Source organism: Corylus avellana, chromosome ca1, assembly GCF_901000735.1.
Source record: "Corylus avellana chromosome ca1, CavTom2PMs-1.0".
NCBI lineage: Eukaryota > Viridiplantae > Streptophyta > Magnoliopsida > Fagales > Betulaceae > Corylus > Corylus avellana.
The window spans coordinates 50,159,994-50,229,910 of record NC_081541.1 but is presented as its reverse complement, the minus strand read 5'-3'; the positions used below and the strand labels follow the sequence as shown (position 1 = coordinate 50,229,910).

The 69,917-nt window shown below is 34.9% G+C and overlaps 9 protein-coding genes and 2 pseudogenes across 9 annotated transcripts; 4 read left to right on the top strand and 7 right to left on the bottom strand.

The window, feature by feature from the left end:
• LOC132174345 (E3 ubiquitin-protein ligase PRT6-like) overlaps positions 1 to 4,112 on the top strand; it is a 7,714-nt pseudogene extending 3,602 nt beyond the window's left edge.
• On the top strand, positions 4,104 to 7,677 carry LOC132177102 (UDP-glycosyltransferase 74F2-like). The gene is made up of 3 exons (XM_059589325.1): positions 4,104 to 4,206; positions 5,703 to 6,420; positions 6,830 to 7,677. Exons 2-3 carry the CDS (start codon positions 5,773 to 5,775, stop codon positions 7,562 to 7,564), a joined length of 1,383 nt encoding a protein of 460 aa, XP_059445308.1. The 5' UTR covers positions 4,104 to 4,206; positions 5,703 to 5,772; the 3' UTR covers positions 7,565 to 7,677.
• A 6,950-nt stretch (positions 7,678 to 14,627) lies between these two features.
• On the bottom strand, positions 14,628 to 17,218 carry LOC132174337 (UDP-glycosyltransferase 74G1-like; annotated as a pseudogene).
• A 3,405-nt stretch (positions 17,219 to 20,623) lies between these two features.
• On the bottom strand, positions 20,624 to 22,310 carry LOC132181472 (UDP-glycosyltransferase 74G1-like). Its single transcript, XM_059594710.1, has 2 exons — positions 21,628 to 22,310; positions 20,624 to 21,509 (listed from the first exon to the last, which is right to left on the bottom strand). The coding sequence occupies exons 1-2, from the start codon at positions 22,288 to 22,290 to the stop codon at positions 20,787 to 20,789; spliced, it is 1,386 nt and encodes a 461-aa protein (XP_059450693.1). The 5' UTR covers positions 22,291 to 22,310; the 3' UTR covers positions 20,624 to 20,786.
• Positions 22,311 to 23,940: 1,630 nt separating this feature from the next.
• LOC132174330 (mitogen-activated protein kinase kinase kinase 20-like) lies at positions 23,941 to 26,359 on the top strand. The gene is made up of 2 exons (XM_059586005.1): positions 23,941 to 24,193; positions 25,749 to 26,359. Exons 1-2 carry the CDS (start codon positions 24,169 to 24,171, stop codon positions 26,357 to 26,359), a joined length of 636 nt encoding a protein of 211 aa, XP_059441988.1. The 5' UTR covers positions 23,941 to 24,168.
• A 5,687-nt stretch (positions 26,360 to 32,046) lies between these two features.
• On the bottom strand, positions 32,047 to 33,607 carry LOC132167170 (mogroside IE synthase-like). The gene is made up of 2 exons (XM_059578074.1): positions 32,951 to 33,607; positions 32,047 to 32,883 (listed from the first exon to the last, which is right to left on the bottom strand). Exons 1-2 carry the CDS (start codon positions 33,599 to 33,601, stop codon positions 32,161 to 32,163), a joined length of 1,374 nt encoding a protein of 457 aa, XP_059434057.1. The 5' UTR covers positions 33,602 to 33,607; the 3' UTR covers positions 32,047 to 32,160.
• Positions 33,608 to 38,345: 4,738 nt separating this feature from the next.
• On the bottom strand, positions 38,346 to 40,245 carry LOC132181461 (mogroside IE synthase-like). Its single transcript, XM_059594698.1, has 3 exons — positions 39,507 to 40,245; positions 39,053 to 39,415; positions 38,346 to 38,859 (listed from the first exon to the last, which is right to left on the bottom strand). Exons 1-3 carry the CDS (start codon positions 40,146 to 40,148, stop codon positions 38,497 to 38,499), a joined length of 1,368 nt encoding a protein of 455 aa, XP_059450681.1. The 5' UTR covers positions 40,149 to 40,245; the 3' UTR covers positions 38,346 to 38,496.
• Positions 40,246 to 45,507: 5,262 nt separating this feature from the next.
• Positions 45,508 to 47,187, bottom strand: LOC132166158 (UDP-glycosyltransferase 74F2-like). The gene is made up of 2 exons (XM_059576935.1): positions 46,418 to 47,187; positions 45,508 to 46,349 (listed from the first exon to the last, which is right to left on the bottom strand). The coding sequence occupies exons 1-2, from the start codon at positions 47,054 to 47,056 to the stop codon at positions 45,624 to 45,626; spliced, it is 1,365 nt and encodes a 454-aa protein (XP_059432918.1). The 5' UTR covers positions 47,057 to 47,187; the 3' UTR covers positions 45,508 to 45,623.
• A 1,534-nt stretch (positions 47,188 to 48,721) lies between these two features.
• On the bottom strand, positions 48,722 to 50,300 carry LOC132181452 (UDP-glycosyltransferase 74E2-like). The gene is made up of 2 exons (XM_059594687.1): positions 49,594 to 50,300; positions 48,722 to 49,518 (listed from the first exon to the last, which is right to left on the bottom strand). The coding sequence occupies exons 1-2, from the start codon at positions 50,236 to 50,238 to the stop codon at positions 48,796 to 48,798; spliced, it is 1,368 nt and encodes a 455-aa protein (XP_059450670.1). The 5' UTR covers positions 50,239 to 50,300; the 3' UTR covers positions 48,722 to 48,795.
• A 3,515-nt stretch (positions 50,301 to 53,815) lies between these two features.
• Positions 53,816 to 55,341, bottom strand: LOC132188960 (mogroside IE synthase-like). The gene is made up of 2 exons (XM_059603437.1): positions 54,645 to 55,341; positions 53,816 to 54,572 (listed from the first exon to the last, which is right to left on the bottom strand). Exons 1-2 carry the CDS (start codon positions 55,296 to 55,298, stop codon positions 53,850 to 53,852), a joined length of 1,377 nt encoding a protein of 458 aa, XP_059459420.1. The 5' UTR covers positions 55,299 to 55,341; the 3' UTR covers positions 53,816 to 53,849.
• A 10,262-nt stretch (positions 55,342 to 65,603) lies between these two features.
• On the top strand, positions 65,604 to 67,684 carry LOC132167669 (UDP-glycosyltransferase 74F2-like). The gene is made up of 3 exons (XM_059578680.1): positions 65,604 to 66,251; positions 66,883 to 67,245; positions 67,328 to 67,684. Exons 1-3 carry the CDS (start codon positions 65,604 to 65,606, stop codon positions 67,682 to 67,684), a joined length of 1,368 nt encoding a protein of 455 aa, XP_059434663.1.
• Positions 67,685 to 69,917: the final 2,233 nt, after the last annotated feature.

The following is a 69,917-nucleotide window of genomic DNA, read 5'->3' as shown; positions in this document are numbered from 1 at the left end:
AGGGTAGAAAGAGGAAGGAGCAGGACATGGATGGGCTTTGTCCTACCAGTCCCACCATATTTCATGAATTCTTGGTTTGACAATTTTACCTCTGTAATTTAGCAAAAACAATTTCAAACAAGGGTATAATGTAAATTTATTAGAAAATACTTTTCATCCTCTCACCTTTCTATCCTCCTACTAAACACTTGTAAAGAAAAATGCCAATCTCTTTCGTTCTTTCCCCCTCTCATTCCTACTAAACAGGTATGAGGTTGTATTTAAAAGATGTAGCATAACAAAAAATGTTAACTCGAGTCATGCAGATTTATTCTTGATTTTTGGGTAGGAAATTTGCTTAACACTTGTTTATGATGATTAAAATATCGTCTTCTCAAAGACACATTATTTATCAAAAAAAAATAAAATCATCTTCTCAAAGATAATACAGTACCTAGTTGAAGTTTTAGAGGTCAGGCTATTTTGCAATTATTGAGTCAGATGAAAATAGATGCTTTAGGAGCTTCCCATCCATCCCCCAAATGGCAGTCAGAGATGAGCATTGCAGCTGTTTAAGCATGGTTCTTTTGTTTTGCAATTAATTCAACAATTTGCTTGAGAAAAGGGTAGCAGTTCAGAAGTGTATTGACAACTGTTATTTATTTTTATTTTTTTCATTTTTAGGGAATTTGATAATCAACTTCATTAGATTCTATGAATTTACATGCTGGTATCATTGTTGTTATGCTTCAAAGGTAATATTTTAGGTGGAGATGAGCATTGCAGCTGTTTAAGCATGGTTCTTTTGTTTTGCAATTAATTCAACAATTTGCTTGAGAAAAGGGTAGCAGTTCAGAAGTGTATTGACAACTGTTATTTATTTTTATTTTTTTCATTTTTAGGGAATTTGATAATCAACTTCATTAGATTCTATGAATTTACATGCTGGTATCATTGTTGTTATGCTTCAAAGGTAATATTTTAGGTATCTTGAAGCACCTTGAGATGAAAGAATCCTTTCCTGATACTCAATTTTGGAATCGAACTTCTGATCCTGTCCTTTCTGGTGACCCTTTTTCATCATTGATGTGGGTTATCTTTTGTCTTCCATACCCATTTCTATCATGCGAAGAATCCATGTTATCCCTTGTGCATGTCTTCTATGCCGTCTCTGTAGTGCAGGTAGAACTTAACTCCTTTTACTAAATCCAATGTACCATCACTAGTCTAGTTTCCTGATCCTGATAATTGGAATGCAGGCTATAATTACATATTGTGGGATACATCATTGCAAGACAAGTGAACTAGGATTGAATGATTGCCTTCTGACATCTCCAAAGTTTTGGGGGAATCTGGATGTGCCCAGCAATATTTTGTCTCACGTTATATTGGCCCATCAAGTAATATGAGGGATACAATTCGTAGCTTGAGTTTCCCTTATTTGTGGAAACTTCTCAACGCATCTGCCCCAGCACCTTTCTATGATAGGGATAATGTGTTTGATAGATCATCTGTTGCCATCAATGACATGATGGATATCACTGATGGTTCATTGATCGAGTACAATGAAATCCAACAGCTGGAGAACTTGTTTAAGATTCCACTGCTGGATGTTGTTTTAAAGGAAGAAATTCTGCATCCTCTAGCTTTAAAATGGGTTTATCATTTCTGTGAGCAGTTCAAAGTTCGTAGTTTTGGAAATGAAATGCATATTACACCTGCAATTCCATTTAAGTTAATGCATCTTCCCCATGTTTACCAGGATCTCTTGCAGAGGTTTGTTTTTAACTTTTCCACTTCAGATATGCTTACAGAATGTCCTTTTTCTCTTGAAAATCTCTGTATATATATATTTTTATCAGGTTGATAAAACAGTGTTTCCCTGACTGCAAAACTAGCCTTGGTGAGCCCGCATTATGCCTCCTGTGTGGTAGATTATGCTCTTCAAGCTGGAAGTCTTGCTGCAGGTTCTTGCTCCTCCAATCCTTATAGTTTCTGTTACAGATCGTGTTTCTCAAAAGTTCAGAGAGTCATACTTCTGATCTTGATGTCATAAGGCATTAACTAAACTACAAAAAGAGATCAAATTAACCTTTTGTGGTTCATGCTTAGCATTTGATCTCAATGTCACATGTTTACATGCATATGCTTTATCAACTAACTGGAAGTTTGGTTATAGTTTATTCTTTTAAAGCCAAAGTGGATGCCAAGCTCATGCAATGGTCTGTGGTGCTGGTACTGGAGTGTTCCTATTGATCAGGGTATGCTTTATAGGTTTTTCTAGTTTATTTGTAGGAAGCTCAAAAAGTCTCCATAGTTCTATTTCTTTTGTCTTACCTTGGAACTTTTTCTTTTGAGTTGATAACTGATAAATCATATTCTTTGTTATGATAGAGAACAACAATCCTGCTACAGAGATCTGCACGTCAGGCTCATTGGCCATCACCTTACCTGGATACTTTTGGCAAAGAGGTAAATTTTTCTTGCTTCTGTTTTTTTTATTTTTTTATTTTTATAAGTAATAATGATATAAAAAATCGCAAAGGGGCGCACCCCACATACATGGGAAGTATAAACAGAGAGCACCTAAGAGGGAAAAAAATGAAAAAGAAAATCAGAGAAACTAATCACTAAAGGAGCTAGTCAAGCGGCCGTCCAAGAGTAAAGAGTAAAGAAGAAAAAATGAGTCAATTCCTCTATGGTCTTAATGGAATTTTCAAAACATCTAGCATTTCTTTCATTCCATATACACCGCATAAGACACAGGGGATCATCTTCCACACAACCGTGCTTCGAGATCGTCCTCCCGACCACCAGCTATCGAACAAGCCCCTCACCCTGCAAGGCATGCCCCAATGCAACCCAAACCGCTTAAAAATCGTATGCCAAAGAGCACTTGCGAGCTCACAGTGGAGAAGAAGATGATCGATTGACTCTCCGGTCTCCTTGCACATACAACACCACCCCACTACCACTATGTTTCTCTTACGCAGAGTATCATGAGTCAAAATTTTGCCTAGGGCTGCAGGCCACCCGAAAAATGAGTAAAAATAATAATAATAAAAAAAAGGGTATTTTGAATGGATTTTCTTGCTTCTGTTGTTTTTGTTCTGTCTTTATGAACCCGCATTTTCTTGTCGCTTTGAATGGATTCTTCTTCTATTAATTTTTCTTTCTCAAAAGGGTATTTTGCCCATACAATAATTCTTTTGTTTTAAACTTCCTCACTTAGATTTAAGTTACAATCGATTGATTGGATGCCAAAGTTTTAAAGTTTATCTATCTGAGGTTTGATTTATTCTTAAAAACCCACATGCTGATTTCAAGTCTATTCAGTTTCTTTCCCTTTGAAAAGATAAAAATAATAAACTGTTTACATTCACCTAATTCCATTCAAATGCTGCAATCTTTGTATAGAGGGTCAATTTAATTGGTCAGGATTTTGAAGTGTTTTAGATATCACTGCTGAAAACTGTAGTACTTGTTTGAAGTTTTCTAGCCTTCTACTAGCTTTGTTGCAAGTTTTTCTTCTAGCTATTTACACTTTTTATTATTATTATTTCGCAGGATATTGACAAGCATAGAGGGAAGCCATTGTACTTGAATGAGGAACGCTATGCTGCTCTAACTTACACGGTGAAGAGAACTTTTTTTTTTTTTTTTTTAGGGTCTTGCGATTATTTTAGTTTTGTCATTTTAGCTTGAGAAAGGGTCTTTTGCTTTGTTTATATGTATGACACTTCCTACAATGACCTAAGTACCTGAACTTAAAGATGTATTCCTACTTAAGTTACCCCCTTTTTTTTTTTTGTTGCCTTTTGTTCAAATTTGTTTTCATCATTTTTTCTTTTTTTTTGGTTATGGTTAAGTAATATTTCCTTATTTAATTCTGCTTTGATAGGTTGCTTCCCATGGCCTTGATCGGAGTTCTAAGGTTCTTCACCAAACTAATATTGGTTCTTTCATGGTGTACTTTGGATTTCATGCTTATGTTTCTTGAGATGGTTGGTGTTATGCATTTTCTTTTTTCATGATCTTGCTTCAGTGCATGTATATCTCTGGTGTATCATTGATGCTGAATATCCAAGTTTTGCAGGCTGTTCAGAATTTTGAATGAGACCTATAAGGAGATGGGAAGTGTTCCTGCATATGATGTGTATATCTGATAGGGGCAATTTATTAAGGATCTTGGACTTTGGCATGGTGTTGTACATACAGCTCATTCAGGTCAGTTTGCTACTGTTTTATTTTCTCTTCTTATCTGCTGGTCTGGAAACCACTCTGCCCCTAGTTCTTTTTCCACTCTCAAAACGGAAATATATATATATATATATATATATATATATATATATATATATGATTTCATGGATTAGATTTATCATGAGAAAATCTTCAGAAGAAATTTGCATTTTCACAATGGAATATGATAAGTGAGATTGGGATTCATACTCTTCTGTCCAAATTAATGATTCATTCAAGTTGACTTAACATTGATATCAAAACCCTTAACCTAACGGGTATCGTGGGCATCCTTGATTGACTATGACCAGAGATGGTATTGACGCTATCCAGCACTTGGTTGAGATGGGCCCTGCTCTGTCTTATTGCCCCGTCTTTCCTGGTAAAAGTTGTATGCTCATTTTTTACCCCCTTTTTGTGGTTAACAATTATGAATCATGAGAATCTGGCTGGCTAAAATTCTGCCCTTAAAAATGAAGATGAATTTGCTAAAAGTCTTTTTTGACTTAAAAATTGTGTTTCTCAAACACAATCCCAAATATGCCCTAATATTACTAGTAGGTGGATTTCTTTTACGTGATGATTTACACAAGATGCTTAGGGCATTATATATTGCTTTACATGAAAATAAAATGGAATGAAATGTCTAATTACAATTAATTTAAATCACCCGATTCCTGTGTAGAGTATTTCCTCTAAGGTTTCCTTGTGGAGAATGCAATCGTGCAATGATGTCACATATTCTCTTGTCTTCGTACCTAGCTGGTGGGTGTGGTAACTCATGTTTGGGTGTCGAGTTCAGTTCGAGTCCAAACATGAATATAAGACTATATAAGTTAACCATAAATCGGTCCATTTAATTAAACAAGTCAAATAACTTAACCCTAACCCTCTAATTTTGTATTGAGTTCGTATCGAGTTTGCGGGTCATGTTAAAAATTGCTAACCACAATGTTGCGGGTTGGGTTGGGTTTGTGTCGAGACGTTGATATAAGACTATATATAGGTCAATCCTAACTAAACACATTTAATTAAACGGGTCAAATTCCTCAAGTCTAACCATTTAATTTCGTGTTCGATTCGTGTCAAATTCGCTTATCGTGTCAAAAGTTGCCACTCTTACTTCTTGGTGCGCAAGTCATACCGTAAAGATCACATATATTTGCCTTGCTATGTTAGGCCAAGCTTGCCTTGCTTGACACATACCCTTAGATGATTCTTTGTTGACTTCATGATCTGCTGAGAGATTTGCGTGATATGCTACTGCATGGTCTCCATGACCTCTAGTATTATGATTTACAGCTGTAGGATCTCCATCTATATGGTTAACAAAAAACATGTTCTTTTTAATTCTGGTCTTTAATTTAAAATTCTACTTCGGCCATGTGGTCCTTTCAGCAATGAGCTGTTTTCTCCTTGTCTTTTTTCTCACAAACTTTCACGTGAGTTGTATGATTTTTTAATAAACACAACTATATATTCAGATTCAGATTTACATTTAGGCAAGGCCACACCATACAACTTCGTGTTAATCTTGAAGTTGTGTAAGCCAGAATGGACAAGGAAAGAAATGTCTACAGAGCTCATTGTTTGGTCTTGGCCTATCCAGCGCAAGGCCACATTAATCCCATGATGCAATTCTCGAAGCGTTTGGAGCACAAAGGAGTAAAAGTTACACTCGTTATTACCAAATCCATCTCCAACACCATGCATAAAGAAGCCACCTCCATTGCTCTTGAGACAATCTCCGACGGCTATGATGAAGGCGGGATAGCACAAGCTGAGAGCATCCACGCCTATTTGGAGCGCTTCCAGCGAGTCGGGTCGCAAACTCTAGTTGAGCTCATTGAGAAAGTTTCTAGCTCAGGCTGTCCTGTTGATTGTGTTGTTTATGATCCTTTTGTGCCTTGGGCTCTAGACGTAGCCAAAAAGTTTGGATTACTCGGGGCTGTGCTTTTCACTCAATCTTGTGCTGTTGATAATATATATTACCATGTTCACAAAGGAGTACTGAAACTCCCGCTTTCAGAGACTGAAATTTTGCTTCCTGGATCGCCTCCTCTCGGACCTCAAGATATGCCATCCTTCATTTATGATTTCGGATCCTACCCGGCTTACTTTGACACGCTTGTGGGTCAATTCTCCAACGTTGATAAGGCTGATTGTGTCCTTGTCAACACTTTTTATGAGTTGGAGCAAGAGGTAAGGGCTTGTGACTACCAATTTTTTGCACTGTTTTTATTATTATTATTTTTATTATTAATATGTTAAATTATTATTTATCCTAAAAGCTTCACATAGGAAGAACTAAATTTAATCATTTAATTATTACTTTAACACTCCTTCACGGGTGGGTTCGAACTCCCTTTTAATAGATGAAGTCCAACATGTGCAATATTTTAATTAAATGGGGGTGAATGATAGAGTCAATATTCAATTTTAGAACTTTCGACTCTAATACCATATTGATTACCAGTTATCCTGAAAGCTTAAACTTATAGGAAGATGTAAATTTAATCATTTAATTATTACTTTAACATGATATTGTTTGATTTTGGTTCCGCATGAGTTTATAGTTGTAATAGTTGATTGTTGATAAATTATTTCGTAGGTTGTGGATAGGATGAACAAGATATGGCCATTAAAGACTATAGGACCAACCATACCATCTATGTTCTTAGACAAGCGACTTGAAGATGACAAAGACTATGGTTTGAGCATCTTCAAACCGGACACCGATACTTGCATGAAATGGTTAAATGGTCATCCAAAGGGGTCGGTTGTTTATGTTTCTTTTGGGAGTTTTGTCGATTTTGAAGTTGAACAAATGGAAGAAATAGCGTGGGGATTGAGAATGAGCAATAGATGCTTCTTGTGGGTTGTAAGGGAATCAGAAGAGGAAAAACTCCCTAAACATTTTGTAGAGGAGACATCTCAAAAGGGATTGGTTGTTCGTTGGTGTCCTCAGTTGAAGGTGTTGGCTCACGAGGCAGTGGGATGCTTTGTGACACATTGTGGGTGGAACTCTACTTTGGAAGGCCTTAGCTTCGGTGTGCCGATGGTCGCAGTGCCATATTGGTCAGACCAAAGCACGAATGCAAAGTATATTATGGATGTCTGGAAGATGGGACTGAAAGCTCCAGTTGATGAGAAAGGAATTGTCAGGCGAGAAGCAGCAGAACATTGCATCAAGGAAATAATGGAGGGAGAGAGAGGAAAAGAGATAAAGAAAAATTCTTTCAAGTGGAGGAAGCTGGCCAAAGAGGCTGTTGACGAGGGTGGAAGCTCTGATAAAAACATCGAAGAATTTGTGACTACATTGGTTGACTCTTTGTCCATTTCCTAAGTTGGAGCTGTTTCTTTGTCAAGTCGAAGTGATTATGTAATAAATTTGGCTTGTGATGAGCTATTATTATTATTATTTTAGTTTTAAATAAAAAAATTTAATTATGAAGACTAGTTGGTCTCGTATTGAAGCTTTCAAGGTGTTTTTATTTGTTATTTTTAATTTATTTATTCTTTTTGGGTTGTCTTCTTTAATGTTTTTGATAGATCGGGCATGAATAACTGTAGCCGTGGCATCGTTTTGGTAGATGTCACATGGCAAACAAGAAGACGTGACACTATTCCTATTAAATATTTGGATGGAAAATTGACAAAAATGAGTAATTTGAAAATTAAGAATTTTCTTTAGTATTATTTTGCAAAAATTAAAAACATGGTTTACCCAGTCGCAGCCACATGCCTTTAAGAATTTTATTTCTAAAGTATGTATTAAAGAAAACAAGTAAGAAGTGCATGTTATTAAAAAAACGTGCTTTTCATATGTTAAGAAACACATGCTACTGTAGGCATGTTGCCATTAAACCTTTGATCTTATAAAAATGGCAATCGGAATTAATATTACGTCAAAAAGATTGTAAATCCAAGTATAAGTTATCGCAAGTAATAAATTTTTGGTAAGACCGAAGACGATCCACAGAGAATAGTAGACACTCGATTAGTAAAATTTCTATTACGGTGTATAAAAATAAAATTAGCTGATTGTTGTTTTCCACTAAAAAGTGATTAAATTAATAAAAACTAAATTAAGTAAAATAGAGTTAAGGAAAAATTAATAGAAAAAACACTATGGCTTCAAGGATTCCCAAGACAAATTTATAACTCAATTAGGCAGAGAATCAACTCTTCTAATCGGAAGATTTAACAATAAAGCCCTAATTAAAAATAAAGTCGATTGAGTGTGGGTTTGATTGAAAATTTGATTTCAATGACATGTTAAGAGAGATTAAATTTGAATAATAATAAATCAAAGAAAGTAAGTATTTGATATAAACAAAAATAATAATGAATCACAAACTAGTCAACGTGAAATATTTCTCAAATTAAAATAATTTCAAACATTTAATCATTAATTTATGAAGAATATCAAACATAGTCTCAAGAATACATAATAAAAATACTGGCCACTTGTCTCCCTCTTTTACTTTAACTTCAGGTTGTGCTTTTAAATTTGGCAACAAAATTAAAGCACGTTTCTTCTCTTTACGAGTCAAGGATTGCATGATTTTGTCAAGATTTCTCTCAAGATGGCCTTTATTTTCTTTCTTCCCAAGTAAGGTGAACCCTTTTCTATTTCTTTTGTCTTGTTTTTTTGTTGCTTTTTATCTTTTTCTTCTTATTTTCCTCCACATTTCTTTTCAAGTAAGTTACCCTTCTTATTACCCTTTTCCCCTCTTTCTATTAAAAAAAAAAAAAAAAAAAAAAAAAAAGTTACCCTTCTTATTTTGCTCTACCCTTAAAAAAGTTTGGCTTATTTACCCTTTTTTTTGAGATTATTAATAGATTTATTGCTTATTGTTTGTTTGTGACTCTGTTGTTGGGATCAGGATCCCTAACAATAGTTGGGGAATTGCCCATCAAATTTTTTTAAAATTCTAGCTATTAAATCTCATCCAAGGGAACCACCTTCATGGGTCAGCTCGGGTGGCCGGTCACCCCATATTTTTTTATTATTATTTTTACTTTGTTTTATATTTTATTTTTACAATTTAAATAATAAAATATTACTTTTTTAATTAGTGGGACATGTGGCAGTTTGTAGACCCTTAGATGAGATTTAATGGCAAAGATTTCAAAAAAAAAAAAAAAAAAAATTGATGTGCAATTCCACAGCTAGCTGTGGATCCCAATCCCTGTTGTTGGGGTGTCCATCTCCTTGTAATTGATGTGGGTGCTTTGATTCATTATTAGCAAATTAATGATGCTGAGAAACTCCACTAGTGGAAGCTGGTCATGCTCCATTCAAATGGATACATGTCACTTAATTTTTCTTTCCCTCTCAATATCCTGCTAACTCCTACAAGAGATGATTTTTAGTATAAATATACTATTTAATCTAAAAAATTAATTATTAAACAATATCTCACAATTAATTATTAAATGCAAAGATTGGTACAAAATAAGGCATTATAATGCTTATTTTAATTTAAAAATTGTGCACATTTAAACTATTATCATTGTATTTTAAAAAAAACCTAATCACGCACCTAAAAAGTGACTGCCTACGCAATCTCAGGTTGCTAGTAGGTGGAGAGACGTGTTCAAAATTTCTCTTTTAACTCTGCATAATGTCATTATGGTGTTGCAAATAGAGTTAAAGCATGTTTGAGATTGCGTTTGGAAATAGAGCTTTTAAAGTTAAAACGATTTTTTTAGCAAAAATTTCATTTTTAAGTTTTTGTCAAATGCGTTTTGGCTATTTTTAGAGTAAAAAGTAAAAATAAAAAAAAAAAAAAATTTGAATTTTTTACTAAACATGCTATTTTTTTTGTTTGGCACAGCTTTTCAGATACTAAAAATACTTTTTAAACGCTCTAACTCAATCTCTCAATATAAGATCAGTTTGCTTTACTCTTCCATCTTGAGAAAGACAAGAATCTTAAACGGATTAAATTTGTTATTTGTTCTAAATTCCTCGATGTGATTTGATTTGAATTTATTCAGTTTCTTCATTGATTTGGACATTAAAGAAACACTTTTTTAGAATTTTAGACCATCACTTGTCGAAAGTTTAAGCGATTTTCTTGAAGACTACGTCTGTATAGTAATACATCATATCATATGAAAGTTGATAGAGCAAATATGAATGTTTCAGATGGAATAATTGAACAAGAAGCAACTAAAGATAGGATTTGAACCATTGAGCAGTTATTACATAAAAGGCATTTGTCATAAGCCAAAATTATTACATAATCAGTCAGACTGGACCAAGAAATAGCTGCAACTTAGGAAATGAACTTAAGAGTTAACCAATTTAGCTACAAATTCTTCAATATTTTTATCAGAACTTCCACCCTCGTCAATAGTCTCTTTCGCCAATTTCCTCCATTTTAAGACATTTTTCTTTATCTCTTTTCCTCTCTCTCCCTCCATTATTTCCTTGATGCAATGTTCCGCTGCTTCTCGCCTGACTATTCCTTTCTCATCAATCGAAGCTTTCAAAATAGAATACAAAAGACAGATGTACAAACTCTTCTTTTGCTAGAACGGATGGTGGCTGATCTCTATTTTCTTTTCTCACTCTGCAGCACCATTTTTCTTCTAATCACTTGTTTTTGGCTCCTCCAAAAACCACCAAGAAGAAAACACCCTTGCTGCCCTTGTACCTCCTCTCAAATTCTCTCTTTTTTCTCCTCCCTTTGGTGCTTCACGTTTTTGGCACACACAAATTCACCTTGTGCTTTGTTCCTTATATAGAAGCTTAACTCTCCTTTTATATGTTGGTCTAGGACTTCTACTATAAGTCAAACAAGGAGTCCAAATACACATAGGAGAAGGTCTCCAAAACCCACATGCAAATGAGCAAACCGGTTGAACCAAAAAACCTCTCTTACTTAAGGAAGGAGACAAATCATTGGGTCCCACCATGACTTTTAATTCAAGTCATACTTAACAATCTCCACCTTGACTTGAATCCCATCAAGTCTATCAAAACGTGTCTCCTCCAGATGTCTCCGCCTCAGCCCCAAGGGCAATCACACTCCACAAGTGTCCTTCAAGTCCAAGCGCCTCTTGAACTTGAGCATAGGACTTGGTTTAGACATTACACCATGCCTCGCTATCAGCCCCGTCGACCATACAGCTTTCTTCGATGACTCTTTCTTTCTGTAGACCCATCTGCACCCTTTAGCCTTTTTTCCCTTGGGTAATTCTGCCGATTCCCAAGCTTTACCACTCCATAGTGACTCTACCTCTTTCAGCGTACCATTCTAAACAGACGATGAATCTCCACTACTAGCTGTCAGAAGAAAAGAAACCATATCCTCAAAGCCATACCTCTTTGTTGCTTTTCGATCACGTTTCTCTTGGCCTCTTGCTAAAGAATAAGACTCTTCCTGGTGCTGTAAGTCTCTTGAAGATTCTCTGTCATCACATTCATCCATGAGTGAACACTGTTCATCAAGCTCCACCTCCACAAATTGTTTATCTTTCTGCACTGTACTTTCAGAAAGATCATCTAAGTTAACAAACTCAGACTTCTTCGGTTCCTGCTCTGTAACTTCAGGTTCTGCACTTGACCCATCCTTGTACATAGCACACTCATTAAAAGTCACATTCCGACTTCTAATGATCTTCCGATTTTGATCATCCCAAAATCAATAACCGAAGGCCTCATCTCCATATCCAATGAAGAAATACTTTCTAGATTTAGCATCTAGTTTACTCTGAGAATCAGACTCATCATGGACATACGAAGCACAACCAAAAACTTTCAGATATGAAAGATTTACCTCTTTTCCACTCCAGACTTCTTCCGGTAGTCTATGGCTCAGGGGAACGGAAGACCCCCTATTTATCAGGTATGCAGCAGTGATCACTGCATCAGCCCAGAAAGTCTTTGGTAACCCAGCATGCAATCTCATATTCTTGGCACGCTCATTGAGAGTCTTGTTCATGCACTCAGCCACGCCATTCTGCTGCGGCGTTCCCGGGATAGCTTTCTCCATTCTAATCCCATTCACTGCACAAAACTGTTTAAACTCCCTGTCTTCGTATTCTCCTCCATTGTTTGATCTCAAACGCTTGAGCTTCAAGCCCGTTTCAGTTTCAACCATGGCCTTCCATTTCTTAAAAGTCTAAAATACATCAGATTTACTTTTCAAGAAATAAACCCATACCTTCCTACTTGAGTCATCAATAAATGTGATGTAATACCGCGAGCCTCCAAGAGATGCCACTGGTGCTGGACCCCACAAATTCGTGTGTACCAGCTCCAGCTTTCCAAGCTTAGGTGCTTTGCCAACTTCCACGAAACTCACCTTCTTCTGCTTCCCTATGATGCAGCCTTCACACAAATCAGACTCAACTGACTTTAACCCCGGTAGTTTCCCTTTTGACATAAGTACCTTCATCTCTTTCCCGCTCATGTGCCCAAGCCTTAGGTGCCATAGTTTTGAGTCAGCAGTCGTATCTACAACAGCATCTGTATCCTTGCTGTTCGTGGTCATATAGAGAGTATTTGTTTTATGACCAGTAGCCAAAATCATGGCTCCCTTGCTGACCTTCCACTTTCCACCGTGAAAATGAATTGAATGCCCTTCTTCATCAAGCTGTCCTACTGAAATCAGATTCTTCTTCAGCTCCGGAACATGCCTGACCTTTTGTAGCTTCCATACCGAGTCACTGTGAACTTTAATGCGAACATCGCCTAGGCCCACAACATCCAGCGTTGTTCCGTCAGCCAAATACACCTTCCCGAAATCTCCAGCAACATAGTTCTCGAGAATTTCATGGATCGCTGTCGTATGAAAAGATACTCCTAAGTCTAAGACCCAAGAATCAAGGGGACTGTCAACAGAAAGAAGTAGGGCATCATATACTTCTTCTGTCACTACGTTTGCATAATCATTCTCAGTCTCCTTCCACAGTTCCCTGCAATTCTTCTTGTAGTGGCCAGTCTTGCCACAGTTCCAACACTCAGGTTGTTGGCCGAATCTGAATTTGCTTCTCCCTTTTCTGGAATTTGATCTGCCTTGACCAGAGTTTCTAACTTGTCCTCTGCCTCGAGTCTCAAGGTTTAAAGCAGCACCAGAACAAGAGGCTTCACCCGCATCTCTTCTGCGAATCTCTTCCCTGAGAATCAAATCCCTGACGTCTTCATAGCTCAGTTTACTCTTTCCTACAGAGTTACTCACAGCCATCCTCACTGTTTCCCAGCTATTTGGCAAAGATGCTAAGACGATCAACGCACAAACCTCATCATCAAAATTAATTTCCACCGAGGATAATTGATTTGTGATGGTCTTGAACTCATTGAGATGATGTGCCACCGAAGCTCCTTCCGCCATCTTTAGGTTGAACAATTTTTTCATCAGATGCACCTTGTTGTTAGCCGATGGCTTCTCATACATGCTTGACAAAGCCTTCATTAGACCTGCTGTGGTCTTCTCCTTTACAAAGTTGTGTGCAACTGATTTTGACAATGATAACCTGATAACTGCTAGGGCTTTACGATCAAGCAGAGCCCACTCGCTATCATACATGTCGTCGGGTTGTTCTTCCAAAAGAGGTTGATGAAGATCCTTCCCATAAAGAATATCTTCAATCTGTACCTTCCAAAACCCAAAATCTTTGCCGTCGAATTTCTCGATTCCCATCTTTCCTTCTTCACCTGCCATCGCTCCCACTCGAACCAACAGCTCTGATACCAGTTGTTAGGAAATTAATCCTATTTCCCAAGACCCGTGAGATGCGAAAAATAAGAAGAATGCAGAATAACAAAGATAAGCAATCACACACGACACAAAGATTTAAGTGGTTCGGCTTAACAAGCCTACATCCACTGGCGGAGACGACCCAGAGAAAATCCACTATCAAAAGATGGAGTACAAAAATAGTAGAAAGAAAATCACTCAGATCCCAAGGCCCCAATACACCCAAATCTCACTATCACACAAGAAATATTATTCCCAAAATAGAATACAAAAGACAGATGTACAAACTCTTCTTTTGCTGGAACGGATGGTGGCTGATCTCTATTTTCTTCTCTCACTCTGCAGCACCCTTTTTCTTCTAATCACTTGTTTTTGGCTCCTCCAAAAACCACCAAGAAGAAAACACCCTTGCTGCCCTTGTACCTCCTTCTCTCAAATTCTCTCTTTTTTCTCCTCCCTTTGGTGCTTCACGTTTTTGGCACACACAAATTCACCTTGTGCTTTGTTCCTTATATAGAAGCTTAACTCTCCTTTTACATGTTGGCCTAGGACTTCTACTATAATTCAAACAAGGAGTCCAAATACACATAGGAGAAGGTCTCCAAAACCCACATGCAAAGGAGCAAACCGGTTGAACCACAAAACCTCTCCTACTTGAGGAAGGAGACAAATCATTGGGTCCCACCATGACTTTTAATTCAAGTCATACTTAACAGATGGTATAGTTGGTCCTATTGTTCTCAATCGCCATATCTTCGCCATCCAATCCACCACCTACAAAATAGTTTACCAACAATCAATTGTTGCAAGCATAAATCCTATGCAAATCCAACTCAAACAAGATCATGAAAAAGAGGATATAATTAATATACAGTGTGCTTAATTACCTCTTTCTCTAACTCATAAAACGTGTTGCAAAGGACCCAATCAGCTTTGTCAATATTGGAGAATTGACCCACAAGCGTGTCAAAGAAAGCTGGGTAGGATATTCCGAATTGATAAATGAAGGATGGCATATCCGGAGCTCTGAGTGGTGGCGATCCAGGAAGCAAAATTTCAGTCTCTAAAAGAGGGACTTTCTGGACTCCTTTGTGGACATGGTAGTATACATTACCAACAGCACAAGATTGAGTGAAAAACGCATCCCCAACTAATCCAAACTTCTTAGCAACATCTAAAGCCCAAGGCAAGACAGCATCATAAACAACACAATCAACAGGGCAGCCTTAGGAAGAGAGTTTCTCAAGGAGCTCAGCCAGAGTTTGCGACCCGACTCGCTGAAAGCTATCCAAGTAGGCCTTGACACTCTCAGCTTGCGCTCTCCCGCCGTCGGAGATGGTTTCGAGATCAATGGTGGTGGCTTCTTTGTGTATGGTCTTGGAGATGAAGTGGGTTGTAAGAGCATTCTCAATGGAAGAGCCAAATGTTACTTTTAGGCTCTGTTTACTTCGACGTAAAATGATTTTCAGAAAATGATTTTCGTATTTTACGGTGTTTATTTCGACGTAAAATAGTGGTAAACAGAAAATATTTTTCTTTTGACCGAAAATTCTTCTTTAATTTTTGGAAAATGGTTTACGGTTTTGAAAATCGTAAACAATTTTCCGACTATGAGCATCTCATTCTTAAATTGAGGGACCTTGCCAAGACCTGCCCAGAACCTCGCTAGGACTTGATTGGGACCTACCCAGAACCCGCTTGGGACCCACCTAGGACCTACCAGAGACCTACCCAGGACCCGCCCGGGACTTGCTCTGGACCCGCCCGGGACTTGCTCGAGACCCGCCTGGGACCTGACTAGGACCCTTTCGGGACTTGACTAGGACCCACTCGGGACCTGCCCAGGACCCGCCCGGGACCTGGCCGAGACTTGACCGGGACCTAACCGGGACTTGCCCGGGACCTCGGCGGGACCTGCCCGGGACTTGATCGGGACCCGCCCGGGACATAACCGGGACTTGCCCGAGACTTGATCGGGACCCGCCCAGGACCTGCCCGAGACTTGACTAGGACTCGCCCGGGACTTGACCAGGACCCGCCTGGGACCTGCCCGGGACTTGCCCGGCACCTGCCTGGGACTTGCTCTGGACTTGATCGAGACCCGCTCGGGACTTGATGGGACCTACCCAAGACCCGCCCGAGACTTGCCCGGTTGGGTCTCGAGCGGGTCCCGGTCAAGTCCTGGGCAGGTCCTGGTGAGGTCCCGAGCAAGTCCTAGGCAGGTCCTGGTCAAGTCCTGGGCGGGTCCTAGTCAAGTCCTGGGCGGGTCCTGGGCAGGTCCTAGTCAAGTCTTGGGCGGGTCCTGGTCAAGTCCCGGCGGGTTCCAGTTAAGTCCCGGTGGGGTCTCGGGTAAGTCCCGAGAGTGTCCTGGGCGGGTCTCGGTCAAGTCCCAACAGGATCCCGGTCAAGTCCCGGGCAGGTGCCGAGAAAGTCCCGGTCAAGTCTTGGGCGGGTCCCGGCGAGGTCTCGAACAAGTTCCGGTTAAGTTCCGATGGGGTCCCGGGCAGGTCCCTATGGGGTCTCGAACAAGTCCTGTGCAGGTTCCGGCGGGAACCTTATTGGAAAAAATATATATAAAAAAAAGATATTAAAAAAAAAAATTATTTTCCGTGTGCAAGGTAAACGCCGTAAAATGTTTTCGACGGAAAATATTTTTAGGGAAAATAACTTTCTTGAAAATATTTTACGAAGAAAACCATTTTACGTCGAAGTAAACGGAGTCTTATTTAAAATGAGTCTTCAAATGTTTTAAGAAACCCTACATTGAATTAGCAAAAAAAAAAAAAAAAATGTAAAATAGATATTTGATTGAAAGAGCTAAAAAAGAAGAAGCTAAATGTAATATTACTTTTCAAGAGAGCCATTTATTTTTTATTGTTTCTCTAACCTTTTTTTTTTTTTTTTTTTTTTTTTCAAATATTTTCCTACTTTTTTTCTCACATGTTCTCTTTTTCTCAAAACTTTTCCTATTTTTTCTCACATGTTCTATTTTTTTTCAAAACTTTTCTCACTTTTAATAATATTTATATGATATAGATAAAAATATAGTTAATTAGATGTATGAAACATTTAAAAATTCATTAATTAAACTAGATAAAGTACGTTTTGAGAAGCTATTTTGCATAAAAATTTAACTCATCAATTGGGAACGCTCTAACCAGTGTAACTTTTACTCCTTTGTGCTCCAAACGCTTGGAGAATTCGAGCAGAGGATAAATGTGGCCTTGGCTTGGACAGGGTAAGACCAAACAATGGGAATTGTAGGCATTCTTTTCCTTATCCATTTCTGCTTGCATAGATTTGATTTCAGATAGGGTGATATCTCTCGATCGGTCCATTTGTGTGCTATTAATAGATTAGTATTATTAAAATATTAAAAATGAGCATCAAGTGCACAAATTGAACACGAATTCTGTTTTTGTCGGGGTTTTGTCCAATAAGTAATTTAAATATGCATTTCAGTCTTTATCCTGACATGAGCAATATGGCTCGTCAGCTACTTTTTAGGATAATTAAATTGATAAGAACTAAATTAATAGCATTCTCAATGTAAGAGTTAAATGTTATTTTTATTTAAAACGACGCTTTAAATGTTTAAAAAACCTCTTATATTGAATTAGTAAAAAGAAAATGTAAAATAGATATTTGATTAGAAGAGCTAAAAAAAAGTTAAATGTAGCAACACTTTTCAAGAGAGCTATTTTATTTTTCATTGTTTCTCTTATATGTTTTCTCTTTTTCTCAATTTTTTTTTTTTTTACTTTTTCTCTGCATATTCTCTTTTTCCTATTTTTTCTCTCGTATATTCTCTTTTTCCCAAAACTTTTCTTACTTTTAATAATATTTTAATAGAATAGATAGAAATATAGCTAATCGGATGTAGAGACATTTAAAAATGGCTTAACTAAACTAGATAAAAGTGAGTTTTTAAAAGTTATTTTACATAAAAATATGACTCATCCATTGAGAATTCTCTAAGTAAAATAGAGCTATATAAGGAAAACTTAATAGAAAAAACACTAGACAAATTTATAACTCAATTTTTTTTTTTTTTGTTTGAATTTATAACTCAATTAAGTAGAGAATTAACTCTCCTAATCGGAAGATTTACCAATGTAGTATTAAGTTATGGGTTTGATTGAAAATTTGATTTCAATGACAGATATTAAATTCGAATCATAATATATAATAAGGGGACTCCCATTAAATTCCACCCTCCATTAAATTCGAATCATAACATATAATTACTTGTTCTTTTATCTACCAATCACAAAGTAAGCATTTGATATAAACAAAAATAATAATGAATCACAAACTATTCAACGTGAAATATTTCTCAAATTAAAATAATTTGAAACATTCAATCAACATTAAACATAGTCTCAAGAATATATAATAAAAATACTAGATTTTACCCAACTCTAACTAAAATATTAGACACTATACTCATGAAAAAAAATTCTACAATCAAAGTCACTAAAGAAAAAGAAATTAATGTTGCTACCGGCGGAATGGGCAAAAACTCCCAAATGTGAGACCCAAGCTCTTTTTAAAGAGAAAGTTGAGTTCTCCCCCGTCTAATTCTGATTTTCTTTCTTTTTGGCTTGCATTTTTTTCCCACGTTTTGTCAGTTAAGGGTGTGTTTGGCACCACACTCCATCTTCTTGATTTTTTTTTTATTTTTTTTTTCAAACAATTTTCTTTAACTTTTTCTCATAAAAAATTCCATTCTATTTTTACCTTTATATTACATTTAAAGAACTTTAATGCTTTCATTTGAATTTATCTCCTTATTTTTTAGCTGCATTTAATTTTCTATTGTTTCTAACGTTTTCTATCGTTTCAGCTCTTCATAAATTAGACCCAGATAGTCAGTATTTTTTTTTTCTTTTTATAAAGGTAAAATAGTCATTTCACTTTTCTTTCTTTTTTTCATACCATTCTAAACTTATGGAGAGGAGCCTTTCTCCTCACGAATTAGCCACTGCTTATTTCTTGTCCCCCTCTTTTACTTCAACTTCAGGTTGTGCTTTTAATTTTGGCAACAAAATTAAAGCACGTTTCTTCTGTTTACAAGTCAAGGATTAAAAAAAAAAAAGTCAAGGATTGCATGATTTTGTCAAGATTTCTCTTTTCTTGGTTTGTCAAATTGAGGGCCCCATTTCGTTGAAAGACAAAATCAAGATGGCCTTTATTTTCTTTCTTCCCAAGTAAGGTGAACCCATTTCTATTTCTTTTATTTTTTATTTTTTGTGTTTTTTTATTATTATTATTTTTTTTTTTCGTTTTTTTATCTTTTCTTCTTATTTTCCTCCGCATTTCTTTTCAAGTAATCTACCCTTCTTATTTTGCTCTACCCTTAAAAAGATTCGGCTCGTTTATGGTTTTTTTGAGATTACTAATAGATTTATTGCTTATTGTTTGTTTCTGATTCTGTATTGTCTTTTTTGTTTGGCCTTTATTGTTGAGGTGTTCATCTCCTTATAATTATTCGATCCCATATAAACTCCACTAGTGGAAGCTCAACTCCATTCCGATGGATACATGTCACTTAATTTTTCTTCCCCTTTCGAAATCCTGCTAACTCCTACAAAAGATGATTTTTAGTATATATATACTATTTAAGCTAAAAAAAATTAATTTATTAAACAATATCTCATAATTAATTATTAAATGCAAGGATTGGTACATGATAAGGCATGATAATGCTTATTTTAATTTAAAAATTGTGCAATTTTTTTTTGGAAAAATATTTGTGAAACTTTCATTAAAAAATCAAGAAAGAGCAAATTTGCTCGAGAGCTACAGTGTTCCGTATGCTCACTGGAGTATCAAGACTCCAAACTCTATTATGCGCACATTTAAATTACTATTATCATTGTGTAAAAAAAACCCAACCACATACCTTGTCATGGCCTTTCCCAATAATTATTGATGTTGGGAAGGATTTTGCCACTTTTTTTTTTTTGCATCACACACCTAAAAAGTACTTGCCTATGCAACCTCAGGTTGCTAGTAGGTGGAGAGACGTGTTCAATATTTCTCTTAACTCCGCACAATGTCATTATTATGTTTCAAATAGAGTTAAGAGCATGTTTGAGAAATAAGACTTTTAAGTAAAACAATGTTTTTTTGACAAAAAAACTTTATTTTTAAACTTTTGTAAAAGGTGCGTTTTGAACCTTTAAAATCGCTTTTTTTTTTTTTTTTTACTAAACAAGTATTTTTTTCTTTAAATGGACTTTTTGAGTATTAAACATATTTTTAGGCATCTCAAACATGCCCTAAAAAGTCAAAGAAGTATTTTTGAAATTTTTTACCAAACATGCCAACCTTTTTCTAGACACAGCTTTTTAAGTACAAAAAATACTTTTTAAACTCTATAACGTAATCTCAAACAAGTTGTTAGTGTTAGCCGTTGGTTTTGGTTGGACATATAGAAAACATTATAAGATGGGTTCGCTTTACTCTTCAGTCTTGAGAAAGAGAAGAATCTTAAACGGATTAAATTTGTTATTTGTTCTAAATTCCTCGATGTGATTTGATTTGAATTTATTCAATTTCTTAATTGATTTGGACATTAAAGAAACACTTTTGTAGCATTTTAGACTATCCCTTGTCGAAATTTTAAGAGGTTTTCTTGAAGGCTTCTGCTTTCTGATATCATATGAAAGTTTATAAAGCAAATAGAGCAAATATGCTTCTAATTAAAACAGTTGAACAAGAAGTAATTAAGATAGGCCGATACGAACCATTCAGCAGTTCTTACATAAAAGGCCTTTGTCATAATTCAAAATTATTACATAACCACTCAGACTGGATGAACAAACAGCTGCAACTTAGGAAATGGACTTAAGAGTTAACCAATTTGGCTACAAATTCTTCAATATTTTTATCAGAACTTCCACCCTCGTCAACAGTCTCTTTGGCCAATTTCCTCCATTTTAAGGCATTTTTCTTTATCTCTTTCCCTCTCTCTCCCTCCATTATTTCCTTGATGCAATGTTTCACAGCTTCTCGCCTGACTATTCCTTTCTCATCAATCGGAGCTTTCAACCCCATCTTCCAAACATCCATTATATACTTTGCATTCGTGCTCTGGTCTGAATATTGCGGCATTGCAACCATCGGTACACCGAAGCTAAGGGCTTCCAAAGTAGAGTTCCACCCACAATGTGTCACAAAGCATCCCACTGCCTCATGAGCCAAGACATCCAGCTGAGGACACCAACGAACCACCAATTCCTTTTCCGACGTCTCCTCCACAAAGTTTTTGGGGAGCTTTGCCTCCTCCGATTCCCTAACCACCCATAAGAAGCATATGTTGCTCATTCTCAATCCCCAAGCGATTTCTTCCATTTGTTCAACATCAAGAGCGGCCACACTCCCAAACGAAACATAAACAACTGACCCCTTTGGTTGATCATTTAACCATTTCATGCAGGCATCGGTGTTGGGCTTGAAGATGTTGAAACCATAGTTTTTGTCATCTTCAACTCGCTTGTCTAGGAACATAGATGGTATGGTTGGTCCTATTGTTTTCAATCGCCATATCTTCGCCATCCAATCCACCACCTACAAAATGGTTTACCAACAACAAGTTGTTGCAAGAATAAATCCTGTGGAAATCCAACTCAAACAAGATCTTGAAAAGGAGGACACAATTAATATATATAGTACTGTGGTTAATTACCTCTTGCTCCAACTCATAAAACGTGTTGCAAAGGACCCAATCAGCTTCGTCAATATTGGAGAATTGACTCACAACCATGTCAAAGAAAGCCGGGTAGGATATTCCGAATTGATAAATGAAGGATGGCATATCCGGAGCTTCGAGTGGTGGAGCTCCAGGAAGCGAAATTTCAGTCTCTAAAAGAGGGACTTTCAGGACTCCTTTGTGGACATGGTAGTATATATTACCAACAGCACAAGATTGAGTGAAAAACGCAGCCCCAACTAATCCAAACTTCTTAGCAACATCTAGAGCCCAAGGCAAGAAAGCATCATAAACAACACAATCAACAGGGCAGCCTGATGTAGAGAGTTTCTCAAGGAGTTCAGTCAGAGTTTGTGACCCAACTCGCTGAAACCGCTCCAAATAGGCCTTGATACTCTCAGCTTGCGCTCTCCCGCCATCGTCGTAGCCGTCGGAGATGGTCTCGAGGGCAATGGAGGTGGCTTCTTTGTGAATGGTCTTGGAGATGAAGTAGGTGCTAACCAGTGTAACTTTTACTCCTTTGGTCTGCAAGCGCTTTGAGAATTCGAGCATGGGATTAATGTGGCCTTGGCTTGGAAAGGTTAAGACCAAACAATGAGATTTGTAGGCATTCTTTTCCTTATCCATTTCTGCTTGCATAGATTTGATTTGAGATATCTCTCGATCGCTCCATTTGTGTGCTATTAATAGATCAGTATCATTAAAATATTAAAAATGAGCATCAAGTGCACAAATTGAACACGAATTCTGTTTCTGTTTTATTGTCGGGGTTTTGTCAAATGAGTAATTTGGATTTGCACTGCTGTCTTTATCGTAACATGTGAAAATATATGGCTCGTCTGCTACTTTTTAGGATTTTTTTTTTTTTTTAATCCTTAAAAAAATAAAAATAAATAAAAATAAAAAATAAAAAACAACTCAACACATAAAATACTCATAAATGAGAGATTTACATAAAATATTCACAAAAGAATTTAGTTTTTGTTTTTATTTCTTTTTAAAAAGAGGGAGATATGCTGTCTCTAATGAGTAGCTCAATTTGTTGGAAATTTTGTCTCATGAAACAAATGTTATTAGTTTGAATCTCATCTCCCCATTTTGTTCAGATTTGTCACCAAAAAAAAAAAAAGAAAAAAAAAAGAGAATATACTGACATGGCAAATATGTACATGTGGAAGCTTTTGATAGGTTTTACATGACTTTTGTTTTGTAGAGGTGCCACACGGACTAGATGAAAGATAGACCCATTAATATTAAAATAATGCAATCTTTACACTTATTAATCGTATTTATTTTATAACGATTGACATGACATATATTAAGTAACTTTTTATGCTAATCACTTTAAAAAAGAAAAAGAAAAAAACAATCATTTCAAACATGATACGTCAACCGATATAAAATAAATATTATAAATATATAAAAAAAGTAGCATTATTAATCTTATGACAAGTTTTGAAAAAACCCAATCAATACTTCTTCGTTAAACATGAAAGGCAAATATATGTTTTGATTTAACCCTTTTAATTATTAATCTTAGGACTTACTTCTTTGATAAACATTAAAAACATATGGTTTCATTTAACCCTTTTAATTATTATACTCACCTGCCAAAACCCTCCTTTTGTAAATTTGAAAAAAAAAAAAACCAAAAAAAAAACAAAAGGGATCCTCACTTCACTACTGTTGGGTAATGACTTGATTTCACAAGTCACGGTGGATGTTTAGTCTCCTTCACATCAAGCCATTATGGCATCACATACTTGATGAGTTGTGTTTCTCTCTCACACGGATGATGAAGCTTTCACAAAAATGCTTGTTAGCTTCCTCTATAAGCTTTGTAGAAAGAAAAATGTTAGGCTTATAAATAAATTTTATAAAAAAAAAATTATAAATTATTGTGGCACAATATAATTGGACATAAGATAAGTTCAAATTTTAAAAAATTTAATCATGTGTGCCATATCAGCTTACAAATTTTTTTCTGTAAAATTTGTTTGTAAGCCTAACACTCTTCTTGTAAAAATAGTCATTTAAAAGCCACTGAATCATTTTGGTAAGAGAATAATTTATATGTGGAGGTCGCACAAAATCATCCTTTTGTGACCACTAATGAGGGATGCTCCCTCAATATGGAACATAGTAATAAATCACCTGAGCATATTAGGTTTAATTAATTGTTTTTAAAAAAGTACTTTGCAATAAGAAATCAGCCACCATTGAGTGGCTGGCCAGTGGCCGCCACCCCCAACCGATGCCAGCCACCCCATAACTCGCTTTTCCATATGTATAAAACGTTTTGCCATTGCAGACACAAATACATGCACATCCGTTGAGTCCCAAAACTTTCATTCGGTCTTCTTCTTTCTCCTTTTTGCCCTACTGGTTGGGGTTTCAAATGCTCTTGAGCCTTGTTGTTGCGATACTAGTTAATCTTCTTTTTGGTTTGAGTTGTGGGTTTTCCACGAAGACGCGGTCTGGATTTGGATAATTCTTGTGGATTAATAGTCTTTGCTCATGCCGACCCTCGTCAACTACCGTGGTAAGCTTTTCTGGCTGTTTGCTGGTTTTTTCTTTGTTTCTTTTGTTTATTTTATGGTGGTTGATAGATTCTTGGCGGCCAGCCACCCCACCCTTCCTAATTTCGTTTTTATTTTAAAAATTGTTTTTGTTTATTATTTGGTATGAATCAAGTGTGGTTGTGCCTTTTATTTAAGTGTAAGTTCAATATAATGGGTTGAGGTGTCACCTGGCCTTCTGATCAGATGGTGGCACAAAAGTTCCCTTTTGTGCAACAGCAACACCAAAGATGCTCTTTTTTGGTAATGGGGAGAAGCTCCATTTTGTGAGAGATGTTGCCGTCGAGAGACTTGGGGTTTCAGGAAAGGCAACGCCCTTTTGTATGGAGGAGACATGGAGGCTTTATTTGGTAAAGGGGATGGGGTTGGTCCAAACACTGTTCATCACCATTTCTCAAAAAAATCAACATCAAAATATTCTAACTTTTTCACTTTTTATATCGAATTATTCATTTTTTATTATTATTCAAATAAAAAAAATCACTACAAAACAAAACTTTTTCACTTTTCCATACCACTTTTTCATTTTTTTTATACCAAACATTCTTACTTTTTTTCATATCAATCTACATTAACTACCGTGTCTAGGCCAACCCATTTGTCAAACACCACCGGAGACATGTTGCCATGAGAGAGACTTGGGGTTTTAGGAAAGGCAATGCGCCCTTTTGTATGGAGGAGACATGGAAGTAGTTCCATTTTGTGAGAAATGTAGAGTGAGAGGCTTTGGGTTGCAGAGAAGGCAACCAGCCCTTTGTGTGGGAGATACACCATTTTGTTTGTTCATTGATCTTACTTTTGAGTACTTATTTAAAGCTTAGAGAATTATAGAGAAGCTTTCTCTTTTGTATTTAATTCTCTTTTGTTATGAGTGAGATTTGGATGTATTGGGACTTTTGGGTTTGAGTGTTTTGTTTATACTACTTTTTGTATCTACTCTTTTATTAGTGAATTTCTCTTGGATTGTTTCCGCCAGTGAATATAGGCTTGTTGAGCAGAAGCGTTTAAATTTTTGTGTCTTGTATAGTTGTGTTATTTTTTTTATTCTGCACTTTCTACTTCTTTGGTGATCTTGGATTTGTATTTGTCACAACACTCACAACTCATGTAAAAGTTTTAGCTTTGTGAGAAAAGGAGAAGGAGAAAACAAATAAAGAAAATTTGCATTGAGGGCAGTGGTTTGAATGGGTTCGCATTGCAATTATGGCTTGCAAATTAGACATGTAGTAAAAAGTGGAAGCAAGCTTTTGAGGTCAAAATAGCTCATAATAACGGATGTATATTCATTGGATTGAGAAATTCCTTTTCTTCTCCATTCTTGCCTGCAAAAATGAAATTGAAGTGCACAGATTGTACACGAATTATGTGTTTGTTGTGGCCTTGTCACTCAAGTAATTTGAATTTGCATAATTTGCATAAACACTAGAATGATTCTCAGAGGCCTCCGTTGCATCCATGAAAAGGGTTACGTTCATTGTGATCTTAAGCCAGAGAACATTCTTGTTTTCTCTTCTCTAGATGGTCCAAGCAAAAGTGTGAAGATCACCGACTTTGGGTTATCCAAGAATCCTGGAGATTTGAATGAGCTCATGACAAAAAGGTATGATTTCCGAGGAACACCACTTTATATGTCTCCAGAATCTTTTCTAGTCGGTGAAATCAAAGGTTGTTTGGATATATGGTCTTTGGGTTGCGTGGTGGTTGAGATGATTAGCGGAAAGCCGGCATGGGACTCAACAGGCGGCATGGATGGTTTGTTGATTCAAATTGCTACAGAGTCGCCCAGCATACCTGAAACCATGTCCGAGATTGGGAAGGATTTCTTGCGGAGGTGTTTTGCATGGGACCCAACAGAGAGATGGACGGCTGAAATGTTAGTGCATCATCCTTTTCTCCTTGAGACTCGAGCTCCGCCGCCATCTACAACAACTGCTCTTGGTTTTTCTTTATCAAAGAAGCTGCCTCCTCCACCACGTCCTGGGTTTGAATCGATTGCAAAGAGGACGTCATTGCCCAAAATTCTGCCTCCTCCTCTTCCTGGGTTTGAATCGATTTCGAGGAGACCCGTGTTTCAAAAAAATCTGCCTCCTCCTCCTCCTGGGTTTTCTTCCAAAAGAATCCTTGCATGACTGGGATTAACTGAAGCACAGAGTAGCTAGACTGACTGATCAGATCATGAGTTGTAGTGCCACGCACACCTTGAATTGTTGATCTCTTAGAATGATCAAATCATGCCTTGTAAATATCTTATAAATGAAGTTGAAGTTTTCTTTATTCAGATGACTGTTTCCTTGCAGGAATTGTATTAATTTGTAATTCTCTGCTTCAACAAAGTATATATCAGATGCTTTAAGCCTTGCGGCGAACCGCGTGCATGCATGAAAATACTTGCATGGTTTTTGGTTTCATATAACCAAATGAAAAAGCCAGATCAAAGAGAACAAGCCAATTAAAAGGGAACAACAACAACAAAAACTTTAGGATCTAAAGAAATTAACAGCCTTAATTAATTAACCCACCTTGTTAAAATTGAATAATCGATCATAGGTTGCATTTACTTCAGCCTTTGGTGATCAAGCTATTGCACTCCTTCAATATGGTTGGACAGCTATAAAACAGTTCAAGTATCTGAAAGAAAACAACGTAAGAATTGAAATAAGTAAAAAGGAAAATTTACAGAGCATAGCACATTGCATGTGTCTCTAAATCTTAGCACAGGAAATTGCAAAGAGGTTAATTTCATGATGGGGATTAATCTAAATGCAAGCTCAAACAGTTGGCATGCAGCATTTTTACGTTCATCCTTCCATTTCATGTTAATGTAACATGCGGCATGCCCATTAACATGAAATGGAAGGATTACGATCGCAATGCAAATGCACACAGAGGACGAGAGGGCAGGGAAATTGCAGAAAAATTGAGAGAGAGTGCGCCATGAAATTGATTCAATGCTACATTTGTTTTTTCCTCAGTGAAGGGGGGAATGGGAAAAGCTAGCTCTAGTTCTGCTTTTCTGACTAGGCATTGCCATGTTCTTGAGGCAACAGAGTGCGGGGATGAAACAGACATGGTGGATAGGAGAGGGAGAGAGAAGAGGAGGCTATGATCGGTGGTGTGTTTTTTTTTTCAGATTTGGTATGATCGGTGGTTTAGTGTTTTATAAAACCGCACGCCAAACACACCATAAGGCCTAAACTCCTTTAGATTAAAACCAAGCTTGGGCTTGATGCAGAGCTTTTTTTGGTAGGATGGTATGGATTATCAAGTTGGCGATGGTATAGTTTAAAATTTCATTTTTTATTATTATTATTTTTTTTTTTTGTAATAATAAGCTACAAGAAAAAAGGAAAAAGAAACAAGACTAGGAGGTAGGTCATTCCAACTACATATAGGGATAGAAGAACAATTTCATTCTAATTCTTTAGAACAATGTTGAGAATTGAAAATAAGAAAAAAGAAAAATTGGATAGGCTGAAAAAGTTGTATATAGAGAGCATACCATTATAAAGGCAAATTTGCCTTAGTTTATTCTACACTGTTGCATAGGTAAGTATATTAATGAGGTTTAGAGTAATGCTATAAGTCTTCTTAAGGGATTCTTTATATCATCTTTATGTTCCTTAAGTGAAAAATCCTTATCATACACTCTAACACGCTATTTTTTTTTCTTCTTCTAATGGAATAACTATTATACGTACCAAATGTAACCTAAGTCAAATGTAGGTTTCGACTGACATTGTTGTAGTAGATTTTATTTGACGAAGTGGGGGTGCCCATATTAATGCACGAGTGGTTTCATATGCCTCGAAGGAGAGCATATGATTCATCCAAAGAAAAGAGATTTTAAATTGGGAAAACTTCACAAAACCTTCGTAAATTTACACGCGTTTGAAAATTACCTTTTTAATGCTTAAAAACTCTTAATTTAGAGTATCGAATTTTCAATGTTTGCAATGTATCCCCTTCTCTTACGATTTTTCATTAAAACTTGTCAAAAATTTCAAAATATCTCTTTTTTTTTAATAATTTTTTTTTTTTTTTTTTTAATGGCAAAGATTAAGGTGTAGGTATTTGCAAATCCTGTTAAATCCCTATCAACACCTATAACTTTGCAATTTTTTATTTTATCTTTTTTTTTTTTATAATGAAAAACATGGGTATTTTTAAATTTTTACCAAGATTTAATAGAAAATTCTGATGGAACGAGGAATTTTTGGTACTCTAAGGAGAAGTCAATAATCTGACGAAACAAGAAAACCGGAAGTGGAGACATATTCTATCCAATTTGAGCACCAATGTAGAACTAAATTGTTTATGAGAAATGCTATGTGTCAATATTTTTCCCATATATGGCCAATCTCATCTTACAAATCAATCATTAGATTTGTAAACTTATGTTGACCCCACATAAGTCAATGGTAGACCACACCAATCTAATTGTTGAGCTATTCAATTTGTAAGAGAATATATGTCAAATATGAAAAAAATTATTAACCCTAGCATTTATCATTATTTATCATAGACAAATTTTGGAAATTTCATCAGAATAAAAAGCATTGACACAGCGCACATAAACATATATATGATAGATCCTATCCCCCCTCCCTTTCGTCTATCTCCTCTTCTTTTCTTTAGATCAAGGTCATTAGAGTATTTACACTTTTACAGTAATCTCAGCAAATTTTAGCTATCAACTTTTACTATTTTATTTAAATATTATTATTATTATTATTATTTTTCGTCTTCCTCCAACAATCATATGTTTTTTTAAAGAAATCCAATGCACAAACAGAAAATGTGCACAAATGGAGCAAACCCAGAACAGATAGAACTCTTAATAGGGTTTCTCCAAATCCAATATAGTAAATAAATGAACCCACCAGTAAAAAAAACATTCAACCCATCCAGCTACTATATTTAACTAGACCCACAAAAAAATAAAATACAATAAAAAATCAACACCTAAAATACTATAAACATAACTAAATTTACCATAGTATATATATTGTCCAAAACTTTTATGCCTCCTCAAAAATAGATTTTTCCCTCTCAGCCAAACCATTCATAGATCGAGAGCTTAGAAACGAAATAGGAATAACAAAGAGGAGGAGAGAGGTGACAAGTAGTTTAATGGATTTTTATCCTTTTGATGACTAAAAGGTATTTTCTTGTGACATAAAGGTGAATCGGATAGCACCCATATTTGAGAATGTGTTTTATATACAATACACCTACTTATTTTTCAAAAGTTCAAACAGCTCATATTCGTGTAGCCACCCTCAATAGAGAGGAAATATTTATTCAACAATAGAAATATGAAGTTTAAATTTAGGATAAAGTCCACATATCTCCTCAAACTACTACCCAATTAACAATTTTCTCCTCAAACTTTCAATTGTAACAATGTTTCCTCAAAACCACCAAAACATTGTCAATGTCCCCCAAGGCTAACAAAAAGATAAAAATGTCCCTATATATTTCTCAATAAGTCAAAAATACTCTTATAAATTCAAAAAAATAATAATGATTTTTTTAAAAAAGAAAATTTTAATTTAAAAGGAACAATTTTTCTTTTTAAAAAAAAAAGTTCTATTTTTTAAACGAAAATTTTAATTTTTTTTAAAAGGAATTTTTTTTTTTTCAAACGGAAATTTTTATTTAAAAAAAAAAAAACTTTTTTTTTTTTTTTAATTTTGTTTTTGAAAACGAAAAATTTTATTTTCTTAAACGAAAATTGTTAATTTTTTTAAAAAAGAAATTTTTATTTAAAAAAGTTATAAAACAAAACAAAAATTTAAATTTTTATAACCAAAAAAGAAAAATGAAAACGAAATTTTTTAAATTTTTTTCTTATAAAAAGGATTTTTTTTTTTTTTAAAAAAAAAATTTTAAAATTTGCCACACTTTGGATTTTTTTTTTTTTCTTTTTTCTAGAAGTTTAGTATTTTTTTTTTTTTACTAAGGGTAGTTTCGTCATTGAGGGAACATTGACAATTTTTAGTAGTTTAGGAAAAACATTGTCACAATTGAAAATTTTGAAGGAAGATTATCAATTAGGTGGTAGTTTGAGGGAGGTATGTAGACTTACCCCTTAAATTTATGATTTGAGATGTTAATTAATGAATTTGTTTTGTAGTTTATGCTTCTGTTTTTTGACTTGACGTATCATGAAAACAAAAAAAATCCATGGGTTCAAAAGCGTCATAGCTTGCGTTAGCTAGGTGCAATGATCTACCAAAAGTCCGAAATATATAAAAGACAAACACATATTTAATTGTAATTGTTCTATGAAAAATGACAAAATGTCTCACTCTCGAGTGTATATCCAACCAAATAACATTTTTTTTTTCTTTTCTATGCATCCAAGCAAATCATTCAAGGAAAATGTTACATACACTTTAACATTTTTTCAAACGTTCATAATTTGACAACACTAAATATAAAATTTATAATAAATTACTATTAACTTTTAGATAAAATTGAAAGTGGTTGTAGGCACTCTCTTTGGTCATTTGGGGTGACTTTTGGCCATGGGGTGCTCAGATCACCCCCACCTGGCTGGTCATCACCAATTTTTTTTTTTTTTTTTAATGTAATTGTGAGTATTTTTTATTTTTTATTTTTTTTCAAAAAATATGGGATATTTTTAGAAAGTTGAGACAGAAAAATGCACATGAGCCATTTTCTGTCAAATTAGACAGAAATGGCTGACTCACATTACAAATTTTTAATATTTTCTTGGAGTACATTGCCAATTTTTAAATATTTGGGGTAAGGTAGCATGACTTAGTGGGCAGCAACGATGAACGACAATAAAGAACATATATATATAGATTTTGATTATATCAAAGAATCTACGAAATATTCTCTAAAACACTAGATACTCTATAGGTTTTGAAGGAAAAATAGAAGAACGCTCAACTCTGAGGCTTCTTATTGAACAAAATTCAATCATAAACAAGAACTGTGTTTTAAGGTCTATAAAGTATGTATTTATAGCCCCCAAACCCTAAACCTAATAAAAATACAAAACTAAATCGAAGTGAAACTCTATAGTGCCTGTTCGGTCGGTCACCCAAATAACTGAATTTAAAATACGTAAAACAACCCAAAACTAAGTAAAAACCGAAACATAACATATATAGGGCCATTTGGACAGCTTACGAACAGATATCTCGGGTTTTACTATGGTGACTTCCGGAAGAGGCCCATTCGGATTACTTGTGAACGGCCTACGAACGGAGGTCCTTTGGACCTAGTAAACATCGGAATTAGCAAACTCTTGTAACATAACTTTATAGATATTTGAGTTATCTTTCCAATGCCGCAAAGCTTGCTCAAATTCCAAAACTCAAAATATGGCATTTTTAGTAGGACTCGTCGGTGCGAATCATCGCTCTTTTTTATGGAATCCTTAACTTTCTAGTTTACATCATGAGGCTAAATTAAAAATGAGGTAAAACTTTAAGGGTACAGTGTATTCTCTCGCCTATACAGAAAAAAGTGTGTATCATTTGTTAAAACCTAAAAGTCAGCTGGTGTTCCTATATGGTCGGTTGACTGGTTGGTTTAATGCAACATATGCCGGATGATAGCAAACTTTGAGGTTTTGTTGTCTTGTGGGATGTACTTTGATGTGTTTTATGAGAAAACATTTTGAATAGAGTAATATTTCTAGACTGGGTGGTCAGTATAAGACTCTGGTTTTTCAAAGTTGGTGCAAGCCCCTTTTATAGAGTAATATTCTTTTGCTTTGGGATGGTCCTTTTTTTCCATTAGTCATTTTGTTTATTTGCCGCCAAGCTCGTTATCTATCAAATGGAAGCTATCAAAGATATATATAATTTGAACCAATCCACAATTATTACATAAATGGCATTTGTCATAAACAGCCGCATCTTAGGAAATGGCCATGTGTTCTATGTTGGACTTAGGATTGAACCAATTTGGCTACAAATTCTTCAATGTTTTTATCAGAAGTTCCACCCTCGTCAACAGCCTCTCTGGCCAACTTCCTCCACTTAAAGGCATTTTTCTTTATCTCTTTCCCTTTATCTCCCTCCATTATTTCCCTGATGCAATGTTCTGCTATTTCTCGCCGAACTATTCCTTCCTCATCAGTCGGAGCTTTTAGCCCCATCTTCCAAACATCCATAATATACTTTGCATTCGTGTTCTGGTCGGACCAATATGGAACTCCGACCATCGGCACCCCAAAGCTAAGGGCCTCCAAAGTAGAGTTCCACCCACAATGCGTCACAAAACATCCCACTGCCTCATGAGCTAAGACCTCCAGTTGAGAACACCAACGAACCACCAATCCCTTCTTGGACGTCTCCTCCACGAAGTTTTTGGGGAGCTTTACCTCCTCCGATTCCCTTACAACCCACAAGAAGCATCTATTGCTCATTCTCAATCCCCAAGCTATTTCTTCCATTTGTTCAACTTCAATAGGAGCCACACTCCCGAACGAAACATAAACAACCGAGCCCTTTGGCTGACCATTTAACAATTTCATGCAGGCATCGGTGTTTGGCTTGAAGATGTCAAAACCATAGTTTTTGTCATCTTCAAGTCGCTTGTCTAGGAACATTGATGGTATAGTTGGCCCTATTGTTCTCAACGGCCATATCTTTGCCATCCAATCCACCACCTACACATTAGTTCATCAATATCATCCATAAAAAAGAAAGGACAAAATTAATAGGGTGATTAATTACCTTTTGCTCCAACTCATAAAAAGTGTTGACAAAAACCCAGTCAGCTTTATCAATGTTGGAGAATTGATCCACAATCAAGTCAAGAACAGCCGGGTAAGATCCGAAATCGTAAACGAAAGACGGCATATCCTGAGGTCCAAGTGCTGGCGACCCGGGAAGCAAAATTTCAGCTTCCGAAAGAGGGACTTTCAGCACCCCTTTGTGTACATGGTAGTATATATTATCAACAGCACAAGATTGAGTGAAAATTGCAGCTCCGAGTAATCCAAACTTTTTAGCAACATCTAGAGCCCAAGGCAAGAAAGCATCGTAAACAATACAATCGACAGGGCAGCCTGAGTTAGAGAGTTTCTCAAGGAGCTCAGCCAGAGTTTGAGACCCGACTCGCCGGAAGCTATCCAAGTAGGCGTGGATGCTCTCTGCTTTTGCTCTCCCGCCGTCGTTGTAGCCATCAGAGATGGTCTCGAGAGCAATGGAGGTGGCTTCCGCTTTGTGAATGGTCTTGGAGATGAAGTGGGTGGTAACCACAGTGACTTTTACTCCTTTGTGCTCCAAACGCTTGGAGAATTCAAGCAGAGGATTAATGCGGCCTTGGGCTGGATAGGTTAAGACCAAACAATGTGCTCTGTACACATTCTTTTCCAACTCCATTTCTGCCTTCACAGATTTGAGATATCTCTCTCTCTCTCTCTCTCTTTATGTCCCTATTAATATTAAAATAGGTACAAGCTGTGGTGGTGGTGGTTGTTGGTTATGACTTGTTTTTCATAAGTCAAAGGTGGCTGCCATAAATCCTTGAAGGAGAAAAATTGGCATGCTATACTATTCTCTGGGAGATTGCCGAAAAATGAAGCAAAAGAGTAAACAATAGTAGTATCTTCTAGAAGACGTTAAAGGAATAGTAAAAGGTTGTTGTACCAACCAAGCGGTTGAAGGAATAGTGCATGGTTGTTGCACCAACCATGAACTTTTCATGTTACTCACCAACCCTTCTGCTCCTATATAAGGAGAGCTGTAGAAGAAAGGAAATTATCTCTGAATCCCTAAGAAGAGATCCCAAGGAAGAGCTTCTTCAATGTAAGGAAGAGAGAAGAGAGCTAGGGAGGGGAGGGGATGGACAAGAGAGTGAGTGTTTTGTCCTTAATTCAATTATCACTTGTATTGAGATGAGCATGTGAGGCTTTTCTCTGGGTAAAGTGTATTTTGGTGGTATGGGCATGTATTGTGAGTTGTAAAAATTTGCTCATAATGGAACTCTCTTGTTGGTGGACGTAGGCCAGGTTTTGGGCTGAACCACGTAAACTCTTTATGTACATGTGTGATTGATGTGTGTTCTTGTGTGTTTTCTTTTTAAACTTGTCTTTTGCATAAAGGGTTAGGAGAAATTGGTTGCCAATTTATTATCAATTTCCTAACAGTGGTTGTAAAAGAAAAAGCTTGCTAACAAAGCGTGGGACCTCAAGGCCTCAAGGCTAATGAAGTGAATTAGGTTTATAGCACAGAAAAGTTGTCTCTGCTGTTTATAGAAGTTTCCTCTGTCGATAAGGCTTGGGATCAATTAAGCATCACCACCGAATTGAAGATTCAATTAAGCCCAAATGAAGTAGAGCTGCTGAGACTCTTTGAACCAAGCTCACGGTGCTTGTTTTAATCCATAGAGTGTCTTGTTGATTTGCACACATGATCAAGATACATAGTATCCACGACGCCAGTAAGTTGTTCCATAACACCTGTTCTTTTTTGACGTGCAAAACACATCTTCAGTTATGTGACCATGAAGGAAAACATTGGATGCATCCAATTACTTGATTGGCCTAGAGAGAGAAGAATGGATATGGTAGCTGTTTCGATGATTGGACTAAAAGTCTGTGTAGTCAATGACATGGATCTCTCTGTTTTTCAACTGTACCATCTGGCTTTTGCTTCAACCAAAAAACCCACTTGTTTTTTATAATATTCCAGTGTGATGAGGTAGAACAGAGGGATCATCTACTGTTATCCAGTAGGGCTTAAGTTCACTTTCCATAGCATCAAACCAATTTGTAGTGAAGAATATTTGAGTTTGTCTCACATTGTTCATATACAAGAGCCTCTCTTTTTTTGGCTTGTATATATTAAGGCTTCCTATGTACTATTAAACTATTCAATAAAAGCATGATGTAGGGTATAGAGTTTTAGTGTATGAATGTAGACTATATGTTAAACCAACTTTAGGTTGGACACAGTTTGAGCAAAGGTGGTAAGTTCTCGGTGTAAGCATTGCTTGTACATTACTTTTAAAGGATGCTTGGTTGATTTTATGGAGTGATAGAGATGATAATCAGGAAAGTCTTTAGGTTTGTTTATGGAAAGGATAAAAAAAAAAAAAAAAAAAAAAAAAAAAAAAGAGCAATCCCGGAAAAAAAAGGGTGCAACAAACAAAATCGTAAGAGAATCTGTACAGAACCTAAAACACTTGTCCACCAATCTTTGGCATAGATTCTGATCAATATGTGTTAAATCACAATTTTTTTTCATAAGCTTAAGTTGATAAGAAGAAATAAAGTTAATCACTTAATTATTAAGTTGATAAGAAGAAATGTACAATACACCTACGTATTTTTCAAAAGTTCAAACGGCTCATATTCGTATAGCTACCCTCAACAGAGAGGACATATTTATTCAACAATATAAATTTGAAGTTTAAATTTAGGAAAAAGTCTACACATCTTCTCAAACTACTACACAATTGACAATTTTTTCCTCAAACTTTCAATTGTGACAATGTTCCTTCAAAATCACCAAAAGATTGTCAATGTCCCCCAAGGCTAACAAAAAAATAAAAATGTCCCTATATATTTCTCAATAAGTCAAAAATACCCTTATAAATTCAAAATAATAATAATAATTTTTTTTAAATGAAAATTTTAATTTAAAAGGAACGATTTTTTTTTTTTTAAAAAAAAAAAAAATAGTTCTATTTTTTAAACGAAAATTTTAATTTTTTTTTTCAAACGGAAATTTTTATTTAAAAAAAAAAAAACATTTTTTTTTAAAAAAAAAAAAATTTGTTTTCGAAAATAAAAAAATTTTATTTTCTTAAACGAAAATTGTTAATTTTTTTAAAAAGAAATTTTTATTTAAAAAAGTTATAAAACAAAACAAAAATTTTCAATTTTTATAACAAAGAAAAAATGAAATCGAAATTTTTTAATTTTTTTTTCTTATAAAAAGGATTTTTTTTTTTTTAATTTAAAATTTGCCACACTTTGGATTTTTTTTTTTTTTTTTTATTAGGTTTTTTCTAGAAGTTTATTATTTATTTTTTTTTTTTACTAAGGGTAATTTTGTTATTAGGGGAACATTGACAATTTTTAGTTGTTTAAAGAGGACATTGTCATAATTAAAAGTTTGAAAAGAAGATTATTAATTGAGTAGTAGTTTGAGGGGGTATGTAGACTTTTCCCTTAAATTTATAATTTGAGATGTTAATTAATGAATTTGTTTTGTAGTTTATGCTTCTTTTTTTGACTTGACGTACCATGCAAACAAAAAAATCTATGGGTCCAAAAGCGTCATGGCTTGCGTTAGCTAGGTGCAATGATTTGCTACCAAAATATATAAAAGAGAAACAAATATTTAATTGTAATTGTTCTATGAAAAATGACAAAATGTCTCAGTCTCGAGTACGTATATCCAACCAAATAACCTTTTTTTTTTTTTTTTTTTTTAATTTTTCCAGTGCACCCAAGCATATCATTATAAAAATAAAAAAATAAAAAATAAAAAAAAAAATTTACGTACACTTTTACATGTTCAAACTTCATAATTTGACATAACACTAAAAAGACTATTAAAATTTAAATAAATTACTATTAATAATAATTTTTATTGTCACATAAAAATATATAAAGAAAAAAGTGATAGATTTTAGAAGAATAAATTCTCTTATTTTACAATATATTTTCGGCTTACAGAAAGTCTATTATGTATAGATTTAAGAAGATGGAGCACATCCCTTGAAATTTGAATCAAGGTTCAAATCATGTATAATCAGCCTTTTTAACTTATGAGATTACTACACAATAAATCCAAATTTTTTAGATGCGTTCATTTATCAAAAAGTGAGTAACGAAATTTGTCAAAACCTAAAAGTCAGCTGGTGTTCCTATATGGTCGGTTGACTGGTTGGTTTAATGCAACACATGCCCGATGATGGCAACTTTGATGTTTTGTTGTCTTGTGGGATCTAGTTTGATGTGTTTTATGAGAAAGCATTTTTGTTAGGTTAAGAATAACATGAGTAAATGTATAAAAGCTCATAAAAGCCAAAGACAAATTTTATAACTTTCTAAAACCCAATAAGTACATTGACAAGCACGAAAAGCATATGGACTATTTTTTGATTTAACCCTTTAAATAATTATATTCACTTGCCAAAACCTTCCTCGTGTAAGTTTAGTCGGAAAGAAAAGGAGAGAAGGTTCCTCACAACTCATGTAAAAGTTATAGCTTTGTGAGGAAAAGGACGAGGAGAAAACAACTACAGAAATTTGCATTGAGGCTAGTGGCTTTGAATGGGTTTGCATTGCAAAAGGGCTTCCTTGCAAATTAGTAAAATACTGTGGAAGAAAGCTTTGAAAGTCAAAAATTAGTAGCTCATAATTATTGGATGTAGATTCATTGCATTTCATCTTTGTTTGGGTTGAGGAGAGAAGCAACAAGGAGTTAAATAAGAGTAAATTAATATACATATTAGGACTCTCTTTCTAACTCAAAAATCTAAGCTAATAGAATTGAGTCTACTTATGTATATTAAGTATTATTGTGTTTTTTTTTTTTTTTTTTAATATTTCTTCAATGTGAGATACAAATCTCACAAGTGTATATACAACAGTTTGTAAATTTCAATCATTGGAAAATCGAAATCCTAGTATTCTTTCCTTAGTTCTCCATTTCTACTTTTTAATTTTTTAATTTTTTTGTTATTCTATGAATAAGAACTTTATTAACAACCAAACACAATAGAGAAACACTTCAGCAAAGCTGAAACACCAGAGAAACTGCAGACACTTCCAACAAAAAAAAAAAAAAGCCAACAACAAATAGGAAAAAAATCAACAACAGAGACTAATTAAACTATAAGAGAATATCTAGCTAGCCGAATAGGCAAATGATTCATAATAGCTAAATTTGACTATTATGAGCTATTTTCTACATTGGACAGAGTAGCTACCTTAACATTTTTCCGTAGTGTGAACAATAAACATGCTCTTCTGCCTATTTACTATTCACACTACAAAAGTTTTTTTTTAAAAAAAAAATAATTCTCTCTTTTTCTTTTTTTCTTTTTTCATTATCTCTCCTCCCTTTTCTTTCACATTTTTAACCACACAAAAAGAATATTTAAAGAAAATAGAGAGTAAAATAAAAAATTTATTGAAGTGTGTATATTGAACAAGAAGTAACTAAGATATATATAATTTGAACCAATCCACAATTATTACATGAACGGCATTTGTCATAAACAGCAGCAACTTCGGAAATGGATGTGTTCTATGTTGGACTTAGGAATGAACCAATTTCGCTACAAATTCTTCAATGTTTTTGTCAGAACTTCCACCCTCGTCAACAGCCTCTTTGGCCAATTTCCTCCATTTTAAAGCATTTTTCTTTATCTCTTCCGCTCTCTCTCCCTCCATTATTTCCCTGATGCAATGTTCAAGAGCTTCCCTCCTGACTAACCCTTTCTCATCAGCCGGAGCTTTTAGTCCCATCTTCCAAACATCCATAATATACTTTGCATTCGTGCTTTGGTCTGTCCATTGTGGCACTGCAACCATCGGAACACCAAAACTGAGGGCCTCCAACGTAGAATTCCATCCACAATATTGTGTAACAAAGCATCCCACGGCCTCGTGAGTTAAAACCTGTTAAAATATAAATTAAATGATTAAATTCATTAATTTCTATTATTAGAGCAAAGGTCTTAGTGTTAACCCCATCTCCATCATTCACCGCTCATTACAATTAAAATGTGTTAGAATATAAATTAAATAATTAAATTCATTTATTTTTTATCAGTTTGTTAAGCTTTTAAGATAAGTAGTGATTTAAACAAACCTCTAGCTGAGGACACCAATGAACTATCAATCCCTTCTCGGACGTCTCCTCCACAAAAGTTTTGGGGAGCTTTGACTCTTCTAATGCCCTCACCACCCACAAGAAGCTCATGTTGCTCATTTTCAATCCCCAAGCTAGTTCTTCCATTTGCTCAACTTGAAGTTCGGCAAAACTCCCAAAAGAAACATAAACAACCGACCCCTTTGGACGATCATTTAACCATTTCATGCAAGCATCGGTGTTGGGCTTGAAGATGCTCAAACCATACTCTTTGTCATTTTCAAGTCGCTTGTCTAGGAACATAGATGGTATAGTTGGTCCTATTGTCCTCAATGGCCATATCTTTCCCATCCAATCCACCACCTACAAAAGAATCAAAATCAAGCAATATAATTAAGCTTTTCAAAAGAAAAAGAAAAAGAAGTGGAGGAAACTAATAAACACAAGTCCTTACCTCTTGCTCCAATTCATAAAACGTGTTGACAAGGACCCAATCAGCTTTATCAACGTTGGAGAATTGACCCACCAAGATGTCATAGTAAGCCGGGTAGGATCCAAAATCATAAATGAAGGAAGGCAAATCCTGAGGTTTGAGTGGTGGCGACCCAGGAAGCAAAATTTCAGTCTCTGAGAGAGGGAGTTTCAGTACTCCTTTGTGGACATGGTAGTATATATTATCAACAACACAAGATTGAGTGAAAAACACAGCCCCGAGTAAGCCAAACGTTTTGGCTACGTCTAGACCCCAAGACAAGAAAGGATCATAAACAACACAATCAACAGGGCAGCCTGAGCTAGAAAGCTTCTCAATAAGCTCAGTCAAAGTTTGAAACCCGACTCGCCGGAAACGCTCCAAATAGGCGTGGACGCTCTCTGCTTGTGTTAACCCGCCTTCATCATAGCCGTCAGAGATTGTCTCGAGAGCAATGGAGGTGGCTTCTTTTTGGATGGTGTTGGACATGGATTTGGTAATAACCACTGTAACTTTTACCCCTTTGTGCTCCAAACGCTTAGAGAATTGCATCATGGGATTAATATGGCCTTGTGCTGGAAATGGTAAGACCAAACAATGAGGTCTGTAGACATTCTTTTCCATCTCGAAATATTCCTGCTTTTACAACTTCAAGATGTCTCTCTCTCTCTGTATGTGTTTGAGTACCTTCTGATATATAAATGAGAACATGAAGTGAACAATTTGTATACGAAATTCTGCGGTGTCCTTAATTATCAAATAAGATGAATCTCGAATTCTGTGGTGTGTGTTGCTTTATTATAAGAATGCTTTAAAAGTTGTTTCAAGTCCTTTTCACCTTTTCATGTTATATACTCCGGCATATGCTATAGCTTATATATTATTATCTATGGCCTAAATTACAAATCATTACATGTGGTATAAAAAATAACTCAGAAGTTCTCGGGGTAAGCCAAAATAACAATTTTTTTTACTTCCTGAAATCAATTTCCCATAAATAACTTAACAAAATTCATTACTTTACCACGTCATACCCAATAAAAACGTGACATCTGTTATTATTAATTTTTTACTTTCAAAAATAACAATTAGGATTTTTTTTTTTTTTTTTTTTTACATCCCGCTAAGATTACACATCAGCCTCACTACATGTCAAATTTTCGCAAAATGCTCCTAAATCGTGGCGAGAAAAATGAAAATAAGGGAGGGTTATGCACGGAGTAATATTTTGAGAGTAGAAGAGATTTGATTAATTTACTGTAACAGTATAACGTGGAGTGATGACAGATGTGTAATCTTAGTTGGTGTCCTAAAATAATGTGAAAAATCCTAGTTGTCAATTTTTAAAGTTATAAATTAATAATAACATGTGTCACATTTCTATTGGATATGACGTGACAAAGTAACAGATTATGTTAAGTTGCTTAATGAAAATTGATTCATGAAGCAAATTGTTAATTATTTTGGCTTACCCTGAGGACCTATAAATTATTATTTTTATCACATAGAGTAATTTGTAATTTATTTGTAATTTATGTCAATTATAAGAACTTATAAATTATTTTTTATACCACATGAAATGATGTATAATTTAGGCTAAACCAATTTTGCCTTTATCACTAAAAATATTGAAAATATTACTTAAAAAATAAAAATGAAATAAAAATAGTAAAATATATGTTATTAAGACATGTTACACATGCATTATTCTCTCGAGCATCTATTTTTACAAATCTAATTAATGAATTTATCATTAGATTTTTAAACTCATGTGAATTTCATACAAATTTTAATGGTGGATTCATTTTTTACTATATGAAAATTGGTAAAACATCAGATGAAAAATAAATTTTTTATCATCTCTTTATGTTACATCGCGATCAAGTACTCCAGTCGAACAAACAGAAATTTACGACATTATACTTTGTCAGAAAAAATATATAGCTTTGTCAGAAAAAAATAAAAAATAAAAAACAAAAAAAGACAAAAGGAGAAAAGGAGAAAAGAGCTAAAAGTCGTAGGAAATCATTCATCGGAGTTTCATTCATTGGACCGAAGATTGCATATTAGATAAGGCGGCTAGAAAATACATTTCAACCACTGAATTTCTTTCTTTTTTTATAGATTGCATATTAGATAAGGTAGCTAGAAAATACATTTCAACCACTGATTTTTTTTTTTTTTCTTTTTTTCTGGACTTAATCGTTGGAATTTAATTAAGGGCCTATTTAGAATTGCGTTTGAGGGGTCTAAAAGTACTTTTAACGTTAAAATAGTCTGTTTGAAGAAAAAAGTATTTGTTTGGTAAAAAGAAATTAAAAGCACTTTTAAGGGATCTAAAAAGTCTAAAAATTGCTAAAAAACACTTTTGACAAAAGCTTAAAAATGAAGTTTTTGCTCAAAAGCTAACTTAAAAGCTATATTTCTCAAACGCAATCCCAAATAGACTTTAAGTCTTAATATGTAGCCTTCTGATGCAGCCCGACTTGGTGGGTGAGCTGCAGCAAATAACAACAAGAAAAGAACATATAAACAATTCTAGATCTAGATTCTATCGAATATCTAAGAATTCTTCTAAAAACAATAGAGTATATCTAAAGTTTAAAGGAAAAAATAATAATAATTCAACTATGAGTATTCTCATTAATAAAACTCAATAATAAACATAAACTGACTTTTGTGGAGGCTATAAGTATGTATTTATAGACCCCTAAAGCCCTAAATCTAATAAAATACGAAATAAAGGCTTCTAAAACCCTAAACCTAATAAAACATGAAATAAAAGAGGTTTAAATAAAATAAAGCTACGGCGGCCTGTCCGGACTGGACTTATGGCCATCTGGACAGCCACGACTTAAAACCATAAAAAACAGTGAAATAACATAAGCATCTAGACTTGCGGTAGATGAGCTCCAGACAAAGACTCTCGGGTTGAGCTCGTCCGGATGGGCTGCAAACAAGATTGCAGACGAGGCATTCCGATCTATATCACCTTCAATCTCTTTTTCTTTTTAGAGTATTATGATGGACTATACTTATTTAGATGGATATGTATATTGTAAGTTGTAACATTACCCCTTCCTCCGTAGTTAGTAGTTCTGGTCTCACTTGCGTAAAGAGCAGTGTTGCATTACAGTATATTATATAGTTGTACTCGAAAAAACGTCTTTATTGACAATCCAAAATCGTTGTTAATATTGTTGAAAGTGGTAGCTCTAGCGACAACTCAAAATGTGGTTACTAATTATATGATCAATAGCAAGGACATTTTGCGTCATTGCTAATGGTATCATGACATCATCGCTAATTATAGGACCATTGGTGATGACTCAAATGTGATCACTAATGAAAAAAAAGTGCCAAATGCATTTCTTCTTTTTTGCAATTAATTTCCATTTTAATTTTTTGATATCAATTATTTCTTTGTGGCTTCAGCAGCTGAGAAATGGAAACGGAATTCTATTCATAAAAGATAATCAAATACATATATAAAGTCACACGGCTTGCTTACACACGAAGGGATATACAAAGAGGAAAAAAAAAACTCAAAAACAAACACAATCACACTTGATTTATATCAAATCTGAATTAAAAAAAAAAATTAATTAATTAATTTTTTTTTAAAAAAACAAAATTGAAAGATAACCTTCCAAAGAGGAGAATCCACCCCAAAGAGAGGTGCGGGCGGCCTGCCCATCTGAGATGGCGCACAGCCACCCCATGGGTGGCTGGGGTGGCGCGCGGCCACTCCCACCAGATTTGGGGGTGGCGCGAGGCACCCTTAGACCATAGGGGTGAATGCGCCACTACTCCCACCAAATTTGGCCTAGGGGTGGCAGCGCGCCATCCCAGATGGGCAATATATTTATTGGCACTTTGTTGAAACACCCACACGTGAGGGTAAAATGAGATAATATTGTTGGTGTTTGTCAAAGCGCCAACCGGCATAAGTATTATCGGCGTTTGTTGGAGTGCCGGTAAATAGTTTCAAATACGATGCCATTTCGCTCATACCCTAATAAGCTCTCTAATGCCTTCACGAACCTTCCATTTTCTGCCACCCCCTCTTTCTTTCGATCTCTCCCTCCAGATTCCTTCTCTCTCTCTTGCTCCTCTCTCCCTCTCTCTTTCTTGCATTGCGATGGGAAGATGACGCATTGAAGGTACATCACTCTATCTCTTTCCCTCGTACGCATCTTTCTCTTTCCCTCTTGTCACTATGGTTTTGGTTTCTATTTGATCAAATGTACAACAATTTCTGGGATTCTTACGGCTCTTTTCCTAAACACAGTAGTTGATTCTTAGGATAACTTTTGAGGAGACATTGACAATTTTTTTAAATTTTTTATTCTTGAATAAATTTTCATTCAAACACACTAGTAAGAAAGTTGGAAGTCAGTTCTTTACATCAAACAACAAAAAACCAAACTCAAATCAAACAATTACAAATGATCTCCTACCAAAAAATCACAAGCTAAAAAAATACTACCACTCATCCAAGAAAAAAAAGAGCTTCGTCACCCATTTTGAACCAAGATACTCAAAGGAATGCTCCAATTCTCACAAATCTTGACATTTTCAAAAGTATGTTTGAAATTTCATTTGCCATTTCCCATGATTTTTGAATTACTCGCCCAACAAATAAACTGTAATGTTTGCTCCTCAGAATTCACCATATTACAAAATTTAATACTATTCTAATGCTTCCATATATAATACACAGTTGCCCCAAAAGACAATTTTTTTTTTTTTTTTTTTTGTAGTTATAGAGAATATTGTCACAATTAAAAGTTTTCAAAATTTAATACTATTTCAGTGCTTTCATATGTAATACACAGTTGCTCCAAAAGACAATTTTTGTTTATAGTTATAGAGAATATTGTCACAATTAAAAGTTTTAAAAGAGAACATTATCAATTATATGATAATTTGAAGAAAACTTGTAATTTTTTCTCAAAATTATTTAATTGTAATTGTCTATATATGAAAAATGCATGACTCACGAGTATATCCAAGCAAATGACCTAAGAGTCAGCTCTTACTAATTCCAACATGCCATATATGGAAGCAACTTTTTATTGTCTTTTGGGTTCCCCAATGTGATATTGTAATTGACACATCTCTTTCATATATGCATTTTTTGTCCATTTTCCCCACTTCTTCTAGTTCCCCATGTCACATGTGTCATCTACCAAAAGGCTAATAATAACCAATCCATGCCAATCAATTATTCAATAAGGCTAGGAGACCTAGCAAGAAATATGATTCTCTCCAGTCTATTTTAGACTAGAGAATATTCAGTTTATGGTTAAGATTTCTTTTTAGAAATCCTAAAGTCACAAATAGGACACTTGTCCACTAACTAAAAATAATAATAAAATATTATTTTAAATTTAAATAAAAATAAAAAACAAAATAATAAAATATTAAGGAGTGGCCGAACAAAGAACCCCAGAGGAGGTCCGGGTGGCCTGGTTACTCTATGGCTCTTGGGGTGGTCCCAACACCTAATAACCAAATCTAAAAAAAAAAAATTTGTTTGGCCATTGGGGTGGTAAGCGACCCCCAAGCCTCTGGGGGTGGTCTGTCCACTAGTGGCCGAAGCCAGAGCCACCCCTAGGCCCAACAGGAGTGGTCTGGCCACCCCTAAGAGCCAAACAAATTATTTTTATTTTTAGATTTGGCCTTTGGGGGTGGCCGAAGCCAACCCAACCCCAAAATGGGGTGGTTCGGCCACCCATTGTCCTTAATATTTTATTATTTTGTTTTTTATTTTTATTTAAATCTAAAATAATATTTTATTATTATTTTTAGTTAGTGGACAGGTGTTCTATTTGTGGTTTTAGGATTTCCAAGAAAAAATCTTAGCCATGAATTGAATATTCTCAAGTCCATTTTGAATTGGAGAGGATTCTATTCCCCCTAGCAAAAGCTGAGCTGAATAAGAAAATTCAAAAGTTTGAGAATTTGTTCAAGTTTTTTATTCATTGCAGAGTCATTACATAATGGCACATTACAAGATCAATTTATTACATAACAATTCAGACTGGACGAAGACAGCTGCAACTTTGGAAACAGACATGAATTTCTGTCTAGGAATTAAGAGTATTGGACCAATTTAGCGACAAATTCTTCAATGTTTTTATCAGAACTTCCACCCTCGTCAACAGCCTCTTTGGCCAACTTCCTCCACTTAAAGGCATTTTTCTTTATCTCTTTCCCTCTATCTCCCTCCATTATTTCCCTGATGCAATGTTCTACTACTTCTCGCCGGGCTATTCCTTCCTCATCAGCCGGAGCTTTCAATCCCATCTTCCAAACATCCATAATATACTTTGCATTCGTGTTCTGGTCGGACCAATATGGGACTCCAACCATCGGCACCCCGAAGCTAAGGGCTTCCAAAGTAGAGTTCCACCCACAATGTGTCACAAAGCATCCTACTGCCTCGTGAGCCAAGACCTCTAGTTGAGGACACCAATGAACCACCAATCCCTTCTCAGACGTCTCCTCCACGAAGTTTTTGGGGAGCTTTACCTCCTCCGATTCCCTTACAACCCACAAGAAGCATCTATTGCTCATTCTCAATCCCCAAGCTATTTCTTCCATTTGTTCAACTTCAATAGGAGCCACACTCCCGAACGAAACATAAACAACCGAGCCCTTTGGCTGTCCATTTAACAATTTCATGCAGGCATCGGTGTTTGGCTTGAAGATGTCAAAACCATAGTTTTTGTCATCTTCAAGTCGCTTGTCTAGGAACATTGACGGTATAGTTGGCCCTATTGTTCTCAACGGCCATATCTTTGCCATCCAATCCACCACCTACACATTAGTTCATCAATATCATCCATAAAAAGGAAAAGGACAAAATTAATAGGGTGATTAAGTACCTTTTGCTCCAACTCATAAAAAGTGTTGACAAAAACCCAGTCAGCTTTATCAATGTTGGAGAATTGATCCACAATCATGTCAAAAAAAGCCGGGTAAGATCCGAAAAACGGCATATCCTGAGGTCCAAGTGCTGGCGACCCGGGAAGCAAAACTTCAGCCTCCGAAAAAGGGACTTTCAGCACCCCTTTGTGTACATGGTAGAATATATTATCAACAACACAAGATTGAGTGAAAATTGCAGCTCCGAGTAACCCAAACTTTTTAGCAACATCTAGAGCCCAAGGCAAGAAAGCATCGTAAACAATACAATCGACAGGGCAGCCTGAGGTTGAGAGTTTCTCAAGGAGCTCACCCAGAGTTTGCGACCCGATTCGCCGAAGGCTCTCCAAATAGGCTTTGATACTCTCTGCTTGCGCTCTCCCGCCTTCATCATAGCCGTCAGAGATGGTTTCGAGGGCAATGGAGGTGGTGGCTTCTTTGTGAATGGTCTTGGAGATGAAGTGGGTGGTAACCAGAGTAACTTTTACTCCTTTGTGCTCCAAACGCTTGGAGAATTCGAGGAGAGGATTAATGTGGCCTTGGGTTGGATAGGTCAAGGCCAAACAATGTGCTCTGTACGCATTCTTTTCCGACTCCATTTCTGCCTGCACAGATATTTTGAGATCTCTCTCTCTCTCTCTTTCTCTTTGTCTCTGTTGTGTGTTATAATTACTATTAAAATAGGTACAAGTGTGGTGGTGGTTGTGAAAGAAAAAGCTTGCTGATAACGCGTGGGACCTCAAGGCCTCAAGGGTAATAGTCTCAGTGATAGCTCTGCACAGAAAAGTTCTGTGTCGATAAGGCTTGGGATCAATTAAGCATCACCAACGAATTTGGTTGGTTTCTTCCCTGATTTGCAAGGGTTGTGTAGGGCACAGCTCCAAGAATCTGCGGCCTTTTATTTCATGTTTTTGCCTCTCTATGCGTTAAACAGTGTTTCTCAAACATTAGTAAAACGTTACGCGGTGCGTCTTCAACCTACCTTTCATCGTTTTCAACTTTAGTCTCACCGTATGTAAAACCTAATTTTCAACGGGTGACCAAAAAATTAAATCAATCAATCAATCAAGTCCGCGAGTTGTGAATCTTGGTCCAATTCGAAAAATCCTATAAAATAGTAAGGAAAATTTTTTAGAGCTAGGGGGGGGGGCATTTGACCCCTCCCTCGACCCCGAGTCTATGAAACCGAGCTCATGGTGCTTATTTTAATCCATAGAGTGCCTTGTTGATTTTGCACACATGATCAGGATACATAGTATCCACAAAGTCACTAGGTTGTTCCATAAACACTTCTTTCTTCTTTTCTGAAGTGCATAAACATCTATTCAGTTAAGTGATCATGAAAGAAAATATTAAATACATCCAATTGCTTATGTGTAATGAATTCCTAGAGAGAGAAGAATGCAAATGGTAGCTGTTTTGATGATTGGACTAGAAGTCTTTGTGTAGTCAATGACTTCTCTCTGTTTCAACTGTGCGGTCTGGCTTTTGCTCCAACCAAAAAACTCGCTTGTTTTTTATAATGTTCCAATGTGATGGTCTAGAACAGAGGAATCATGTACCATTATATATCCAGAAGGGCTTGAAGTTCACTTTGCATAGCAGCAAACGAATTTGGATTGTGTTACTCGACGAATATATCCAACCAAATGACCCAAGTGATCACCTCGTATTCCTATATGGTGTCCGTTGACTGGATGATTAATGCTTGTTAAATTTTTGTTTGTTAATGCTTTGTAAATTTTTTTATTAGAAAATCCGTAATTTTCAAATTACTCATTTTTTGTCCTTTTTTCCATCCAAATATTTAATAGAAATGTTGTCAGGCTTCTAGCTTGCGATGTGACATCTACCAAAACGGTACCACGGATCATGTTTACTCATGACCAATCTATCAAAATCAATAAAAGAAAGACAACGAAAAGCAATAAAAATAAAATTATAATCTTTTACGATTTTAAAGATGTCGTTGATTCTAAAATTATAAAATTCATGTTGTTTTTAAGCGCTTGAAAAATGTCATATATATATATATATATATATATATATATCATAAAAATATGGCATATTATTGAGACAGGCGAAAAATTCTATATATCATAAAAATATGGCATATTATTGAGACAGTCAAAAAGAATTTTTCGCCCTCTTTCATTTTCGCAAAGACCATTTTTCTTAAGGAAGTTAAAATACATTTTTTAGAAATATGTTTAGAATCATTCTAGCAGAGTCATTACAAATGACATCTTACAAGCCGAATTTATTACATAACCACACAGATCGACGAAGAAACATCTGCAACTTAATTAGGAAATAGACAATAATTTCCGCCTAAGAATTAAGAGTGGACCAAGTTAGCTACAAATTCTTCAATGTTTTTATCAGAACTTCCACCCTCGTCAACAGCCTCTTTGGCCAACTTCCTCCACTTGAAGGCAATTTTCTTTATCTCTTTCCCTCTTTCTCCCTCCATTATTTCTCTGATGCAATGTTCTGCTGCTTTTCTCCGGATTATTCCTTTCTCATCAACTGGAGCTCTCAGCCCCATCTTCCAAACATCCATAATATACTTTGCATTTGTGCTCTGGTCGGACCAATATGGGACTCCGACCATCGGTACCCCGAAGCTAAGGGCCTCCAAAGTAGAGTTCCACCCACAATGCGTCACAAAGCATCCCACTGCCTCATGAGCCAAAACCTCCAGTTGAGGACACCAACGAACCACCAATCCCTTCTCGGACGTCTCCTCCACGAAGTTTTTGGGGAGCTTTACCTCCTCTGATTCCCTTACAACCCACAAGAAGCATCTATTGCTCATTCTCAATCCCCAAGCTATTTCTTCCATTTGTTCAACTTCAAAAGCCACCATACTCCCAAAGGAAACATAAACAACCGACCCCTTCGGTCGACCATTTAACCATTTCATGCAAGCATCAGTGTTTGGTTTGAAGATGTCGAAACCATAGTTTTTGTCATCTTCAAGTCGCTTGTCTAGGAACATTGATGGTATAGTTGGTCCTATTGTTCTCAACGGCCATATCTTTGCCATCCAATCCACCACCTATACAAAATAGTTCATCAACAACATCATTCAGCTTTATTTTCAATATCATCCGAAAAAACAAAACAAAATTACCTTTTGCTCCAATTCATAAAAAGTGTTGACAAAAACCCAGTCAGCTTGATCAAGGTTGGTGAATTGACCCACAAACATGTCAAAGGCTGCCGGGTAAGATACGGAATCATAAATAAAGGATGGCATATCTTGAGATTCAAGTGGTGGCAATCCAGGAAGCAAAATTTCTGTTTTTGAAAGAGGGACTTTCAACACTCCTTTGTGGACATGGTAGTATATATTATTAACAACACAAGGTTGTGTGAAAAGCGCAGCCCCAAGTAATCCAAACTTCTTAGCAACATCTAGAGCCCAAGGCACAAAAGGATCATAAACAACACAACTAACAGGACAACCTGAGCTAGAAACTTTCTCAATGAGCTCAGCCAGAGTTTGCGACCCGACTTGCCGGAAGCGCTCCAAATAGGCGTGGATGCTCTCTGCTTTTGCTATCCCGCCTTCATCATAGCCGTCGGAGATTGTCTCGAGCGTAATGGAGGTGAGGGATTCTTTGTGAATGGGGTTGGAGATGGATTTGGTAATAACGAGTGTAACTTTTACTCCTTTGCGCTCCAAACGCTTGGAGAACGCCATCATGGGATTAATGTGGCCTTGTGCTGGAAAGGCTAAGACTAAACAATGAGCTCTGTAGACATTCCTTTCCATCTCCAAATATTCCTGCTTTTACGACTTCAAGATCTCTCACCCTTCTCTCTGAAGTTGTATGGTGTGGGCTTGCCAAAATGTAATCTGAATCTGAATAGTTGTGCTTATTAAAAAATCACACAACTCACGTGAAAGTTAGTGTGAAAAAAGACAACGTACGAGAAAACAGCTCATTGTGGATGCATGTGCTATATATATCCACATCGCCGAAGTAGAATTTTAAATGAAAGACCAAAATTAAAAATAATATGTTTTTTGTTAACCATGAAGATGGAGATCCTACGGCTGTATATCATAATATTAGAGATCATGGAGACCATGCAGTAGCATATCACGCAACTAAGATCATGAAGTTTTTGTGTAGTCAATGACATCTCTCTGTTTCAATTGTACCATCTGGCTTTTGCTTCAACCAAAAAACCCACTTGTTTTGTCTAGGACAGACGGATCATGTACCATTATCAGCTAGGGGGCTCGAAGTTCACTTCCTATGGCAACAAACCAATTTGGGTTCAATGTGTTGGACACAGTTTGAGCAAAGGTACGTAGTAGGTTCTTGACGTCATCAGTTGCAAAGATAAATAGCAAGAAAGAAACAATACTTCTTAAAATTTTTAAGTCTATCAAGGATCTAAAGAATTCTTATCAAAACCACAAGCATCTATTTAGGATTTGACGAAAAAATATAGAAGAAATTCAAACTATGAGTTTTCTTATTGAAAAACTAATAATATATAACAAAGCTACGTTCTTGGGACTATAAATATGTATTTCTTGACTCCCAAACTCCTATCCCTAGCGGTAAAAGGAAAAAAAATTGGCTTAACAAAACTGCGCTAGCCGTTCAGTTGAGACATTTTCACATTCAGACGGAAATGAAACAAAACTAATAAAAACACGTTTTTATTCTACGTCTACAGGTCGTTTGAACAGACTAGCGAATGGACGCCTCTGAAATGTCTCCTTTGCTAGCACATCCGAACAGCATAGCGAATGGACATCTCGAGAATTATTACTGTGACTTTCCTAGGGTGCTCTGTTTGCTAGCACGTTCAGACAAGCTATCGAACAAATGCTTGTGTGACAGTTTGTTTAACAGTTCGTCCGCGCGAGCTTGTAATCTTGTCCTGACACCTTTGGCATCGTCCCGTGAAAAACATCCACACTCACATATGCTCCAATCTTCAATATGAACTCCCATACTCTGGTCTACATCAATTCTCGGGGCAAGGATTAATTGTACATGACTTTTAAAGAATGCTTAGTTGATTTAAAGGAGTAAATGATAATCAGGGAAGTCTTTTGGTTTATGTAAAGGACAAAAACTAAAAAATAAAAACAAAAAACAAAATCGTAAGAGAATCTGTACATAACCTAAAACACCTGTCCACCGATCTTCGGCGTAGACTCCAATCACCAGGAAACTCTCTCCCATGTGCCTTTATGCACCGCAAACACCGGCCTTCCTTTTCCTGCGCTTTCTAATCGCTTGATAGCATTAAATTAAGAGAGTTCTGACGTGGCGAATGCTGATTCTTTCCCTTACTCATCCGCAAATGGTGATTAAAACAAAATTAATGAATTTGTTTTGTAAATTGATATTATGCTTCCTTTTTTGTTTTTTTTTTTGTTTTTTACTTGACCAAGAATAAAACTATTTATAGGGTCCAAAAGTGGGATCAGGATTCCCTCTCATTAATTATTGGTAGAAAATGAGAATCTCATATTCTCAATCCTGACCGTCCAATTTGATCATACAGCTTGCCACGTGTCTTACTATAAATTAAATACTAAAAATATTAATTAACTTTTAAAAAATAATAAAAAAGCTGGGGTGGCTTCGCCCTTAGGGGTCCCAAGGGCCAAAAAAAAATTGAAATTTTTTCAGATTTGGACTTTGGAGGTGGCCGGACCACCCCCATAGGCAATGAGGGTGGCTTCGGCCACCCCCAATTGGCTTTTGGGGATGGCTTCGGCCACCCCCCATAGCCCTTGGGGATGGATAGGCCACCCCCAATGGCCAAACCCATTTTAAGAAAATAATGAGTTCTAATAATGGGTTTGGCCCTTGAAGGTGGATCAGGGGTGGCTTCGGCCACCCTCAAGGGCCGACTGGGTGTGGCCGAAACCACCCCCATAGCCCTTTGGGGTGGTCCGGCCACCCCCAAGGTTCAAATTAAAAAAAAAAATTAAAAATTTTTTTTGGGCCTTGGGGGTGGCTCCCTTGGGGGTGGCCGAAGCCACCCCTAAACTCAACTAGGGTGGCCAGTCACCCCAACTATTTTATTATTTTTTTGTTATTTGATTTTATTTTTTTATTATTTTTATTTGTATTTATTTTTTAAAAGTTAATTAATATTTTAATATTTAATTTATAATGGAACACATGACAAGCTATGGTCCGTACGATCAAATTGAACGTCAAAATTGAGAATATGAGATTCTCATTTTCTTCAAATAATGGGAGGGGATCATGATCCCCAAAAGTGCTATAATTTGCATAAGGTTCAATATGCTACAAGAAGTATGAAATAGTAAAAAGATTTTTATGAGATATTTTTCTATGTTTTGGTGGATATGTGACATAAAGGTGAAAAAAGTTTGTAGTATTTTTATTTTTTTTGTAAGTATCTTGTACTAATGTTTTGATATTTTTGCAAAAAGGAAAAAGAAAAGGGATTGTCAAAGACCACCAAAGACATTTTGAAATTATAATTATTGAATTCCTTTTGAAATTGATGCCTGCTCTTTCGACTTGACCATGAAAAAACAAAATATATTCCGGACAAGGGAATAAAGATTGCACTTAAATGTTTAAATTATTAATAAATTAGATAATTATTTATGTAATTATTTGTTTAGGGGAGTTTTGTTTGTTAATGCTTTGTAAAAATTGTTTTTTTAAAAAAAAAAAAAAAATTTAGTTTTTATTAGATAATCCGTAATTTTCAAATTACTCATTTTTGTCCTTTTTTCCACCCAAATATTTAATAGAAATGTTGTCAGGCTTCTAGTTTGCCATGTGACATCTACCAAAACGATACCACGGATCCTGTTATTCATGACCGATCTATCAAAACCAATAAAAGAAGACAAGGAAAAAGATATATATATATATATATATATATATATATATATATATATATATATAAATGAATGTTGATTCTCAAATTATAAAATTTCCATTGTTGTTAGGCATCGAAACACTTAAAAAATATCATATATTAAAAATGTGGCATGTTGTTGAGATGGTCAAAAAGAATTTTCCTTCCTCCTTTATTTTTTCAGAGACGATTGATCTTCTTAAGAAAATCAAAAGACATTTTTTAGCTCAAAGGTTTTTTTACAACATAAAAAACAAGAATATGATGAAAATATACTCAATTTGCAATTGTAACGTGCCATATTCAAGAGTCATTACAGAATGATACCTTAAAGCACTCATAATAAAATAGCCTAATTTTTATACAAAATAACTCATTAAAACCCACTTTATCTAGTTCATTACATTACATGATCACTCAAAATGGACGAAGAAGCAGCTGCAACTTAGGAAACAGATATGAAGTTTCGGCTAGGAATTTTTTTTTTTTTTTTTATCCGGCTAGGAATTAAGAGTGGACCAATTTAGCTACAAATTCTTCAATGTTTTTATCAGAACTTCCACCCTCGTCAACAGCCTCTTTGGCCAACTTCCTCCACTTAAAGGCATTTTGCTTTATCTCTTTTCCTCTCTCTCCCTCCATTATTTCCCTGATGCAATGTTCTGCTGCTTCTCGCCGGACTATTCCATTCTCATCAGTCGGAGGTTTCAGCCCCATCTTCCAAACATCCATAATATACTTTGCATTCGTCTTCTGGTCGGACCAATATGGAACTCCAACCATCGGCACCCCCAAGCTAAAAGCCTCCAAAGTAGAGTTCCATCCACAATGTGTCACAAAGCATCCCACTGCCTCGTGAGCCAACACCTCCAACTGAGGACACCAACGAACCACCAATCCCTTCTCTGACGTCTCCTCCACGAAGTTTTTGGGGAGCTTTTCCTCCTCCGCTTCCCTTACAACCCACAAGAAGCATCTATTGCTCATTCTCAATCCCCAAGCTATTTCTTCCATTTGTTCAACTTCAAAAGCCACCAGACTCCCGAACGAAACATAAACAACCGACCCCTTTGGTCGACCATTTAACCATTTCATGCAGGTATCCGTGTTTGGTTTGAAGATGTCAAAACCATAATTTTTGTCATCTTCAAGTCGCTTGTCTAGGAACATTGATGGTATAGTTGGTCCTATTGTTCTCAACGGCCATAGCTTTGCCATCCAATCCACCACCTATACAAAATAGTTCATCAACAACATCATTCAGCTTAGTTTTCAATATCATCTGAAGAAAAAAAAAATTACCTCTTGCTCCAACTCATAAAATGTGTTGACAAAAACCCAATCAGCTTGACCAAGGTTGGTGAATTGACCCACAAACATGTCAAAGAGTGCCGGGTATGATACGGAATCATAAATAAAGGACGGCATATCTTGAGATTCAAGTGGTGGCAACCCAGGAAGCAAAATTTCAGTCTCTGAAAGAGGGACTTTCAAGACTCCTTTGTGGACATGATTATATATATTATTAACAACACAAGATTGAGTGAAAAACGCAGCCCCTAGTAATCCAAACTTTTTTGCAACATCTAGAGCCCAAGGCAAGTAGGTATCATAAACAATACAATCAACAGGACAACCTGAGGTAGAGAGTTTCTCAAGGAGCTCAGCCAGAGTTTGTGACCCAACTCGCCGAAAGCGCTCCAAATAGGCCTTGATACTCTCTGCTTGCGCTCTCCCATCTTCATCGTAGCCGTCGGAGATGGTCTCCAGGGCAATGGAGCTGGTGGCAGCTTCTTTGTGAATGGTCTTGGAGATGAAGTGGGTGGTAACCAGAGTAACTTTTACTCCTTTGTGCTCCAAACGCTTGGAGAATTCGAGGAGAGGATTAATGTGGCCTTGGACTGGATAGGTCAAGGCCAAACAATGTGCTCGGTACGCATTCTTTTCCAACTCCATTTCTGCCTGCACAGATTTGTGATCTCTCTATCTGTGTTTTTATTGTGGGTTATATATTAATATTAAAAATGAACATGAAGTGCACAAATTGAACACGATTTCTGTTTGTGCGTGAGAAATAGCTAGCGACAACGTGTGGGACCTCGAGGCTAATAGTCTCAGTATTAGAAAAGCTTTTGACGTCGATGAAGTGAATTAGGCTAAAGAAGACAAAAGTGTTCTTTGCTTTTTTATAAAATAAATAAATAAAATATGAAGCTGAGAACCTTTTGATTTATTATTCAAACAATTGTCTACGGATTCCATTCGGTTCTCGACAGTATTTTTTCCACTAGTTGTGTTTTTATAAAAAAATAGAGTTTTTAAATAAATAAAAAGTTTTTTTTTTTTTAATAAAAATTTTATTTTCAAGTTTTAATCAAAAGTGCATTTTGGCCATTTTTAGGCTTTTTGGACTCTTAAAAACGCTTTTAATTTTTTCTACCAAATGGATAATTTTTCTTCGAACCGATTTTTTAAGTGTTAAATGCACTTTTAAGCCTCTCAAATATGCACCCAAACAAACCCTAAGGCTTTTAACTTTTACTTTTGTTTATCACCTCCAGCGGCTCTTAAAAAAGGCCTTGTTTTTTGATTTATTGACTTCTATTTGTTTTCTTATTTGTATTGTCTCTTCTATCTTAATGCTGTTATTGAGAAGCACATCTCATTTTATTTGGAGAACTGCTAGGCTTATAAACAAATTTTACAAAAAAAACTTTTACAAACTGATGTGGTACAATATGATTAGATATGAAATAAATTCAAATTTTAATAATCCCAATTATATTGTGCCCCATAATTTATAAAAGTTTTTTTGTAAAATGTATTTGTAAGCCTAGCATTTTCCTTTTATAGTTGTTTGATCTGTTGTTACCTTTATCCCATTATTAAATAAAAATAAAAATAAAAGTAACCAATTCCCACAATGGGTGAAAAAAAATACACAAGTAAAAAGTAGGTGCACAACTTTTAAGTAAATTTATATGAGAAGTGCTAGACTTACAAACAAATTTAATAGAAAAATTTTTATAAACTGATGTGACACAATATGATTAAGTTTTTCAAAATTTGAACTTATCTTATAGAGATATGCTATAGTGCAATAAAATAACCATTTTTGGCCCATAAAAGTCCTAGGTGTTAAGAGGTCATAGGTTTATCAATGGATAGGGCCACAACAATTATAGATGTGGCCTATGATCTCTTGCCACCTAACACTTTATGGGTCAAAAATGATCATTTTATTGCTTTATAGCATTTCTATATCTTATATCCAATCATGTTGTGCCACATCAGTTTGTAAGTCTAGCATTCCTCAATTTATATTACAGTAAAAAAGATTTGCTTTCACGTCATTTGTGGAGCTTTCAAGTTTTAAAAAAAATATAAGGGAAAATTTCACTTTATACTCTTGAATTATCGCGTGTTTTGAGAAGGCCCCTCAAAATTCAAAAACTCTCAATTTAAACCCTTTAACTTTCAATTTCAATCAATTTACCTTCTCCATCCGATTTTAAATGTTAAAAGTGATAAAATGACATTTATACTCCTAAATTTTTTATGAAATTTCAAATTTACACTTAATTTCCTTTTCTTCTTCTTCTTCTTTTTTTTTGACAAAAAAACAAAAATCGAAAGGTAATTTGGTATTTTTAGGCATTTCCGTTAGAAGTTAACGACTAAAACTAATGGAGGGGTGAATTGATTGAAATTGAAAATTTAGGAGTGTAAATTGAGAGTTTTTGAATTTTGGAGAGTCTTCTTAAAAAGAGCGATAATTCAGGAATATAAAGCGAAATTTTCCCAATAAGTAATGTTGTGGATCCTATATGTTTCTTTCATGTTTTGTTAGAATAATTGCAAACGCACTTCGTCTATATTTTGAAAAATGTAAATCAACTTAGTTTTTTTAAAAATAAAATAAAATAAAATAAAAAAAGGCCTTAGAAAACTTTTCTATTTTGTTTTTGGAAATGTTAGGTATTCTCTTAATATTCTCTTAATGTCCTTCTAGTCCTAGATAGAAATTAATTTTTCTTTTTTTTGAAAAAAAAAAAAAAAAAAAACCAAAATTAAAGTAGCCCTACCGGTTTATTTTCCCACCGGCTTCTCCAATAAACCGGTTTAATTTTTTTCCCCGCAATAAGTATAACCCTATGTGACTTGTGTAGTTATTATGTGTCGGTCTCAGATTCTTGTCTTCATTTACATAAATCCGCTATCTCCAATTTGTTTAAACTGGAGAGGAGTTTTACGTCAAAAAGTGCAACACTATCATGAATTCATCACCAAGAAGGTAAAGAGTAGCCCGAAAGATATTTCAATTGGGATCAAGTTTTTCGGCTGGCATGCCTAATTGTTCATAAATTGGGCCGGATAGTAAAAATATTATTGCCTATATATTCTCTCAATTCCCATCTCAAGCACAAAAATTTGGAGGACAATATTGTAACTAGCTGTTAAGCCCTTCCTATATCAGCAAGAAATAATTTCAGGCAGCCAGCACTTTTAAAAAGGCTCTTCAAACACGGCCCTGTGGCGGCCTAGCCCACTTCGATATTATTTAATATTTTGTAGAAGTTGATCTATTTTTCTTTAGTTTTAAAGATAGCCCATATGTATCAAATGCTTAAGGATAGCAGCAGAAATGAAAATACATTATTACACATTGGCTGACAAGTTTTGGACAACTACAAAAAATCTACCACTGAGGGTGTGGTCTAGTGTTAATCCGGTTGTATCAATGGGGGGCTAGATTCTAAGCTCGAATACCGCAAATGTGAAGCACTTGGGGTTATTGGCTTGTCCATTAGCTTAGGTACCGCTAGAATTTTTGGTAGGGCTAATATTAAGTTATGACTCAATTGGTCTTAAGATAACACATGTGATTTTCACTGTCTAAACTTCACTTGAGCAATTACAGGGCAAATCCTTTGTGTTCGAAAACGAAGAACCTTGTTTGAACGTTGCACTTCTTTAAAACCAAGCTTTTTGAAGTTTTTAAGATAATATTTTTTGCCCACCTTTGATCGAAATGCATACGAGCCTTATCGTGCTTAATCTAATCTCCCCAAATTCTTATTTAACCACATATTTTATTTAGTTTTTTTTTTTTTTTTGTAATTTTTCATGAGTATTTATTTATCCCGGCTGTTCAATTGCAGGCACAAAGAACCACCATCAATCACCCGCCACAGCCACGTTCACACACTAACAGCTTCTATTGAGGGTTTTTTATTTTTTTTTATTTTTTATTTTTTATTTTATTTTATTTTATACGGGTTTAACAAAAAAAACAATGGAAAATACGAAAAAGACAAGAAAATCAAATGGCTATAGAATTGAAATTTGTCCACTGACCTCAAATAACACCTAGAGGGTGAAGCACATAAATTATCACCAAAATTAAGTAAAGCAATAAAGATATAAAACATGTCAATTTTGGTTTATAAATATATAACTCTTCAAAAGTAAAATCACTCCGATGGCAGCCAACCCCAAGAACTTTTCTACTATAGAAGAATCAAATTACAATCAATTATACTTACAAATTAAACTTTTGTAGTAAATTTGAATTGTACCCAACAAATGCCAATTTGTCTTCTACCGCATTAATTAATTCAAAAATCCTAGCCATTCTTCTATCAAGTTTTCTTTCTTTTCTCTGCAACCCAAAATTCCAATACCTTCATTTGATTTTGTGTGGTTTAAAGGAATCTAGGAAAGGTTAGAGAATGAAGACATAAGTATATGATACCACTGTCCAAGAATTCAAAATAATGGTCTCAAGGTCTACTTAAAATAGTACTGGCTTATGAGGCTTATATACTCTCCCCTTGAAAAACGAACATTTTAGATGAAAGCCAATGACCGCAACGTTCAAACAAGAGTAAGTCTCGTTCGAACATGAATTAGGGCTTCATAGTTTATCATATGCAGCATTCGAACATTGCTCATGTTGAAATAGTTATGATATCATGTTGAAATAATGATAATGTGGGAATATTGAGCGGAAGCAAGAGAGACAATGAACACAAAAAACTTACGGGGTAGTTCAGTGTTAGACACCTAAGTTCACCACTTAGAATATCCCTAAGGGCTATATTGTGCTCATTAACTTGATTTGTCTACAATACAAATGTCTCTATTTATAAGGCAATGTCTAAATATAAGTATAGTAATCAAATCCCCTTGATTTGATTACAATCTCAATATTTGATTACAATCAACCCATAAATAGAGAATATTTGATATCAACATAATTATGAAATATACATAAAATATTATATATTTTCTATATATTCTAACATCCCCGCTCAAACTCAAGGCGGAATATTTTGGAACCTTGAGTTTGAAATCAAAAACAATGATGACGATGGTGGTGGAGGCGGGAAATGGACCGTAGATGGTGACGACTGCTGAAGGAGATAGAGGCTGGCGAGCGGCCATCGACAGCAGTAGGTGACGGTTGGTGAATGCAGATTCAAAAGGGCCGACAACGGGCCAAACATCAAAAGCGGCCAATGATGGGCCAAAATTCAAAATGGGCCAACAACGGGTCAGGGCTAACAAAGAGCCAAACTTCAAAAGGGCCGATAATGGACCAAAATCCAAAAGGGGCTGACAACAGGTCAGGGCTGACAATGAGCTAAACTTCAAAAGGGCCGACAATGGGCAAGGGCCGACTAGGGCCAAAACTTAAAAGGGCCGACTTGGGCCAAAAATAAAAGGAAAATGAGCCCACTTGGGCGGTTATCAGATCGGTGCACCGAACCTAACCGGCGCGTAATGTGGCCCACTTAAATAAGGGCTATCCTAAACCAAACCGACAAGCAGCTAGCATTTCTACACCAAAACTAGAATAGGAGAATACCAATAACGGAATAAACTTATCCGGCAGGGGCAGTGGAGGTGTGAGAAATCTACGCGCACAGTGACAGGTAGTGCGTGGTAGTGCGTGCAATGTCCGTGAAAGTTGTAAAAGTTGAAAATGAAATGAAGTATGAAGTTGCTAAGGCCGTTGTGGCAATCGACCTTTGATTTTCCTGCTCACCAGTGGTCCAATAGCATGAACGTTTCATAAAACCTAATTATTTTAAGTAAAAGTCTTTTTTTTTTTAAAAAAAAAAAAAATTCTGGTATTGCTTAAAGATTAGTTTGATTATTGAGGGATTTGAATATCACAATCTACATTCTAATTTTAAGAGTTATACTACTCTTCACTCATTTATCATACTTAATTTTTTTTTTTATACGGTCACTTAAAAGAAATAAAAGAAAAATCACTGAAAACACGCAATATTGTCAAATAATGTTATATCTAATGATTTGTACCGCTTTTAATTAACAACTCCGTTTATTTTATTTGATATTTAGTAATTATTAAGATGTTGACGCAGTAAGGATATGTTTTTGACATGAGACTTTTTTTTTTTTTAATTTAATTTAGAAAATATTTCAACTTTCCTTCAAAAATGAAAAATCCAGAGCATATTACTTAAAAATAGCAAAGATTGTTGCTCTGAAGTTACAACGTCACATATACAACTAAAAATATCTTCCATTCATACCCTATCTATGACTTGTTTAGTTATAGCCTTTGTTAACCCGTGCACAACATAATTGTTCTCCCTCTTAATATGACAAATCTACCAATTCCGTAGCCCATTTAGTACCACTCTAATATTCTCTACAATATGTCCATGTCTGCTTTGAAATGGGATTCCTTAAAATGGAGAGGATCTTCTTTCATCTACTCCAATTTTAACGAGTAAATTTGATTGCATTTATAACTTGCAACGAATTACCCTCCAACATACTTATTTTATGTCATCATTTAGATGGAATATTATTTTTATTTTATACTTGTTATATGTCATTATCTAGTGAGTTCCAGTCTTCCAGATATAGACCTACTTGAGCCACATTGGTTTGCCATTTTTATTAGGTGATAATTCGACTAATTAGTGAAACGTGATTCACGAGATGGATAACATCTTTTATCTATTTGGATGCTTATCATTATATATTATTGTGACACTAAATTCTATCCTATATATATGGCTATAATAGTCCATCTAAAAATGTGTGAATTGTTTTTAAGAGGTAGTTCAATTAGTTGAAGACAATGTCTCATGAAACGAAGGCTATTAAATCGAATCTCCCTTTCACATTTTCTCCTCTTATACGAATATGTTAAAAAAAAAAAAAAAAAACCGTACGATTTAAAAAATATGATTTTTACTTAAAAAAAAAAAAAAAAAAAAAAAAATTGACCATATCCGATCAAGGTGCTTTATAAGTGCGGGTAACCAACAGGGAAAAAGCGCTGAAATTTTTTAATTGCAGTGTTTATTTGCCGATGCAAGCTTCGAACTGGCTAGTGTTGTGTGGGAATAAGTATTCTTGACACATATGTTAATTAAGCACCGGAGTTGATTTAATTAAATATAATTGTAATTGTACTCTAGTATTTTATTTTTGATTATTTGAAAATTTTCAATGACTTCTTATATTTCGCATTTGACCGTTCCATGAAATAATCCGTAGTCGAATTAATGTCATAAAATACATGTCATTTTAATTTACTATTGTTTATCATTGAGTATCCAATTTAATCCCTTGATTATTATTGTACTAGTAAAATTTCATTTAATGCGTAAAGAGGGCTGGCAATTCGAGTTGGCGAGTCAAATGCAGACAGATTCTCTCCATTTCATTGAGTCGGTTAGTTATAAATGGATCAGCAAAATTATCTAAAAGAAAAAATGACATTTTTGCCCCTCCTTTTATAATTAACTGGAATGAAATGAAAATGATCTATTTTCGGGTCAGATTTGAGTCGACCCACTTGACCTACTAACCTATTAATGATCAACTCTAATACAATCCATTTATTTAAATAGGTCATATACCAAGTTCTAGTATATGTATATTTTTAAAGACTCTTCGCTCTGAATAACCAAAAAAAAAAAGTTAAATCTTTTATCCCAAAAAAATGGCACCTTTTGATTGATTTTCTAATTGAACTCTAATCTTTTTTCCCACTAAAATGTGTGATTTGTTCTAATCGATTGATTTGAAAGTTGTCAAATCACCTTGCTGGCTACTAGGGCTTTTTTTTTTTTTGTTTTTTTGGTAAATGGCTTTTTTCTTATTCGACAAAGGTCATAAAAAGTCAAAAACCACAAAATATCGTGTACGGACAAGTTGTGACCTTTTCTTTTGATAGACAGGGATTCATTTGTCAGAGAGAGACTCAATTATTTGCTGCACAGAAAATCCCATTGGAGCTCAAAGGAGTAAGAGTTACACTCATCACCACTTACTCCATCTCCAAGACCATACATAAAGAGGCTACCCCCATTGCTCCGGCAACCAACTCCGACGGTGGAATAGACGAAGTGGAGAGCGTTTTCTTCAACTCAAACTTATTTAATTAAAATGAGAAGTTAATGATAAAAATAAAATTCGAACTCATGACATTTACTCTTATACCATGATAACTCATTACTTATTTTAAAGGTTCAAGTTCATAAAAAAAGTACATTCAATCATTTAACTAATACTTAAACAGTTAAAATTCTACTTTGCATGCCCTTGACTTGGTGCATTGATGGCTGTAGTATCACTATTGATAGACCAAAGCGTTACTCATTAAAGAGTAAATCAGCGTTATTGCACGCTAGCATAGCTTGACAAAGATGATCGGCGCAGGAATGGCAAGAATTGGTGTGATTAGTCATAATTGAGACTACAATGCATACTGTACAATGTTAATCTAATGATTAAGTAATTAAATTTTTCTCTTCCTATTAACTTAAACTTTTATAAAAATTGGTGATTTAACATGCAATAAAACGCACATAACTTTTGCTACGCTTGTCATTTTGGCAGCACATTGCGGCCACCCAACTATGCTTGGCGCGTATCATTTTGAGCCTCAAATTCCACTATTTGTCCATTCAAATTGGCATTTAAAGATATTTTTGTCATTTAAAAAAATATTCCAGTTACCATTTTTGGAGGGATTATTATGGCACACCAGATTTCGCCAAATTTTTTATAAAAGATTGATTGTGTTTAGAAAATAGTTTTGAACTTTTTGAAAATGAAAAATTGAAGAAAGTTATTTTTTAATGTGAAAAAATGAATCTAATTTTTTTGAAAAGAAATAAAGGAAGAAAGTGAGTTCCCAAATGGGTTGATATAAATTAAAATACTATTTTATCAAAATTTAATAAAGATCAATTATAAGATTAATGTTAATTTTAAAAGTCATCTCATTTTTAGAACGACACAAAAGTAACACAAGAATAACTTTTGACCTTACTCCAAAAAAAAAAAAGCCGTGTAAGCAGAAATGGAGATAAAAAATAATTTGACGTCGGGCAGAACTAAGATTGTTTTAACAGCGTATAATAACCTCAAATAAGCAAATAGATAAATAATTCTGAAAAACTTAAATTTAATTGATAATATAAATTAAATTAAAAAAAAAAAAAAACAAAAATCAGATACATTTATATAAGTTAAGCACCTTCTAAATTAACAAAAAAAAAAAGAAAAGCATATTTAATTAAAAAAAAATTCTAATAAAAAAAATAAATAAATCTTAATAGAAAAAGAAAAAACCCAATTCTTATTGAATCAAGAAAGAAAACTATGCCTAATTAAAATAACAATTTTTTTTCAATTTACTCATGTCAAGATGCCTGCAGAGCTCATTGTTCGGTCTTGTCATATTCAACACAGTCTACAATCACCTCGGGCAACACAATGGCAACACAGTCTCCATGAAAGATAGCTCCTTTGCGAACCAAACATAGTCTTTTGTTTTAACTGAGTAGAGAAAATAAGGTAAATGCATGTTAGGTTTTTTTTTCTTGTTCTTCTTTTTTTTTTTTTTTGTGGATATTATTTTTTTAAATTAGGTGGGAGAAATAATTTTTTTTTTTTTTTTATAAAATAATATTTACCTAGGATGAAGAGGGCACTAACATTCATAAGAAAACAAAATATACATTAAAAAAAAAGACGATGATTTGTCCAGTTTAAAAAGAGCTTAAATCCAATCCCGCATAAAAATATGGGTAAATGTATAATAAATTCCTGAGTTAACCCTTCAAAATTTAAATCTTCTAAATACTTTTTTTTTATATAAAAAAATTTAGTCTCAATGTCAATTGAAATGACAATAAAATCTCTGCCTTTAAAATTTTTTAACAGACGTTAAGGCAACTCAAAACGTACTGTTTTATCCGATTAAAATATTAATTTTTTATTAATTTAATTTAAAAAATTAAATCTAAAAAAAAAAATTTGAAGGATGGCCCGTAGGCCACCCCTCCACCCATGGGGTGGCTCGAAGCCACCCCAAACCCATAGGGGTTGGGTGGTAGCCAGGGGTGGCGAGCCGCCACCCTTGGCCACCTTTCAATTTTTTTATTTATTTTTTTTAGATTTAATTTTTTAAATTAAATTAATAAAAAATTAATATTTTGATTGGATAAAACGGTGCGTTTTGAGTTATCTTAACATCTGTTAAAAAATTTTAACGGCAGGAATTTTATTGTCATTTCAATTGACTCAAGAACTAAATTTTCGAAAAAAAAAAAAAAAAAACTTAAAAAAATTTAAATTTTGAATAGTTGATTCAGAGATTTATTATACATTTATCCAAAAACATTTGCACAAATTTTATAAATAAAGATGTAAGAAATGGATCAGTTACCCTACTATTAGCAACCCTACTATTAGCACTGAATGTTCACTCCGAAGCCAACATAATAATAGGAATTGCACGTGTATCACGTTTGTGTCCTTGTCTTTTGTGAAGATCTGCCAAAATGGGCCAATGCCCCCATAATACATTTCGGCCATAGGTTTTTACTTATTTTTATCCGCTTAAGTATTTAAGAGTAAAGATCATAATCTCAAATCGATCTTAACTCTGTCAATTTATCTAATTTTAATTAAATATTTATTAAATTTTACTTATTAAAATATATAATTAAATGATTAAATTTAATTCTTCCAATAGCTTAAATTTTCAAAATGAGTAATAATTGTGAGATTCATTTGTCAGATAAAGTGGTATGATAGGTTGGCTCCATGGAAAGAGCTTCTCCAATTATATGCTGCACAGAAACCCCGGTGGAGATAGCCACATATATCACTCGCCAATAGAGGGCGAGCGGGAGATATTATATTTACCACAAGCACAGAGAGAGAGATTTCAGAAAAGCTATACTGTAAGAAAAAATGGAGAAGCAAAAGAATGGCTACAAAGCTCATTGTTTGGTGTTGTCCTATCCAACCCAAGGCCACATTAACCCCATGCTCCAATTCTCCAAGCGTTTGGATAACAAAGGAGTAAGAGTTACACTCGTCACCACCTTCTCCATCTCCAAGACCATCCACAAAGAAGCCACCTCCATTGCTCTCGACACCATCTCCGACGGCTACGACGACGGCGGCATAGAGCAAGCGGAGAGCATCCAGGCCTATTTGGACAGCTTTTGGCGAGTCGGGTCACAAACTCTGACTCAGCTCCTCGAGAAATTCTCTAGCTCAGGCTCCCCTGTTGATTGTATTGTCTATGATGCTTTCTTGCCTTGGGCTCTCGACGTAGCCAAAAAGTTTGGCTTAATCGGGGCTGTGTTTTTCACTATGTCTTGTGCTGTTGATAATATATTGTACCAAGTCCATAAAGGAGCTCTTAAACTCCCTCTTTCGGAGTCGGAGATTCTTCTTCCCGGGTTGCCGCCGCTTGAACGTGAAGATATGCCGTCCTTCATTTCGGATTTCGGATCTTACCCGGCTTTCTTTGACATGGTTGTCCAACAATTCTCCAACATTGACAAAGCTGATTGGGTCCTTTGCAACACGTTTTATGAGCTAGAGCAAGAGGTAAGCAAGCAACCTGCGGCTTGTAAGCTATTGATTTCAACTTTTGTTTTATTAACTTGACTTATTACTCTTGATGTTTTCGTATTTTTTTAATCGTATCCCTCAACTTTAAAAAATTGTAACATCATATTGTCATATTTTAAAAGTTTGTAATATTACTCATATCATTAAAATTTAGGGTTAAGTCAAACGAGTAGTAGGTGAAATGTCATCTCTGACAGTCAAAACTTATAAAACTACAAAATTATCCTAATTAAAAAAAAAAAAAAAACCAGATCCACGATTGGTTGTGGTCAACCGTAGAGCAAGGATGTGCATGGTGAAGATTTTATTTATTTATTTTTTTTTTTTGAAAAAAAGAAAAGAGTGTTTGGAGGTTTTCGGGTAGGATTTAACAAAAAAAAAATCCTAGTGAATAGATGACATTGCAAAATTTTAAAACATGACAACAAGACATTGTAACTTTTTAAACTTTATGGTTACGATTACAAAACTGCCAAACATAAGGGGTAAATAAGTTTTTTTTAAGGGGAAGGGAGGGGGAGGGGAGTGGATTAATTAGCTCTGAGTGATCTTGTCTGATTTGGAATTTACATGATTTTTACGATTGGTTTGATAAATTTCTTTGTAGGTGGTGGATTGGATGGCAAAGATATGGCCGTTGAGGACAATAGGACCAACTATACCATCTATGTTCTTAGATGGGCGAATTAAAGATGACAAAGTCTATGGCTTCAGCATCTTCAACCCAAGCACCGATGCTTGCATGAAATGGCTAGATGATCGTCCAAAAGGGTCGGTTGTTTATGTTTCCTTTGGGAGTATGGCAGTTCTTGAAGTTGAGCAAATGGAAGAACTAGCTTGGGGATTGAGAATGAGCAACAACTACTTCTTGTGGGTGGTCAGGGCATCAGAAGAGGTGAAGCTCCCCAAAAACTTCATGGAGGAGACGGCTGAGAAGGGATTGGTAGTTCATTGGTGTCCTCAGCTGGAGGTCTTGTTAAATCACTATTTATCTCAAAAGTTTAAATTAATATAAATAAATGAATTTAATAATTTAATTTATATTTTAACAGGTCTTAACTCACAAGACAGTGGGATGCTTTGTAACACATTGTGGGTGGAACTCTACTTTAGAGGCCCTCAGCTTCGGTGTTCCAATGGTTGCAGTGCCACAATGGACAGACCAAAGTACGAATGCGAAGTATATTATGGATGTTTGGAAGATGGGACTAAAAGCTCCAGCGGATGAGAAAGGGTTCGTCCGGCGAGAAGCAGTAGAATATTGTCTCAAGGAAATAATGGAGGGAGAGAGAGGGAAAGAGATAAAGAAAAATGCTTTGAAATGGAAGAAATTGGCCGTAGAGGCTGTTGAAGAGGGTGGAAGTTCTGATATAAACATTGAAGAATTTGTAGCAAAGTTGGTTAGCTAGCCGGACCTTCACGTTCATTTCCTAAGTTGAATGGTTAATATTGGTTATGTAATAATTTCGGATTGTAAGAGATGCCGTTATGTAATGACTTTGAAATGATTCCAAACCTATCTTTACAGCATGTTTTAAAGCTCATAATTTCCAACATAATTATGTTTTATTGCCTGATTTCATATTTGGGTCGGAAAATGCAAAATTCAAAAGTGACTATACAGTTTCTTTAAGAAAAATATTTATTTTACATCTTTTGTTGGTTTTCGTATAAGAGATGAACAAATTCATCACTGTATAGTTAGTATCAAACAAATCCATCATTAAATATGTACTATCACGTGTGAATTTCATAAATTCAATAATAAATTTTCTTTTTAAAAAAAAAATTGAATAAGAGATAAACAAAAAATTGAAGTGTGACGCTTCTCTGTTTTTTTTTTTTTTTTTTTCAATCCATATCAATTTGTGCACAAAAACTTAGGAGAGACTCGTTTTCAAGGGATCGGGATCCCCAGCAATAGCTAGGAAATTTCCCATGAATTTTTGTTAGTCTCAACCGTCTAATGTTATCCAACGGCTATCAACATGCTACGTGTCTCACTGAAAAGAAAATAATAAAATATTATTTAAATTTAAAAAATAAATATAAACTAAAATAATAAACAAATAAAAATAATAAGTTATTAAAAGAGTTGGGGTGGTTCAACCACCTCATTAGGGGTGGCCTCCTAGGGCCAAACCCAAATTTTCTTTTTTGGGTTTGGCCCTAGGGGGTGGCCGAGCCACTTCCAGGACCAAACCCAAATTGTTTTTTTATAGGTATGGCCCTAGGAGGTGGCCAAAGCTACCCCCTAGGCTGAGATGGGGTGGCCGGCCACCCCTAATGGGTTGGTCAAAGCACTCCATCTTTTTTAATAATTTATTTATTATTTTAGTTTATATTTATTTTTTAAATTTAAATAATATTTTATTATTTTCTTTTTAGTGAGACACTTAACATATTAATAGCCGTTGGATATCATTGGACGGTTGAGATTAACAAAAAAACTCCTTGGCAATATCCCAACTATTGCTGGGGATTTGGATCCGTTTTCAAGTTGCATTCACACGAAAAATAAAAAATAAAAAAAATAAAACAAAAAATAAAAAATGTTGAGACAAATAAAACAGTCGTAATATTGCTGAGAGCAAATGACATGTAACAGCTCTATAGTCTTAATCCACATGGCAAAAATAAAAATAAAAATAAATAAAGGTAATTAAAAAAAAAGAATAATAATAAAAAGTAATTAATAAAATATAAATAATAAGAATGTAAAAAATTAAAATTTTTTATAAATAATATTCAATAATTACCAAACTTGTCTACAGGCCAAGTCAGCGAGCAACAACAGCTTAACCTATCAAAAAGACAGCACAACCTTCCCAATAAATTCATATCGCATCAAGGCATCATGACCCCAAAAAAAAAAAAACATACTTTAAGCATTATTAATTACAAAACCAGTGGCCACATCACTCACATCAAAATCAACACTCACCATGTCATTAAGCAATAAAAGATCTCCAATACAACTTTTAAACTAACTTTTTAAGTTAAATTTAATAATTTTAGTCCTATAAGAGACTTTTTAGAATAATAATTTTTTAAAAATTTATTACAGTGAGTTTTTATATTTAAAAGTTCACTGTAGTAGCTTTTAAACATTTTTTAATCTTTCTTCCTTCTCTCTTTTCTCTCTCTCTCTTTCTCTTCTTTATCTATAATAAAAAATAAATTAAATAATAATATTTAAATAAAGTAAATTGTAAAATAGAGTCTGTTGAAGTTTATTGTGAAAAGTAATAGCTAAATTAAAAAAAAAAAAAAGTTAATTTTGAGTGATTAAAATAACTATTAACGGCTAGAGATGCTATGTAGATACCTATTATAAAGAATCCAATAATAGGATCATATCACATTTTATCATCAACAAAATTTAAAATATAAATAAATACAAAGATAAATTGAATATTTCAGTTAATAGAATATATTAAAATTACAATTTTTTTTTTTTTTTTGGGGTAAGTTGTTAAAATTACATTGAAAGAATGTAAAATAATATTTCTAAAATTATTGAGATACTTGAATATGATAGCAACCAATTAAACTACTATATAGTAACACGAGTTGACGGGTTGAAGAGAGTAATGTTAAAAAATTTAATTATGTGATTTTTAAAATTATTATTATATTAAA

Coding starts and splice junctions, on each gene's coding strand:
- LOC132177102 (XM_059589325.1), top strand. CDS start 5,773: ATGGACAAGGAAAGAAATGTCTACAGAGCTCATTGTTTGGTCTTGGCC. Junction 6,421..6,829: donor TTTATGAGTTGGAGCAAGAG/GTAAGGGCTTGT, acceptor ATTATTTCGTAG/GTTGTGGATAGGATGAACAA.
- LOC132181472 (XM_059594710.1), bottom strand. CDS start 22,290: ATGCAAGCAGAAATGGATAAGGAAAAGAATGCCTACAAATCTCATTGT. Junction 21,510..21,627: donor TTTATGAGTTGGAGCAAGAG/GTAATTAACCAC, acceptor ACCATTTTGTAG/GTGGTGGATTGGATGGCGAA.
- LOC132174330 (XM_059586005.1), top strand. CDS start 24,169: ATGCCGACCCTCGTCAACTACCGTG. Junction 24,194..25,748: donor GACCCTCGTCAACTACCGTG/GTAAGCTTTTCT, acceptor TCTCTTCTCTAG/ATGGTCCAAGCAAAAGTGTG.
- LOC132167170 (XM_059578074.1), bottom strand. CDS start 33,601: ATGGAGTTGGAAAAGAATGTGTACAGAGCACATTGTTTGGTCTTAACC. Junction 32,884..32,950: donor TTTATGAGTTGGAGCAAAAG/GTAATTAATCAC, acceptor ACTAATGTGTAG/GTGGTGGATTGGATGGCAAA.
- LOC132181461 (XM_059594698.1), bottom strand. CDS start 40,148: ATGGAAAAGAATGTCTACAGACCTCATTGTTTGGTCTTACCATTTCCA. Junction 39,416..39,506: donor TTTATGAATTGGAGCAAGAG/GTAAGGACTTGT, acceptor ATTCTTTTGTAG/GTGGTGGATTGGATGGGAAA. Junction 38,860..39,052: donor ATTGGTGTCCTCAGCTAGAG/GTTTGTTTAAAT, acceptor ATATTTTAACAG/GTTTTAACTCACGAGGCCGT.
- LOC132166158 (XM_059576935.1), bottom strand. CDS start 47,056: ATGGAGTCGGAAAAGAATGCGTACAGAGCACATTGTTTGGCCTTGACC. Junction 46,350..46,417: donor TTTATGAGTTGGAGCAAAAG/GTACTTAATCAC, acceptor ACTAATGTGTAG/GTGGTGGATTGGATGGCAAA.
- LOC132181452 (XM_059594687.1), bottom strand. CDS start 50,238: ATGGAAAGGAATGTCTACAGAGCTCATTGTTTAGTCTTAGCCTTTCCA. Junction 49,519..49,593: donor TTTATGAATTGGAGCAAAAG/GTAATTTTGTTT, acceptor TATTTTGTATAG/GTGGTGGATTGGATGGCAAA.
- LOC132188960 (XM_059603437.1), bottom strand. CDS start 55,298: ATGGAGTTGGAAAAGAATGCGTACCGAGCACATTGTTTGGCCTTGACC. Junction 54,573..54,644: donor TTTATGAGTTGGAGCAAGAG/GTAATTTTTTTT, acceptor TATTTTGTATAG/GTGGTGGATTGGATGGCAAA.
- LOC132167669 (XM_059578680.1), top strand. CDS start 65,604: ATGGAGAAGCAAAAGAATGGCTACAAAGCTCATTGTTTGGTGTTGTCC. Junction 66,252..66,882: donor TTTATGAGCTAGAGCAAGAG/GTAAGCAAGCAA, acceptor ATTTCTTTGTAG/GTGGTGGATTGGATGGCAAA. Junction 67,246..67,327: donor ATTGGTGTCCTCAGCTGGAG/GTCTTGTTAAAT, acceptor ATATTTTAACAG/GTCTTAACTCACAAGACAGT.